Source organism: Nematostella vectensis, chromosome 5 (assembly GCF_932526225.1).
Source record: "Nematostella vectensis chromosome 5, jaNemVect1.1, whole genome shotgun sequence".
NCBI lineage: Eukaryota > Metazoa > Cnidaria > Anthozoa > Actiniaria > Edwardsiidae > Nematostella > Nematostella vectensis.
In genome coordinates, this window is record NC_064038.1 from 1 (window position 1) to 72,089 (window position 72,089).

Sequence of the window (72,089 nt, forward strand, 5' to 3'; positions counted from 1 at the left end):
ACTAAAAACCAATAGCTTCGCTGAGAAAAAAAACCCATCCTTTCACAATAAAGAGAGGGGAAAATCAGAAAAATTCAGTAACGTGTGCCGGAGGATTTCATAATAGCTGAATGTGCTGCAGAGCCTTTCATATTAAATCAAGGTGATTGGACAATATGAGACGCATCGGGCTAAAAGTGAGAGTATACCCGTAGAAATTGGCGCGCCTTTGCAGCTGGAGTGAGGTAATTTGGCGACGGTGGATTTGTGGACTTGCTAGACTTCTGCACTCGGAGGGGTTCAAACGCTTCATTTGTCGTTTCTTTAGTGAGTCACTACAGTTAATTGCGTTTTTCCCCATAATTCCCTAACCACTTTAAAATTCTCTTGTGCTCTAAATGTTTTGATCCACGATGAAACCTTTCAGTATCGTTCCTTTTTTTTCTACTTTTTTTCGTTTCTGTTCTTTCAAAGAAGGAAAAGCTTATGCAAAGTCTCAGATAAAAGCTTCCTTGGTCATTTTATGCTGATGGTTAATTCATTTGCGGTCTGTCTCCTTTAGATTTTTATTCTGATTCTTCTGAGAGATGTTTGCTTTCAACACATTTTTTTATTTTGGCAAATGTTGCAAGGTCTATTATTTTTATTGCAATAATAGAAAGGGACGGGGGATTTTATTTTTTCGATAAAGGGCTTTATGATCTGTTTTTAGATGGGGAAAAAAGGGGGACATATTGGAATAAGGAGGTTCGCGAACATGTAGTTTTGTTAATCAGTGCTGAAGGATTTCTAGCCGAATTGTTTGTCCCGTGAAAATTGTTTAAAATTCTCAAAATAGTAAGAAGTAGTAGGATTTTGGCGCAGCTGGCACAAGTTTTTCATCATCCCAAATTTCATTCCAAAATGGCGCAAAAGTCTCCGCCAAGCCTCGCGACCTGCACATGTGCGAGTTTGCCCAAGACTCCTTGCACACACGAACACGACCACACCCACCTGTCAATCACTTTGTCACGTGATGGCCACGCCCACCTGTCAATCACTTTGTCACGTGACGGACACGCCCACCTGTCAATCACTTTGTCAAAAAACCTGTCAATCACTTTGTCACGTGATGGCCACGCCCACTTGTCAATCACTTTGTCACGTGACGGCCACGCCCACCTGTCAATCACTTTGTAAAAACCTGTCAATCACTTTGTCACGTGACGGCCACGCCCACCTGTCAATCATTTTGACAAGAACCTGTCAATCACTTTGTCACGTGACGGCCACGCCCACCTGTCAATCACTTTGTCACGTGACGGCCACGCCCATTTGATCGTCGAAAATGGCGTGATGAGTTCGGTCGGTTAGGTGGAGGGGTGTGGGCCGGGGTTTACACTTCCGAGCTAATTTGACCAGAGAGAGATGTCCCTCCCAGAGGTCCTCATACCAGCCCTAGGTTACCATGGAGATGAAAATGATTCTTGTGAGAGACTCTCTGGGGGAACACCCCCCCTCACGTGACTGTGGGGGTGAGAAATAAGAGATTGAGTTTTTGACGGTGTCCCTGTGGGAGGCCCCAGCTAGGAGTATGAAAAGTGAGGGTGAATTTTTTTCATACCACGCCACGTCTCAGGTCCTAGACTACCATGGAGATGAGAATGACTCCTGTGGTGGGTTGATGGAACTCCTGCGGAGGAGGTTGTGAAGGATGGGGGTGAGTCCTCTTTACACCACTGAGAAGCGTCTCAATGTTCTACCAACACAGACTGGTGAAGACGTGTCGGAGTTGTCCCACCAGACCCCCAATGGGATTCTGGAATCTTGGTTTAAAGACATAACTGGTTTGATAGAAATGGAAAACCTGAAGGTGAAAGATCTGAAAGCCCTCGCCAAGGAGCGAGGTATCCCAAGATATTACTGGATGCGGAGAGACGAGCTCGTCGGGGCGCTGACCAGCACGTCACCACCACCACCACCCCGACGGGTCCCTCTACCCAAACTTATCAAAGGGCTACCACGTCCGCCTGATATTATCCCATCCAACGCGTCGGAGAGTATTCTCGACGGTCCGATACCTGAGATTGATGTCCCCATTCTCAAACCCTCCAAACCCACACGGAGTTCCCACGTCCAATCACTTAAGCATTTTGCAAACAGGGAAGTCAACTCGATCAAGAGCGAGTTAGATGAGTTTGCGGATTGGATACTATCTTATGTCCCTGAGCCCATCAAAAAGACCGCCAAAGAGGCTGTAGATAAACGGGTCAAACGTCTGAAGGAGAGGATTAAGCGTTTACACGGGGAAGCGGAAGATCGCTTCACACCCAAGGAGCAAAAGACGGCGTTGAAGGGATATCTTAAGACTTATGGGATAGCCGGACAGGAGGGTTACGGTCCCAAGGAGTTTATCACCAAGATCAGACCAAAGGTTATCAAACTCGTCAATGACCGAAAGAAGCCCATCAAGGTCAAGTTTGTCTTTACCTGCAGGTATATAAAAGAAGATCTGGCTACAGGTCAGATTGAGGAGGAGCTGGGATATCATCATACAGAAAAGCCTGAGATCGTGACGGAGTCGACTGATTTCTCTGATTTGTTTAATGTAATGACGAATCCTTTGATCGGATTAGTCGAAAAGTTCCAGAAGCAAGGCTCTGGGTGGCAGTTTGATCGGGTGGAGTACTTTGATATTAACATTGATCCCTTTGATCCTCTCTCCGGGAGCTCGTATGTTGAACTACCAAAGGAGTTAGCGGTAAAGAAGGCGATCATCAATGTGAGGAATGAGAATGATCACAAGTGTTTCAAGTGGGCGGTAACCTCCGCCGTGTACCCCAAGAGGGATAACCCTCAAAGACTCAGTAGAAAGATGATGGAGAACTCTGAGAGATTCGACTGGTCGGGGATAGAGTTCCCCGTCTCGTTGAGACAGATCGACAAGTTTGAGAGACAGAACCCACATACAGTCAATGTGTTTACGTATGAGGAGAAGAAAATATGTCCATTGAGGATCAGTGGGAAGGATCCATTCAATGCAATCAATCTACTTCTCATCTCAAACGGCGAGACGAGTCATTACTGCTGGATAAAGGACGTGATGTCGTTAGTGTCTAGTCAAATTGATAAGTATCACCATACCCGATTCCTATGTTTTAGGTGTCTAAACTCGTTTCGGTGTAAAAAGGCGTTGGAGAAACATTACGAGTACTGCTCAAAGAACGAGTCGGTCAGGATAGAGATGCCGATGGATAAAGACGGTAAGCCCCTTTACACTAGATTCGTGAACTTTAACAGAAAGATGCGGGTCCCCTTTGTTGTCTACGCAGACTTTGAGAGCTTCACAGAGAATATAGACACTTGCTCCCCAGATGAGAGCAGGAGTTTCACTAAACAATATCAGAAACACAAACCGTCAGGCTTCTGCTATCTCATCAAATGCAGCATTGATGACGGTGTGTTTTCACCCAAGCTGGTTCAGAGGACGGTCCAAGGGTCTGCCGAGGATGTCGCGCAGCTGTTTGTGGAGTCTCTCGAGTCAGACATCAAGGAGATTTACAATAAGTTCAAGTTCCCCAAGGAGGTGGAGATGACGCGGGAGGATGAGATGAACTATGACAATGCCACTCACTGCCACATCTGTGGGGGTGAGTTAGGAGAGGACAAGGTTTTGGACCATTGCCACCTCACCGGAAAGTACAGAGGTGCTGCTCACAACGCATGCAACCTTCGATTTAGAGCTCCAAAGTTCTTTCCTGTTCTATTTCACAACCTGTCTGGATACGATTCACACTTGTTTGTCAAGAATCTTGGTACGTCGGAGGGTAAAATAAACTGCATACCTAATAACGAGGAGAAGTATATCTCTTTCACAAAACAGGTTGTGGTCGACAGGTTTACGAACAAAGAGGGCAAACAGGTTGACGTTAAGCGTGATATCAGGTTTATCGACAGTTTCAAGTTCATGTCCGCTAGCCTCGACAGTCTAGTGAAGAATTTACCGAGAGAGTCTTTCAAGAACCTCATGATTCACTACAAGGGGGAACAGTTACAGCTGTTGTTGAGGAAGGGCGTCTTCCCATACGACTGGTTCTGTAACTTTGATCAACTAGACGCTATCCAACTTCCGCCTAAAGAAGCGTTTTACTCGACTCTCAACGATACGGACATATCGGAGGAAGATTACCAACACGCGCAAAAAGTGTGGGAAACCTTCAAGATGAGCACCATGAGGGATTACCACGATCTCTATCTTGAGTCGGACGTGCTCCTGTTGGCAGACGTTTTCGAGAACTTTAGAGATGTCTGTCTCGAGAACTATGGCCTGGACCCAGCCTGGTACTACACAGCACCCGGACTGGCTTGGGATGCAGCCCTAAAGATCACAAGGGTAGAGTTGGAGTTGCTGACCGATTGCGATATGTTACTCATGTTTGAGGAGGGTATTCGCGGAGGTGTCTCCATGATATCCACCAGACATAGTAAGGCAAACAACCCCTACATGAGAGAGTACGATCCCAACCTACCGACAAAGTACATTACCTACCTGGATGCAAACAACTTGTACGGCTGGGCGATGAGTAAACCTCTGCCCACTCACGGGTTCAGATGGATGACGGACCAAGAGCTGAAGGAGTGGGGACGTCACCCATGCGTCGTGGAGGTTGACATGGCGTATCCACGTCACCTTCATGATTCACATGATGACTACCCGTTAGCTCCAGAGAGCATCAAGATTAACAAGGTAGGCAAGTTGATCCCAAACCTCAACGACAAAACAAAGTACGTCGTCCATCATGAGACTCTGAAACTTTATGAAAGTCTTGGGTTAAAAGTCACGAAGGTTCATAGGGGTATCACCTTTGAGGAGTCTGGATGGTTGAAGACCTACATTGACCTAAACACGAGCCTCAGAGCAAAAGCGACAAACGATTTCGAGAAAGATTTTTTCAAGTTAATGAACAACTCTGTTTTCGGGAAAACCATGGAGAACATTAGAAACAGGGTGGACATCCGGCTGATCACAAACGAGAAACAGGCTAGGAAACTAATATCAAAGCCTAATTACAAGCATCGTACCATCTTTTGTGAAAACCTTGCGGCTATCCACATGAGGAAGACGAGACTGGTTTTCAACAAGCCCGTCTACTTGGGTATGTGTATCCTGGATCTGAGTAAGAATCTCATGTATGATTTTCACTACGGTTACGTTAAACCAAAGTATGGTGACAAGGCAAAGTTGCTGTTTACAGACACGGATAGTCTGATGTACGAGATAGAGACGGAGGATTTTTACAAGGACATTAGCGGTGATGTGAGATCCATGTTTGACACAAGCAACTATCCAAGGAATCACCCGTCTGGCATCGAGTCAGGGTTGAACAAGAAGATCATTGGCATGTTCAAGGATGAGACTGGAGGTCTACAAATCACAGAGTTCGTCGGGCTGAGAGCTAAACTCTACTCGTACAGGATGGACGGTGGTGGAGAAGCGAAGAAATGCAAGGGTGTCAAGAGGGCAGTCGTCAAGAAGAGCATCGGTTTCGATGACTACAAGGATTGCTTGTTTGGTAAGGAGCCTCAGATGAGGATGATGAATGTCATCAGGAGTCATGGACACAATGTCTACACCGAGACGGTGAACAAGAGGGCGCTATCTCACGAGGACGACAAGAGAATCATCTGTGACGATGGTATTCACACCCACGCTCACGGTTATCTCGGGAGTGTCTGAGACAACCAACAGAGTGTGCTGACGAGAAAGTACGAGTCTACTTAAATCCTACGAAGCATACTTTTAAAACACTTTAGTGTTATGCTCCTACCATCTCGGATGACAGTACTTGCTAGCAGTCTCCTCACAGTTGCTAAGCAATTCATGCTAACACCGTCACAGGAGATCTTAAAATCCTGCGGAGGACCCTCAACCATGATTGTGAAGGGTGGAGACTGCTCCTCTCCACACAGTGTGAAAATAATGAGCTTTTTCACACCACATCGCTGAGGAGGCCTAAAGGTGTTGCGGCTACAACAAAGATGGGAGACGCTCTGAGGAAGGTGGTGATCAAGAGACGTCTGTTCCTTGACCCCAAATACTTGGACAGTGAAATAATGAACCACGTCAGGGATGAGATCGTCAGTACGGTGGTGGGGGAGTGCACGAGGGAGCTCGGGTGGGTCCTCTCGGTGGGACGCTTGACGGAGGTTGTCAATGTTCGTGACACCATCTTTAGAGTGAGTTTTGAGGTGGAGACGTTGAGGCCGCGGGTTGGGGGTGAGCTTGTTGGGGAGGTGCGGATGGTCTGGGCCGGCGGTGTCCTCTTGGAGGTTTCAGATATACAAAAGGTTGTGATCCCGTCTACCTCTCTCGACGGGTACGTCTTTGAGGCGTGCTCCAACTGCTACGTGAGGGAGGGTGAGAGGATTAAGGAGGGCGACACTGTTCTCGTCACAGTAACAACGGTCAGGTATGGTGAGAGAGGTTTCAGCTGCTTGGGTGTCATCTCTGAGAGGGCACCTAACACAAAGTGTCAAAAGGATTTGAAGAAAGTGTTCTAGAGACGCGGCAGGTTCAGCAGGATGGAGCGGTTCGGGGTAGACGTCGACGGTGTGATGGCATACGCGGCACGGGTGGGTCTTGTAGAAGTTGTCGAAAAGTATGCAGAGTATGATGCGGTAGACCTCGACTGGGCTATGGTCCAAGCGGTGGTGGGAGGTCACGTTGAGATTGTTGAGATGTGTGAAGAGTGGGGTGCTACAGACTTTGAAGAGACCATGGAGGCTGCGGCGCGGGAGGGGCATGAAGAGGTTGTTGAACTGTGTGTAGAGTTTGGTGCGAGAGACCTTAGGAGAGCCTTGGTGGCTGCAGCGCGTGGTGGTCACGTTGACGTTCTACATCTTCTCCAGGAGTGTGGTCTGAGAGACTTTGGTGATGCCTCAGCAGCTGCAGTGATGGTGGGTAATGATCTCGTGGCTGATGTGTGTGAGGAGCTAGGTGAGAACCTTTACGACGACATTGACGATGCCACGACGCTGGCGGTCACCCTGGGAGACGTTGAGACTGTCAAGAGATGCAGGGAGGCGGGGGTTGAATCGTATGAGAGAGCCCTGCGCGGAGTAGCCACCGGCTGTCACACGGGGGTTGTCAAGATGCTGCTGGGTTGGGGAGCAAAGAGTTTTGGGCGGACTATGAGATTCATGGCGTGTCACCTCCCCAGGAGACTCAAAGGTTTGTACCCAGCTTACGGTTGGGGTGAGGTGCATGAGGAGCTTTTCAGACACCACCACAAGCGAAAGTTCTTCAAGGTTTTGGAGGAGGAGCTCATGCCAATCACCTGAAATCCAGATAGGTTTTGGGATTGGTGTTTGGATGAGGAGGAGAAGAGCCGGTTGGCGGAGAGTCTCGTATTGGCAGATCAACACTCCATCGATGGGGTTCTGGAATCTTGGTCTAAAGACATGATTGGTTTAGAGAAATGAGGGAACAAACAGCAGATCGGTCAGAGTACCTTACCGTGGGTGATCTGATGACACTCCCCGTGAAACGAGACTGCCGGGGTAACCTGATATGTCATCATAATAAAAGAAAGACGCGATGCAGAGAGTGCGGCGGCGGTAGTGTCTGTGAGCATGGACGGACAAGATACGTTTGCAAAGACTGTAAAGGGGGAGGGATATGTGAGCACGGCAAGCACAAGTCTATTTGCAGGCTGTGTGGGGGATCTCGGATATGTGAGCACAACAGACAGAGACAATTCTGTAAACCATGTGGAGGGTCTCAAATATGCGGGCACGGCGAACGAAAGGGTCGTTGCAAGATGTGCATCGTGAATTGACGTTGACCCACCCAGTTTTGTAACACGTCCTACGTCACAAAACATCGACTTGCCTGACGTTACTCTCAAGAACCTCCCTAGTTATGTCAAAGAGCCTACTCAGTTGTGCTCAAGAGCTTGCTCAGGTGTGTTCAAGAGCTTGCTTAGTTGTACTCAAGAGCTTGCTCAGTTGTGTTCAGTTGTGCTCAAGAGTTTGCTCAGGTGTGCTCAAGAGCTTGCTCAGGTGTACTCAATATCTATCTTGGTTATGCTCGAGATCCTACTTATTTCTCCCCGATACTTCTTTGATTTTAGTGCACTCTCCTCCAAGATAACACTAAAGTGTTTTAAAAGTATGCTTCGTAGGATTTAAGTAGACTCGTACTTTCTCGTCAGCACACTCTGTTGGTTGTCTCAGACACTCCCGAGATAACCGTGAGCGTGGGTGTGAATACCATCGTCACAGATGATTCTCTTGTCGTCCTCGTGAGATAGCGCCCTCTTGTTCACCGTCTCGGTGTAGACATTGTGTCCATGACTCCTGATGACATTCATCATCCTCATCTGAGGCTCCTTACCAAACAAGCAATCCTTGTAGTCATCGAAACCGATGCTCTTCTTGACGACTGCCCTCTTGACACCCTTGCATTTCTTCGCTTCTCCACCACCGTCCATCCTGTACGAGTAGAGTTTAGCTCTCAGCCCGACGAACTCTGTGATTTGTAGACCTCCAGTCTCATCCTTGAACATGCCAATGATCTTCTTGTTCAACCCTGACTCGATGCCAGACGGGTGATTCCTTGGATAGTTGCTTGTGTCAAACATGGATCTCACATCACCGCTAATGTCCTTGTAAAAATCCTCCGTCTCTATCTCGTACATCAGACTATCCGTGTCTGTAAACAGCAACTTTGCCTTGTCACCATACTTTGGTTTAACGTAACCGTAGTGAAAATCATACATGAGATTCTTACTCAGATCCAGGATACACATACCCAAGTAGACGGGCTTGTTGAAAACCAGTCTCGTCTTCCTCATGTGGATAGCCGCAAGGTTTTCACAAAAGATGGTACGATGCTTGTAATTAGGCTTTGATATTAGTTTCCTAGCCTGTTTCTCGTTTGTGATCAGCCGGATGTCCACCCTGTTTCTAATGTTCTCCATGGTTTTCCCGAAAACAGAGTTGTTCATTAACTTGAAAAAATCTTTCTCGAAATCGTTTGTCGCTTTTGCTCTGAGGCTCGTGTTTAGGTCAATGTAGGTCTTCAACCATCCAGACTCCTCAAAGGTGATACCCCTATGAACCTTCGTGACTTTTAACCCAAGACTTTCATAAAGTTTCAGAGTCTCATGATGGACGACGTACTTTGTTTTGTCGTTGAGGTTTGGGATCAACTTGCCTACCTTGTTAATCTTGATGCTCTCTGGAGCTAACGGGTAGTCATCATGTGAATCATGAAGGTGACGTGGATACGCCATGTCAACCTCCACGACGCATGGGTGACGTCCCCACTCCTTCAGCTCTTGGTCCGTCATCCATCTGAACCCGTGAGTGGGCAGAGGTTTACTCATCGCCCAGCCGTACAAGTTGTTTGCATCCAGGTAGGTAATGTACTTTGTCGGTAGGTTGGGATCGTACTCTCTCATGTAGGGGTTGTTTGCCTTACTATGTCTGGTGGATATCATGGAGACACCTCCGCGAATACCCTCCTCAAACATGAGTAACATATCGCAATCGGTCAGCAACTCCAACTCTACCCTTGTGATCTTTAGGGCTGCATCCCAAGCCAGTCCGGGTGCTGTGTAGTACCAGGCTGGGTCCAGGCCATAGTTCTCGAGACAGACATCTCTAAAGTTCTCGAAAACGTCTGCCAACAGGAGCACGTCCGACTCAAGATAGAGATCGTGGTAATCCCTCATGGTGCTCATCTTGAAGGTTTCCCACACTTTTTGCGCGTGTTGGTAATCTTCCTCCGATATGTCCGTATCGTTGAGAGTCGAGTAAAACGCTTCTTTAGGCGGAAGTTGGATAGCGTCTAGTTGATCAAAGTTACAGAACCAGTCGTATGGGAAGACGCCCTTCCTCAACAACAGCTGTAACTGTTCCCCCTTGTAGTGAATCATGAGGTTCTTGAAAGACTCTCTCGGTAAATTCTTCACTAGACTGTCGAGGCTAGCGGACATGAACTTGAAACTGTCGATAAACCTGATATCACGCTTAACGTCAACCTGTTTGCCCTCTTTGTTCGTAAACCTGTCGACCACAACCTGTTTTGTGAAAGAGATATACTTCTCCTCGTTATTAGGTATGCAGTTTATTTTACCCTCCGACGTACCAAGATTCTTGACAAACAAGTGTGAATCGTATCCAGACAGGTTGTGAAATAGAACAGGAAAGAACTTTGGAGCTCTAAATCGAAGGTTGCATGCGTTGTGAGCAGCACCTCTGTACTTTCCGGTGAGGTGGCAATGGTCCAAAACCTTGTCCTCTCCTAACTCACCCCCACAGATGTGGCAGTGAGTGGCATTGTCATAGTTCATCTCATCCTCCCGCGTCATCTCCACCTCCTTGGGGAACTTGAACTTATTGTAAATCTCCTTGATGTCTGACTCGAGAGACTCCACAAACAGCTGCGCGACATCCTCGGCAGACCCTTGGACCGTCCTCTGAACCAGCTTGGGTGAAAACACACCGTCATCAATGCTGCATTTGATGAGATAGCAGAAGCCTGACGGTTTGTGTTTCTGATATTGTTTAGTGAAACTCCTGCTCTCATCTGGGGAGCAAGTGTCTATATTCTCTGTGAAGCTCTCAAAGTCTGCGTAGACAACAAAGGGGACCCGCATCTTTCTGTTAAAGTTCACGAATCTAGTGTAAAGGGGCTTACCGTCTTTATCCATCGGCATCTCTATCCTGACCGACTCGTTCTTTGAGCAGTACTCGTAATGTTTCTCCAACGCCTTTTTACACCGAAACGAGTTTAGACACCTAAAACATAGGAATCGGGTATGGTGATACTTATCAATTTGACTAGACACTAACGACATCACGTCCTTTATCCAGCAGTAATGACTCGTCTCGCCGTTTGAGATGAGAAGTAGATTGATTGCATTGAATGGATCCTTCCCACTGATCCTCAATGGACATATTTTCTTCTCCTCATACGTAAACACATTGACTGTATGTGGGTTCTGTCTCTCAAACTTGTCGATCTGTCTCAACGAGACGGGGAACTCTATCCCCGACCAGTCGAATCTCTCAGAGTTCTCCATCATCTTTCTACTGAGTCTTTGAGGGTTATCCCTCTTGGGGTACACGGCGGAGGTTACCGCCCACTTGAAACACTTGTGATCATTCTCATTCCTCACATTGATGATCGCCTTCTTTACCGCTAACTCCTTTGGTAGTTCAACATACGAGCTCCCGGAGAGAGGATCAAAGGGATCAATGTTAATATCAAAGTACTCCACCCGATCAAACTGCCACCCAGAGCCTTGCTTCTGGAACTTTTCGACTAATCCGATCAAAGGATTCGTCATTACATTAAACAAATCAGAGAAATCAGTCGACTCCGTCACGATCTCAGGCTTTTCTGTATGATGATATCCCAGCTCCTCCTCAATCTGACCTGTAGCCAGATCTTCTTTTATATACCTGCAGGTAAAGACAAACTTGACCTTGATGGGCTTCTTTCGGTCATTGACGAGTTTGATAACCTTTGGTCTGATCTTGGTGATAAACTCCTTGGGACCGTAACCCTCCTGTCCGGCTATCCCATAAGTCTTAAGATATCCCTTCAACGCCGTCTTTTGCTCCTTGGGTGTGAAGCGATCTTCCGCTTCCCCGTGTAAACGCTTAATCCTCTCCTTCAGACGTTTGACCCGTTTATCTACAGCCTCTTTGGCGGTCTTTTTGATGGGCTCAGGGACATAAGATAGTATCCAATCCGCAAACTCATCTAACTCGCTCTTGATCGAGTTGACTTCCCTGTTTGCAAAATGCTTAAGTGATTGGACGTGGGAACTCCGTGTGGGTTTGGAGGGTTTGAGAATGGGGACATCAATCTCAGGTATCGGACCGTCGAGAATACTCTCCGACGCGTTGGATGGGATAATATCAGGCGGACGTGGTAGCCCTTTGATAAGTTTGGGTAGAGGGACCCGTCGGGGTGGTGGTGGTGGTGACGTGCTGGTCAGCGCCCCGACGAGCTCGTCTCTCCGCATCCAGTAATATCTTGGGATACCTCGCTCCTTGGCGAGGGCTTTCAGATCTTTCACCTTCAGGTTTTCCATTTCTATCAAACCAGTTATGTCTTTAAACCAAGATTCCAGAATCCCATTGGGGGTCTGGTGGGACAACTCCGACACGTCTTCACCAGTCTGTGTTGGTAGAACATTGAGACGCTTCTCAGTGGTGTAAAGAGGACTCACCCCCATCCTTCACAACCTCCTCCGCAGGAGTTCCATCAACCCACCACAGGAGTCATTCTCATCTCCATGGTAGTCTAGGACCTGAGACGTGGCGTGGTATGAAAAAAATTCACCCTCACTTTTCATACTCCTAGCTGGGGCCTCCCACAGGGACACCGTCAAAAACTCAATCTCTTATTTCTCACCCCCACAGTCACGTGAGGGGGGGTGTTCCCCCAGAGAGTCTCTCACAAGAATCATTTTCATCTCCATGGTAACCTAGGGCTGGTATGAGGACCTCTGGGAGGGACATCTCTCTCTGGTCAAATTAGCTCGGAAGTGTAAACCCCGGCCCACACCCCTCCACCTAACCGACCGAACTCATCACGCCATTTTCGACGATCAAATGGGCGTGGCCGTCACGTGACAAAGTGATTGACAGGTGGGCGTGGCCGTCACGTGACAAAGTGATTGACAGGTTCTTGTCAAAATGATTGACAGGTGGGCGTGGCCGTCACGTGACAAAGTGATTGACAGGTTTTTACAAAGTGATTGACAGGTGGGCGTGGCCGTCACGTGACAAAGTGATTGACAAGTGGGCGTGGCCATCACGTGACAAAGTGATTGACAGGTTTTTTGACAAAGTGATTGACAGGTGGGCGTGTCCGTCACGTGACAAAGTGATTGACAGGTGGGCGTGGCCATCACGTGACAAAGTGATTGACAGGTGGGTGTGGTCGTGTTCGTGTGTGCAAGGAGTCTTGGGCAAACTCGCACATGTGCAGGTCGCGAGGCTTGGCGGAGACTTTTGCGCCATTTTGGAATGAAATTTGGGATGATGAAAAACTTGTGCCAGCTGCGCCAAAATCCTACTACTGAGCAAGCCTCAAAAAGCCCGGTCTGAATAGGGCTAACGATGTTCTTCAATTGAAGTGTACATAAAAATATAATACCGAATAAGTTATTTGGAGGAGAATTACACAACTGATCAATTGGAACAGTACTAAGGTTGTTATATGTGAACACAATTTTATTCTGCATCAGACTAAAAAAGCAATATTTTTTTCTGCTATCTCATTCTTGCCATCTCAGGCTGGACGTTATTATAAAAAAGGTTCTTTTAAAAAAGAGTATATAACTGTATAAACTTAGTTGGGATGTAAGTGTATTCGTTTGTGGTGTTTTTCTTTCTTAGTAGCTCAATGTTTTAGTATGTTAATGAGACAAGGCAGCCTCAGCGCGATGTCTGAGTTTGTGCAGTACTGCACCACTGACACTGATACAGAATGGAAGAGGGATGGAACTATTACCGACTCGATTTGTTAAGCAACCCGCTTAAAAACCAGTGAGAAATGATTTTTGAACTTCAATTTTAGTTTTCTGGCGATGATCGCGACACAGCAGCTGGTCAAATGTGGCATCCTTGGAATGCACACTAGTTATGTTTCACACGAACAAGTCACGAGATTGTGAGAAAGACAAGTCGGTTATAGGATATTTTATTTTTTAATTCATTCATTCATTTCTTCCTTTATTCATTAGCGCTTTATATACAAAGGGTATCTAAGTTTATAACATGCCAAATTTAGCCTTTACCCCTAGTTTCTTTTTACGCGGGCGTAAACAGTAGTCTCTCAAGTCTGTGCCATTAGACAGTTGCTAGAGTAGCTTATGTTGGCGTTTTCGGGATTCTAAAGAAAAACTTAGATTCATTAAAACTTAAAGGAAAATATCCTCACTATCCCAAACCCCCCATTGTCCGTAACCTAGGCGAGGAGCGGGTGTGCAACTAATGACTGCATGGGTGGGTGGCTACTTCCCACCTTAAGTCAGTTGCTTGAGTAGCTTCCGGTAAGCGCTGATGAAAATGCTTGCTGTATCGTTGATGCTTCGTTAAAGCCTACTGGCGATTGTCATCTGGATCAGGTAAAGATAGGGGAAATGTTCGGGTGATACCAAAGATACAAAGCTTTAAACTTTATCAAAAAATACAAACTTTAAAATATAGGCTGCGATAACTTTTGAAACTTACCCCTTTTTAAATATTGCTTTTGCGAAACTTTCATTAAACTTTCTTATCGAGTCATGAACATAGATTTCAACTCTACGTCTTTCCTAATTCCATTCTTATTTTTCGAAGATAAAATACCATAAACTCGTAAGAAACAATCCATGAAAATTATCAATTGGTTCATTTCAACAAAAGTATTGCTTTAACAAAGAAATGCGAAACTGATGTTTCCAAGACTATGAATGTGACAAACAAGCACTCTGTTATACCTGGTGCGTTTTGGAAAGTTCAATAACTTTAATAAGTATTGTTTTGTAACCTCGAAAAATAGATAAAAAAAACAGTCGGTATGCCTTTGGCCGAGGTGTTTTACAACAAATTGTTCTTAAAAAGACCATTTGTGATAAAAACCTAATAAAAATAAAAGTTCTAGTTAAGAAGAAAAAAGCTTTCCAATGGGTAAAACTGTGTAATATGAATAAAGAATGACCCTGCAGACTGGATGAAATATGCAAAATTGTATAGAAATTGTTTGGAAATCTTGTTATACTTTTGTGTAACATCTGTAAGCTCACACTTGGTTTCTACGAATGAATATTTAAAGTGAAAAATATTAGATAATGTGTTTCCAATTTTCAAGGGGGAGGGGCTTTGTACCATCCTGTCAAGAGTACATATTTCAAAGAGCATAAGCCAAAATAGCACAGAGAAAGTTAAACTTTTTTGGCCAATATTTGGATTTTCTACTAAAAGCCTTAACCAACTAAAGGAAATTATAGAACCCCCTCCTTTGTGTGACTAATAATATATGTCTACTGCAAGATTATCGAAAGAAAAAAACAGAAATATTACCCGTTTCTGCTCACAAAGACAATTTTTTCGAAGAATATCCGTCGCTTTTTGAATACGAACTGATTATGATAACTTATTTGGATTTTGGATGTTCTTGCAAAGGTTTCGAAAGATAGGATTTTACGTCATATTGTGTTGCTATGGCTATGGCAACACAATATATCATTTTGTTCCCTTTTGTCAGATAATGATTCTTTGAAAATTTGGTCATAATAGCTCCAATGGTTCAAAAGTTACGGATGGGGGGCCGAAAGTGCCCCCCCCCACCCACAGGTCAGAGCAAGCCTCAAAAAGCCCGGTCTGAATAGGGTTAACGATGTTCTTCAATTGAAGTGTACATAAAAATATAATACCGAATAAGTTATTTGGAGGAGAATTACACAACTGATCAATTGGAGCAGTACTAAGGTTGTTATTGTGAACACAATTTTATTCTGCATCAGACTAAAAAAGCAATATTTTTTCTGCTATCTCATCCTTGCCATCTCAGGCTGGACGTTATTATAAAATGGTTCTTTTAAAAAAGAGTATATAACTGTATAAACTTAGTTGGGATGTAAGTGTATCCGTTTGTGGTGTTTTTCTTTCTTAGTAGCTCAATGTTTTACTATGTTAATGAGACAAGGCAGCCTCAGCGCGATGTCTGAGTTTGTGCAGTACTGCAATACTGACACTGATAAAGAATGGAAGAGGGATGAAACTATTACCGACTCGATTTGTTAAGCAACCCGCTTAAAAAGCAGTGAGAAATGATTTTTGAACTTTAATTTTAGTTTTCTGGCGATGATCGCGACACAGCAGCTGGTCAAATGTGGCATCCTTAAAATGCACACTAGTTATGTTTCACACGAACAAGTCACGAGATTGTGAGAAAGACAAGTCGGTTATAGGATGTTTTATTTTTTAATTCATTCATTCATTTCTTCCTTTTTTCACTAGTGCTTTATATACAAAGGGTGTCTAAGTTTATAACATGCCAAATTTAGCCTGCCTTTACCCCTAGTTTCTTTTGCGCGGGCGTTAACAGCAGTCTCTCAAGTCTGTGCCATTAGACAGTTGCTAGAGTAGCTTATGTTGGCGTTTTCGGGATTCTAAGGAAAAACTTAGATTAATTAAAACTTAAAGGAAAACATCCTCACTATCCCAAACCCCCCATTGTCCGTAACCTAGGCAAGAAGCAGGTGTGAAACTAATGATTGCATGGGTGGGTGGCTACTTCCCACCTTAAGTCAGTTGCTTGAGTAGCTCCCGGTAAGCGCTGATGAAAATGCTTGCTGTATCTCTGATGCTTCGTTAAAGCCTACTGGCGATTGTCATCTGGATCAGGTAAAGATAGGGGAAATGTTCGGGTGATACCAAAGATACAAAGCTTTAAACTTTATCAAAAAATACAAACTTTAAAATATAGGCTGCGATTACTTTTGAAACTTACCCCTTTTTAAATATTGCTTTTGCGAAACTTTTATTAAACTTTCTTATCGAGTCATGAACATAGATTTCAACTCTACGTCTTTCCTAATTCCATTCTTATTTTTCGAAGATAAAATACCATAAACTCGTAAGAAACAATCCATGAAAATTATCAATTGGTTCATTTCAACAAAAGTATTGCTTTAACAAAGAAATGCGAAACTGATGTTTCCAAGACTATGAATGTGACAAACAAGCACTCTGTTATACCTGGTGCGTTTTGGAAAGTTCAATAACTTTAATAAGTATTGTTTTGTAACCTCGAAAAATAGATAAAAAAAACAGTCGGTATGCCTTTGGCCGAGGTGTTTTACAACAAATTGTTCTTAAAAAGACCATTTGTGATAAAAACCTAATAAAAATAAAAGTTCTAGTTAAGAAGAAAAAAGCTTTCCAAGGGGTAAAACTGTGTAATATGAATAAAGAATGACCCTGCAGACTGGATGAAATATGCAAAATTGTATAGAAATTGTTTGGAAATCTTGTTATACTTTTGTGTAACATCTGTAAGCTCACACTTGGTTCCTACAAATGAATATTTAAAGTGAAAAATATTAGATAATGTGTTTCCAATTTTCAAGGGGGAGGGGCTTTGTACCATCCTGTCAAGAGTACATATTTCAAAGAGCATTAGCCAAAATAGCACAGAGAAAGTTAAAATTATTGGCCAATATTTGGATTTTCTACTAAAAGCCTTAACCAACTAAAGGAAATTATAGAACCCTGCCTTTATGTCCTTTGTGTGACTAATAATATATGTCTACTGCAAGATTATAAAAAAAAAAAAAAACAGAAATATTGCCCGTTTCTGCTCACAAAGACAATTTTTTCGAAGAATATCCTTCGCTTTTTGAATACGAACTGATTATGATAACTTATTTGGATTTTGGATGTTCTTGCAAAGGTTTCGAAAGATAGGATTTTACGTCATATTGTGTTGCTATGGCTATGGCAACACAATATATTATTTTGTTCCCCTTTGTCAGATAATGATTCTTTGAAAATTTGTTCATGATAGTTCCAATGGTTCAAAAGTTAAGGATGGGGGGCCGAAAGTGCCCCGCCCACCCCCAGGTCAGAGCAAGCCTCAAAAAGCCCGGTCTGAATAGGGTTAACGATGTTCTTCAATTGAAGTGTACATAAAAATATAATACCCAATAAGTTATTTGGAGGAGAATTATACAACTGATCAATTGGAACAGTACTAAGGTTGTTATTGTGAACACAATTTTATTCTGCATCAGACTAAAAAAGCAATATTTTTTCTGCTATCTCATCCTTGCCATCTCAGGCTGGACGTTATTATAAAAAAGGTTCTTTTAAAAAAGAGTATATAACTGTATAAACTTAGTTGGGATGTAAGTGTATCCGTTTGTGGTGTTTTTCTTTCTTAGTAGCTCAATGTTTTAGTATGTTAATGAGACAAGGCAGCCTCAGCGCGATGTCTGAGTTTGTGCAGTACTGCACCACTGCCACTGATAAAGAATGGAAGAGGGATGGAACTATTACCGACTCGATTTGTTAAGCAACCCGCTTAAAAACCAGTGAGAAATGATGTTTGAACTTCAATTTTAGTTTTCTGGCGATGATCGCGACACAGCAGCTGGTCAAATGTGGCATCCTTGGAATGCACATTAGTTATGTTTCACACGAACAAGTCACGAGATTGTGAGAAGGACAAGTCGGTTATAGGATATTTTATTTTTTAATTCATTCATTCATTTCTTCCTTTATTCATTAGTGCTTTATATACAAAGGGTGTCTAAGTTTATAACATGCCAAATTTAGCCTGCCTTTACCCCTAGTTTCTTTTACGCGGGCGTAAATAGTAGTCTCTCAAGTCTGTGCCATTAGACAGTTGCTAGAGTAGCTGATGTTGGCGTTTTCGGGATTCTAAGGAAAAACTTAGATTCATTAAAACTTAAAGGAAAATATCCTCACTATCCCAAACCCCCCATTGTCCGTATCCTAGGCGAGGAGCAGGTGTGCAACTAAAGATTGCATGGGTGGGTGGCTACTTCCCACCTTAAGTCAGCTGCTTGAGTAGCTCCCGGTAAGCGCTGATGAAAATGCTTGCTGTATCTCTGATGCTTCGTTAAAGCCTACTGGCGATTGTCATCTGGATCAGGTAAAGATAAGGGAAATGTTCGGGTGATACCAAAGATACAAAGCTTTAAACTTTATCAAAAAATACAAACTTTAAAATATAGGCTGCGATAACTTTTGAAACTTACCCCTTTTTAAATATTGCTTTTGCGAAACTTTCATTAAACTTTCTTATCGACTCATGAACATAGATTTCAACTCTACGTCTTTCCTAATTCCATTCTTATTTTTCGAAGATAAAATACCATAAACTCGTAAGAAACAATCCATGAAAATTATCAATTGGTTCATTTCAACAAAAGTATTGCTTTAACAAAGAAATGCGAAACTGATGTTTCCAAGACTATGAATGTGACAAAGAAGAACTCTTTTCTACCTGGTGCGTTTTGGAAAGTTCAATAACTTTAATAAGTATTGTTTTGTAACCTCGAAAAATAGATAAAAAAACAGTCGGTATGCCTTTGGCCGAGGTGTTTTACAACAAATTGTTCTTAAAAAGACCATTTGTGATAAAAACCTAATAAAAATAAAAGTTCTACTTTAAAAAAAAACAGCTTTCCAAGGAGTAAAACTGTGTAATATAAATAAAGAATGACCCTGCAGACTGGATTAAATATGCAAAATTGTATAGAAATTGTTTGGAAATCTTGTTATACTTTTGTGTAACATCTGTGAGCTCACACTTGGTTCCTACAAATGAATATTTTAAGTGAAAAATATTAGATAATGTGTTTCCAATTTTCAAGGGGGAGGGGCTTTTCAAAGAGCATTAGCCAAAATAGCACCGAGAAAGTAAAACTTTTTGGCCAATATTTGGATTTTCTACTAAAAGCCTTAACCAACTAAAGGAAATTATAGAACCCCTCCTTTATCCTTTTGTGCAACATCTGTGCTTCCACATTTCGTCCCGAGAAAGCAATGAATATTTTATGGTTTGACATTTCTTTTACCAATTTGCATGGTAAAAGTCAAAATGTTGTAGTGATTGGCGGATGGACACAAATGCAGCCAGATTGCCCCTGTTGTTAATCGTCACGATTTATTGACTGTTTTAGGATAGGCTGCAGATTGCGAAAAAAGACGGAAGACTACAATGGAAAGGTAAGAAAAAACATATTGTCTTCTTCTGCATCTTCATCTTATTGATGTTGTCGTCATTTCTTCTTCTTTATATTCTTCTTTCCCCTTTGTTTTTCTTTTTCTCCTACGTTCTCTTGCACTATTTCTTTTATATGTACATGTAAATCTTATCCTCCTCTTGTTTTCTACCTCGGTGATCCTAGAACCTAAAATTACTTAGGGCCTAAACAGAACCTAATAGGAAGAGGGGAGGGGGAATTGTTAATAACAAAAAAAAAATAACAAAATAACAAAATTACCTATTTTCTGCATAGAATTACAGAGTAGGGCTGCAAATACGTAAAAAAAATTTTTACAGTGATTTTTGCGCTATTTAGCGGATTTTGTCTAAACTTCTATTTCAGTCATCACTAGAGTGAAATATTCTATCCTACACAAACACATAGCCTAATACAACTGAATAAAAATTACGGGGGAACGAATTTGGATTTTGTTCGCTGGGTAGGAACATTTTTTATTTTTTTTTTTCTTTCTTCTTTTTTTTGAACAGATCAGAAACTGTCCCAAAACATTTTGCAGATCTCATAAGGAAAAAAATCCCATTCTTTCGGATGATTCGATTTTATCCCGGTCAATTCGAGTCCAGTTTATATTTAACTCTCCGTAATTGAAGCGCAGTTACTGTAGTTGATGTAGCTAGCGTGACGTCCAAGCGCGGGATCCAAGCGTGACTTCCACTTGGATGGTCTTCACCGTTCACAGCATTCATTATGTCGGCGCCAAAAAGTACAAAAGTAGACGATTGCTAATTATCGCGCATGAAACTCAGACAGTTCAATATCTTTAGAAAATGTTGAATAATTTCATTCTTGAAGTATAACTACATCTTTTCCTTACATCTATTAAGTCATCTGAAAGTATTATAATACTTTGGAGGTCATCATTTATTTTCTTTTTAATGCGTTCATCTGCTTTTATGAGATTTATTTGATTCACTTTATTTTACTTTTATTTTTATTCATTTCATTTGTTTTGTTGTATTTCACTTTTTCATTTTATTTAATTTTTTATCAAATTTCACTATATAGTTTTTGCTTCATTTGATTTGATTATTTTCTTTGAAATGCTTCTTTTATTTCGTCAACCTTTTTAATCTTTATCTATTTAATTATCTACTTTAATTTTTGTATAGACATGTTTCATTTTATTTCATGCTACTTTATTTTATCAACTTTGATAGCAAATTCCAGAACTGCTAAACAAAACTACCGCCATTGCGTCAATTTAATGTATCTTTCATTGGCGTCCTCATTTCGCACTGGATACATAAGCGTTAGGCAGCCTTGCAGCCGAAAGGAAGAAAATGTTTTGTTTTTCATTTGACGAAGTGAAACAAGAACAAAAGATATTGATCCTTTTAGAAATATAAGGATATATAACTGTTAAAAGGGGAGATGTGATGCATTCACGATTCACGATCGAAGTACAGTTGAAGATTGTTGTTACCGTTGAAATCGTGTATTCCGAGTATGAAAAAATATCTATGTAAAAAATGTATGCATAAACACCACCCGGACACAGCCATGGAAATAATAATTGTTGTACAAAGTACTAATGTAGTAATGTTGACGAATGAATATAATAGATCTTGTACTCGTGAAGTACCAATGTTGTAATGTTGATGAATGAAACCGTATTCTAGTGTAATTTATGGAATGTGCTCATTAAAAGATATGATTATTATTCACCAACACATTTTGGTGCCAGCAACTTCATAGAAGAGAGCCTTTGGTGTCAACAAGCAGCCTCGCACCTCCCCCCACAGGAGAGAGCCTTTGATGCGAGTAAAAAACTTCGCACCCCTCCCCCACAGGAAAGAGCAATTGATGTCAACAAGCAACTTTACACCTCCCCCACACAAGAGAGAGCTTTTGGTGTCAACAAGCAGCTTCACACCTCCCCCCACAGGAGAGAGCATTTGATGCCAGTAAATAACTTCGCACCCCTCCCCCACAGAAGAAAGCCATTGGTGTCAACAAGCAGCTTCGCACCTCCCCCACACAGGAGAGAGCCTTTGGTGTCAACAAGCAACTTCACACCTCCCCCCACAGGAGAGAGCCTTTGGTGTCAACAAGCAGCTTCGCCCCTCCCGCCACATGAGAGAGCCTTTGATGTCAACAAGCAGCTTTACTACTCCCCCACAGGAGAGAGCTTTTGATGTCAACAAGCAACTTCAGCCTTACCCCCACAGGAGAGAGCCTTTGGTGTCAGCAAGCAGCTTCGCCCCCCCCCCCCCCCCCCAAAGGAGAGAGCCTTTGATGTCAACAAGCAATCCCCCCCCCACAGGAGAGAGCCTTTGGTGTCAACAAGCAGCTTCAACCTCCCCCCCACAGGAGAGAGCCTTTGATGTCAACAAGCAACTTCACACCTCCCCCCACAGGAGAAAGCCTTTGGTGTCAACAAGCAGCTTCGCCCCTCCCGCCACAGGAGAGAGCTTTTGACGTCAACAAGCAGCTTCACACCTCCCCCCACAGGAGAGAGCTTTTGATGTCAACAAGCAACTTCACACCTTCCCCCACAGGAGAAAGCCTTTGGTGTCAACAAGCAGCTTCGCCCCTCCCGCCACAGGAGAGAGCTTTTGATGTCAACAAGCAGCTTCGCACCTCCCCCACAGGAGAGAGCTTTTGATGTCAACAAGCAACTTCAGCCCTCCCCCCACAGGAGAGAGCCTTTGGAGTCAACAAGCAGCTTCGCCCCGCCCCCATAGGAGAGGTCCTTTGATGTCAACAAGCAGCTTCACCCCCCCCCCCCCCCCACAGAAGAAAGCCATTGGTGTCAACAAGCAACTTTAAACCTCCCCCCACAGGAAAGAGCCTTTGGTGTCAACAAGCAACTTCACCCCTCCCCCCACAGGAGAGAGCATTTGATGCCAGTAAATAACTTTGCACCCCTCCCCCACAGAAGAAAGCCATTGGTGCCAACAAGCAGCTTCGCACCTCCTCCCACAGGAGAGAGCCTTTGGTGTCAACAAGCAACTTCACACCTCCCCCCACAGGAGAGAGCCTTTGGTGTCAACAAGCAACTTCACACCTCCCCCCCACCCACAGAAGAGAGCCTTTGATGTCAACAAGCAACTTCACCCCTCCCCCCACAGGAGAGAGCCTTTGATGTCAACAAGCAGCTTTACTATTCCCACACAGGAGAGAGCTTTTGATCTCAACAAGCAACTTCAGCCCTCCCCCCACAGGAGAGAGCCTTTGATGTCAACAAGCAACTTTACACTTCCCCCCACAGGAGAGAGCCTTTGGTGTCAACAAGCAGCTTCGCCCCCTGCCCCCAAAGGAGAGAGCCTTTGATGCCAACAAGCAACTTCACACCTCACCCCACAGGAGAGAGCCTTTGTTGTCAACAAGCAACTTCACCCCTCCCCTCAAAGGAGAGAGCCTTTGATGTCAACAAGCAACTTCACCCCTCCCCCCACAGGAGAGAGCCTTTGTTGTCAGCAAGCAACTTCACACCTCCCCCACAGGAGAGAGCCTTTGGTATTAACAAGCAACTTCACACCTCTCCCTCACAGGAGAGAGCCTTTGGTGTCAACAAGCAACTTCACCCCTCCCGCACAGGAGAGAGCCTTTGGTGTCAAAAAGCAGCTTCATACCTCCACCCACAGGAGAAAGCCTTTGGTATCAACAAACAACTTCACACCTCCCCCCCACAGGAGAGAGCCTTTGGTGTCAACAAGCAACTTTACACCTCCCCCCACAAGAGAGAGCCTTTGGTGTCAACAAGCAACTTTACCCCTCCCCCACAGGAGAGAGCCTTTGATGTCAACAAGCAGCTTCGCCCCCCTCCCCCCCAAAGGAGAGAGCCTTTGGTGTCAAAAAGCAGCTTCATAACTCCCCCCGAAGAAGAGAGCCTTTGATGTCAACAAGCAACTTTACACCTCCCCCCACAAGAGAGAGCCTTTGGTGTCAACAAGCAACTTTACCCCTCCCCCACAGGAGAGAGCCTTTGATGTCAACAAGCAGCTTCGCCCCCCTCCCCCCCAAAGGAGAGAGCCTTTGGTGTCAAAAAGCAGCTTCATAACTCCCCCCGAAGAAGAGAGCCTTTGATGTCAACAAGCAACTTTACACCTCCCCCACAGGAGAGAGCCCTTGGTGTCAACAAGCAACTTCACCCCTCCCCCCACAGGAGAGAGCATTTCATGCCAGTAAACAACTTCGCACCCCTCACCCACAGAAGAAAGCCATTGGTGTCCTTTGGTTTCTACAATTAGCTAACACCTCCCTCACAGAAGAAAATCTTTGGTATCAACAATCAATATAACTATAACTATCGAATAATTGTTGTTAACAGCTGTTAACAGATTTTTTTGTTTCTAGGCGACACTTCTATACTCATCTCTACTCCTGGCTTTTGTTATACCGCGCATGCGCAGAACAGTGCAGCAATAACGGAATGCAAACGGAATATGACACTTACCTTGGAGGTCACGTGATGGAAAGGCGACCAGGCATTGGTGTCGAGGGCTGTACATTCGCTTGCCTTGACCATGCCGACTGCAGAAGCATCAACATCGACCTGACGACCCACATGTGTGAGCTGAACAATGCAACCAAGGAAGACTTCCCGGAGCACTTGACACGAAGGCCCAGGTCCCTGCACTCCACGAACGACTTCAGCAATAAGCCATTTTTTGAAGCCTCGTGCGGTGATTGGCTGAAGCGTGATCCAAACCTAAAAAGCGGCTATTACTGGGTCAAAACAAAACGGAAGAAAACACTAGCGTACTGTGATATGGAGAGATTTGGTAAGATGCGCTAACAACCTGATGATCGGATACTTGATCATCTATGATTTGGAGAAGGCCCTGTTGTTATGTATTTCATCCGAATTTCTGATGCATCTCGTCTACGAATTTCACAGATTATGCAAACATGAAGTACACCTGTAGTAGGTGACGATGTAGCCTGCACTAGGTGACGGTGTAGTCTGTAGTAGGTGTCGATGTAGCCTGTAGTAGGTGTCAATGTACCCTGTAGTAGGTGTCGATGTACCCTGTAGTAGGTGACGATGTAGCCTGTAGTAGGTGACGATGTACCCTGTAGTAGGTGACGCTGTACCCTGTAGTAGGTGACGATGTACCCTGTAGTAGGTGACGATGTAGCCTGTAGTAGGTGACGATGTAGCCTGTAGTAGGTGTCGATGTACCCTGTAGTAGGTGTCGATGTACCCTTTAGTAGGTGTCGATGTAGCCTGTAGTAGGTGTCGATGTACCCTGTAGTAGGTGTCGATGTAGCCTGTAGTAGGTGACGATGTACCCTTTAGTAGGTGACGATGTAGCCTGTAGTAGGTGACGATGTAGCCTATAGTAGGTGACGATGTAGCCTGTAGTAGGTGACGATGTAGCCTGTACTAGGTGACGATGTACCCTGTAGTAGGTGTCGATGTACCCTGTAGTAGGTGAAGATGTACCCTGTAGTAGGTGTCGATGTACCCTGTAGTAGGTGACGATGTAGCCTGTAGTAGGTGTCGATGTAGCCTGTAGTAGGTGTCGATGTACCCTGTAGTAGGTGTCGATGTAGCCTGTAGTAGGTGACGATGTAGCCTGTACTAGGTGTCGATGTACCCTGTAGTAGGTGTCGATGTACCCTGTAGTAGGTGTCGATGTACCCTGTACTAGGTGTCGATGTAGCCTGTAGTAGGTGACGATGTAGCCTGTAGTAGGTGACGATGTAGCCTGTTCTAGGTGTCGATGTACCCTGTAGTAGGTGTCGATGTACCCTGTAGTAGGTGTCGATGTACCCTGTAGTAGGTGTCGATGTAGCCTGTAGTAGGTGACGATGTACCCTTTAGTAGGTGACGATGTAGCCTGTAGTAGGTGACGATGTAGCCTGTAGTAGGTGACGATGTAGCCTGTAGTAGGTGACGATGTAGCCTGTACTAGGTGACGATGTACCCTGTAGTAGGTGTCGATGTACCCTGTAGTAGGTGAAGATGTACCCTGTAGTAGGTGTCGATGTACCCTGTAGTAGGTGACGATGTAGCCTGTAGTAGGTGTCGATGTAGCCTGTAGTAGGTGTCGATGTACCCTGTAGTAGGTGTCGATGTAGCCTGTAGTAGGTGACGATGTAGCCTGTACTAGGTGTCGATGTACCCTGTAGTAGGTGTCGATGTACCCTGTAGTAGGTGTCGATGTACCCTGTACTAGGTGTCGATGTACCCTTTAGTAGGTGACGATGTAGCCTGTAGTAGGTGTCGATGTAGTCTGTACTAGGTGTCGATGTACCCTGTAGTAGGTGTCGATGTAGCCTGTAGTAGGTGAAGATGTACCCTGTAGTAGGTGTCGATGTACCCTGTAGTAGGTGACGATGTAGCCTGTAGTAGGTGTCGATGTAGCCTGTAGTAGGTGTCGATGTACCCTGTAGTAGGTGTCGATGTAGTCTGTACTAGGTGTCGATGTAGCCTGTAGTAGGTGTCGATGTAGCCTGTAGTAGATGTCGATGTAGTCTGTAATAGGTGTCGATGTAGCCTGTAGTAGGTGACGATGTAGCGTGTAGTAGGTGACGATGTACCCTGTAGTAGGTGTCGATGTAGCCTGTAGTAGATGTCGATGTAGCCTGTACTAGGTGTCCATGTACCCTGTAGTAGGTGTCGATGTAGCCTGTAGTAGGTGTCGATGTAGTCTGTACTAGGTGTCGATGTACCCTGTAGTAGGTGTCGATGTAGCCTGTAGTAGGTGAAGATGTACCCTGTAGTAGGTGTCGATGTACCCTGTAGTAGGTGACGATGTAGCCTGTAGTAGGTGTCGATGTAGCCTGTAGTAGGTGTCGATGTACCCTGTAGTAGGTGTCGATGTAGCCTGTAGTAGGTGACGATGTAGCCTGTACTAGGTGTCGATGTACCCTGTAGTAGGTGTCGATGTACCCTGTACTAGGTGTCGATGTACCCTGTAGTAGGTGTCGATGTACCCTGTAGTAGGTGACGATGTAGCCTGTAGTAGGTGTCGATGTAGCCTGTAGTAGGTGTCGATGTACCCTGTACTAGGTGTCGATGTACCCTGTAGTAGGTGTCGATGTACCCTGTAGTAGGTGTCGATGTACCCTGTACTAGGTGTCGATGTAGCCTGTAGTAGGTGACGATGTAGCCTGTAGTAGGTGACGATGTAGCCTGTTCTAGGTGTCGATGTACCCTGTAGTAGGTGTCGATGTACCCTGTAGTAGGTGTCGATGTAGCCTGTAGTAGGTGTCGATGTAGCCTGTAGTAGGTGACGATGTAGCCTGTACTAGGTGTCCATGTACCCTGTAGTAGGTGACGATGTACCCTGTAGTAGGTGTCGATGTAGTCTGTACTAGGTGTCGATGTAGCCTGTAGTAGGTGTCGATGTAGCCTGTAGTAGATGTCGATGTAGTCTGTAATAGGTGTCGATGTAGCCTGTAGTAGGTGACGATGTAGCGTGTAGTAGGTGACGATGTACCCTGTAGTAGGTGACGATGTAGCGTGTAGTAGGTGACGATGTACCCTGTAGTAGGTGTCGATGTACCCTGTAGTAGGTGACGATGTAGCCTGTAGTAGGTGTCGATGTAGTCTGTACTAGGTGTCGATGTAGCCTGTAGTAGGTGTCGATGTAGTCTGTAATAGGTGTCGATGTAGCCTGTAGTAGGTGACGATGTAGCGTGTAGTAGGTGACGATGTACCCTGTAGTAGGTGTCGATGTAGCCTGTAGTAGATGTCGATGTAGCCTGTACTAGGTGTCCATGTACCCTGTAGTAGGTGTCGATGTAGCCTGTAGTAGGTGTCGATGTAGTCTGTACTAGGTGTCGATGTACCCTGTAGTAGGTGTCGATGTAGCCTGTAGTAGGTGAAGATGTACCCTGTAGTAGGTGTCGATGTACCCTGTAGTAGGTGACGATGTAGCCTGTAGTAGGTGTCGATGTAGCCTGTAGTAGGTGTCGATGTACCCTGTAGTAGGTGTCGATGTAGCCTGTAGTAGGTGACGATGTAGCCTGTACTAGGTGTCGATGTACCCTGTAGTAGGTGTCGATGTACCCTGTAGTAGGTGTCGATGTACCCTGTACTAGGTGTCGATGTAGCCTGTAGTAGGTGACGATGTAGCCTGTAGTAGGTGACGATGTAGCCTGTTCTAGGTGTCGATGTACCCTGTAGTAGGTGTCGATGTAGCCTGTAGTAGGTGTCGATGTAGTCTGTACTAGGTGTCGATGTACCCTGTAGTAGGTGTCGATGTAGCCTGTAGTAGGTGAAGATGTACCCTGTAGTAGGTGTCGATGTACCCTGTAGTAGGTGACGATGTAGCCTGTAGTAGGTGTCGATGTAGCCTGTAGTAGGTGTCCATGTACCCTGTAGTAGGTGACGATGTACCCTTTAGTAGGTGACGATGTAGCCTGTAGTAGGTGTCGATGTAGCCTGTAGTAGGTGTCCATGTACCCTGTAGTAGGTGACGATGTACCCTGTAGTAGGTGTCGATGTAGTCTGTAGTAGATGTCGATGTAGTCTGTAATAGGTGTCGATGTAGCCTGTAGTAGGTGACAATGTAGCCTGTAGTAGGTGTCGATGTAGCCTGTAGTAGGTGCCGATGTAGTCTGTAGTAGGTGACGATGTAGCCTATAGTAGGTGTCGATGTAGTCTGTAGTAGGTGACGATGTAGCCTGTAGTAGGTGACGATGTAGCCTGTAGTAGGTGTCGATGTAGTCTGTACTAGGTGTCGATGTAGCCTGTAGTAGGTGTCGATGTAGCCTGTAGTAGATGTCGATGTAGTCTGTACTAGGTGTCCATGTACCCTGTAGTAGGTGTCGATGTAGCCTGTAGTAGGTGACGATGTAGCGTGTAGTAGGTGACGATGTACCCTGTAGTAGGTGTCGATGTAGCCTGTAGTAGATGTCGATGTAGCCTGTACTAGGTGTCCATGTACCCTGTAGTAGGTGTCGATGTAGCCTGTAGTAGGTGTCGATGTAGTCTGTACTAGGTGTCGATGTACCCTGTAGTAGGTGTCGATGTAGCCTGTAGTAGGTGTCGATGTAGCCTGTAGTAGATGTCGATGTAGTCTGTAATAGGTGTCGATGTAGCCTGTAGTAGGTGACGATGTAGCCTGTACTAGGTGTCCATGTACCCTGTAGTAGGTGTCGATGTAGCCTGTAGTAGGTGTCGATGTAGCCTGTAGTAGGTGTCGATGTAGCCTGTAGTAGGTGACGATGTAGCGTGTAGTAGGTGACGATGTACCCTGTAGTAGGTGTCGATGTAGCCTGTAGTAGGTGTCGATGTAGCCTGTAGTAGATGTCGATGTAGTCTGTAATAGGTGTCGATGTAGCCTGTAGTAGGTGACGATGTAGTCTGTACTAGGTGTCGATTTAGCCTGTAGTAGGTATCGATGTAGCCTGTAGTAGGTGACGATGTAGCCTGTAGTAGGTGTCGATGTACCCTGTAGTAGGTGTCGATGTAGTCGTAGTAGGTGACGATGTACCTTGTAGTAAGTGACGATGTAGCCTGTAGTAGGTGTCGATGTAGTCTGTAGTAGATGTCGATGTAGTCTGTAATAGGTGTCGATGTAGCCTGTAGTAGGTGTCGATGTAGCCTGTAGTAGGTGACGATGTAGCCTGTAGTAGGTGACAATGTAGCCTGTAGTAGGTGTCGATGTAGCATGTAGTAGGTGACGATGTACCCTGTAGTAGGTGACGATGTACCCTGTAGTAGATGTCGATGTAGTCTGTAGTAGATGTCGATGTAGCCTGTAGTAGGTGTCGATGTACCCTGTAGTAGGTGTCGATGTAGTCTGTAGTAGGTGTCGATGTAGTCTGTAGTAGGTGTCGATGTAGTCTGTAGTAGGTGTCGATGTAGTCTGTAGTAGGTGTCGATGTAGCCTGTAGTAGGTGACGATGTAGCCTGTAGTAGGTGACGATGTACCCTGTAGTAGATGTCGATGTAGTCTGTAGTAGATGTCGATGTAGTCTGTAATAGGTGTCGATGTAGCCTGTAGTAGGTGACAATGTAGCCTGTAGTAGGTGTCGATGTAGCCTGTAGTAGGTGCCGATGTAGTCTGTAGTAGGTGTCGATGTAGTCTGTAGTAGGTGTCGATGTAGCCTGTAGTAGGTGACGATGTAGCCTGTAGTAGGTGACGATGTACCCTGTAGTAGATGTCCATGTACCCTGTAGTAGGTGACGATGTACCCTTTAGTAGGTGACGATGTAGCCTGTAGTAGGTGTCGATGTAGCCTGTAGTAGGTGTCCATGTACCCTGTAGTAGGTGACGATGTACCCTTTAGTAGGTGACGATGTAGCCTGTAGTAGGTGTCGATGTAGCCTGTAGTAGGTGTCCATGTACCCTGTAGTAGGTGACGATGTACCCTGTAGTAGGTGTCGATGTAGTCTGTAGTAGATGTCGATGTAGTCTGTAATAGGTGTCGATGTAGCCTGTAGTAGGTGACAATGTAGCCTGTAGTAGGTGTCGATGTAGCCTGTAGTAGGTGCCGATGTAGTCTGTAGTAGGTGACGATGTAGCCTATAGTAGGTGTCGATGTAGTCTGTAGTAGGTGACGATGTAGCCTGTAGTAGGTGACGATGTACCCTGTAGTAGGTGTCGATGTAGCCTGTAGTAGGTGACAATGTAGCCTGTAGTAGGTGACAATGTAGCCTGTAGTAGGTGTCGATGTACCCTGTAGTAGGTGTCGATGTAGCCTGTAGTAAGTGCCGATGTAGTCTGTAGTAGGTGTCGATGTAGTCTGTAGTAGGTGTCGATGTACCCTTTAGTAGGTGACGATGTAGCCTGTAGTAGGTGACGATGTACCCTGTAGTAGATGTCGATGTAGCCTGTAGTAGATGTCGATGTAGCCTGTAGTAGGTGTCGATGTACCCTGTAGTAGGTGTCGATGTAGTCTGTAGTAGGTGTCGATGTAGTCTGTAGTAGGTGTCGATGTAGTCTGTAGTAGGTGACGATGTAGCCTGTAGTAGGTGACGATGTAGCCTGTAGTAGGTGACGATGTAGCCTGTAGTAGGTGTCGATGTAGTCTGTAGTAGGTGACGATGTAGCCTGTAGTAGGTGACGATGTAGCCTGTAGTAGGTGTCGATGTAGTCTGTAGTAGGTGTCGATGTAGTCTGTAGTAGGTGTCGATGTAGCCTGTAGTAGGTGACGATGTAGCCTGTAGTAGGTGACGATGTACCCTGTAGTAGATGTCGATGTAGTCTGTAGTAGATGTCGATGTAGTCTGTAATAGGTGTCGATGTAGCCTGTAGTAGGTGACAATGTAGCCTGTAGTAGGTGTCGATGTAGCCTGTAGTAGGTGCCGATGTAGTCTGTAGTAGGTGTCGATGTAGTCTGTAGTAGGTGTCGATGTAGCCTGTAGTAGGTGACGATGTAGCCTGTAGTAGGTGACGATGTACCCTGTAGTAGATGTCCATGTACCCTGTAGTAGGTGACGATGTACCCTTTAGTAGGTGACGATGTAGCCTGTAGTAGGTGTCCATGTACCCTGTAGTAGGTGTCCATGTACCCTGTAGTAGGTGACGATGTACCCTTTAGTAGGTGACGATGTAGCCTGTAGTAGGTATCGATGTAGCCTGTAGTAGGTGTCCATGTACCCTGTAGTAGGTGACGATGTACCCTGTAGTAGGTGTCGATGTAGTCTGTAGTAGATGTCGATGTAGTCTGTAATAGGTGTCGATGTAGCCTGTAGTAGGTGACAATGTAGCCTGTAGTAGGTGTCGATGTAGCCTGTAGTAGGTGCCGATGTAGTCTGTAGTAGGTGACGATGTAGCCTGTAGTAGGTGTCGATGTAGTCTGTAGTAGGTGACGATGTAGCCTGTAGTAGGTGACGATGTACCCTGTAGTAGGTGACAATGTAGCCTGTAGTAGGTGACAATGTAGCCTGTAGTAGGTGTCGATGTACCCTGTAGTAGGTGTCGATGTAGCCTGTAGTAGGTGCCGATGTAGTCTGTAGTAGGTGTCGATGTAGTCTGTAGTAGGTGTCGATGTACCCTTTAGTAGGTGACGATGTAGCCTGTAGTAGGTGACGATGTACCCTGTAGTAGATGTCGATGTAGTCTGTAGTAGATGTCGATGTACCCTGTAGTAGGTGACGATGTACCCTGTAGTAGGTGTCGATGTACCCTGTAGTAGGTGACGATGTAGCCTGTAGTAGGTGTCGATGTAGCCTGTAGTAGGTGTCGATGTACCCTGTAGTAGGTGTCGATGTAGCCTGTAGTAGGTGACGATGTAGCCTGTACTAGGTGTCGATGTACCCTGTAGTAGGTGTCGATGTACCCTGTAGTAGGTGGCGATGTACCCTGTACTAGTTGTCGATGTAGCCTGTAGTAGGTGTCGATGTAGCCTGTAGTAGGTGTCGATGTACCCTGTAGTAGGTGGCGATGTACCCCCTGTACTAGTTGTCGATGTACCCTGTAGTAGGTGTCGATGTACCCTGTAGTAGGTGGCGATATACCCTGTACTAGTTGTCGATGTAGTCTGTAGTAGGTGACGATGTACCCTGTAGTAGATGTCGATGTAGTCTGTAGTAGATGTCGATGTAGCCTGTAGTAGGTGACGATGTACCCTGTAGTAGGTGACGATGTAGCCTGTAGTAGGTGACGATGTACCCTGTAGTAGGTGAAGATGTACCCTGTAGTAGGTGTCGATGTACCCTGTAGTAGGTGACGATGTAGCCTGTAGTAGGTGTCGATGTAGCCTGTAGTAGGTGTCGATGTACCCTGTAGTAGGTGTCGATGTAGCCTGTAGTAGGTGACGATGTAGCCTGTACTAGGTGTCGATGTACCCTGTAGTTGGTGTCGATGTACCCTGTAGTAGGTGGCGATGTACCCTGTACTAGTTGTCGATGTAGCCTGTAGTAGGTGACGATGTAGCCTGTAGTAGGTGACGATGTAGCCTGTTCTAGGTGTCGATGTACCCTGTAGTAGGTGTCGATGTACCCTGTAGTAGGTGTCGATGTAGCCTGTAGTAGGTGTCGATGTAGCCTGTAGTAGGTGACGATGTAGCCTGTACTAGGTGTCCATGTACCCTGTAGTAGGTGACGATGTACCCTGTAGTAGGTGACGATGTACCCTGTAGTAGGTGACGATGTAGCCTGTAGTAGGTGTCGATGTAGCCTGTAGTAGGTGACGATGTAGCCTGTACTAGGTGACGATGTAGCCTATTCTAGGTGTCGATGTACCCTGTAGTAGGTGTCGATGTTGCCTGTAGTAGGTGACGATGTAGCCTGTACTAGGTGACGATGTAGCCTGCAGTAGATGACGATGTAGCTCGTAGTAATATCACAACACTCTCACGATATGCCATGTTTATTCTAGGTGGCGGGTGGACGCTGGTTGTGACCATCAGCGCCATGAACAGCGATCATCTGCAGAGAGCGGAGAACAACTGCGCAGACTCCACCACCTGCGTCATCTTCACCGAGACCGACATCCCGGGCAGGAAGCTCTCCGATGAAGACATTCTTGACATCGTCGGAACCGATGGTAAAGGTTCCTTAAAACACGGAGAACCGCAATTCCAGATCCCTTTTCATCATGAAAAGATTACGTTGTAAAAATGTTCGGCTCGATTCTAACCAGTATGGAGCATGCCTGTATGCTGTCATCAAACTATCAAGGGGTGGATAAATAATATTTCGAAAAGATATTTTTTTAAAAGAAAAGTCGACGATCTGTCCCATAATAATAATAATAATAATTAGTTTATTTTTCACTTTCGCAGTCCATGGACTGAATTACAGTGACGGTCAATTACGCATACATATAAATATATAATTACCATATAATTTACACATGATATATTGATAATTCACTCCAAGCCTGAGGTTGCAAACTTTACGCTAACAAAATTTCCGAACCTGTCGGTTTTGGTTGCTAGAGTGACATGGTCTTTAGGTCTTAAGTTGTAGTGCGAGGACTGGTTAATTATGCGTTTGTGTATTAGGAGATGGAGTGGATTGTCAGGAGTGACCTTACGGATAAACTTACTGCATGCTATTTTCCTGCGCTCCTCAAGGGTGGGAATACCAGCCTTGGCCAGCGCGTCCGCATAGGGGATAAATGGGAATATGATAGCCAAAGCGCGCCTATGGATCCGCTCCAGATCTTGCGATAAATATTTTGGAAGATTGGCAAAGACTACGCATGCGTACTCCAGGATAGAGCGCACGAGACAGCAGTAAATGCTAACAAGGTCCCCTTGTGGGACACGACTCTTCTTGAGTTGCCTTATTGCGTAAAGGCGCCTGTTAGCTTTCTTCACTACGTACTCGCAGTGAGCAGCCCATGTCAGATCGTTGGAAATGTACACGCCGAGTAGCTTAAATGATGTCACTTCCTCAATATAGGTGCCACCGGTGGCAATGGGTTGAAGCTCGCAGCTATTGTAGTGAAGAAAGCTTACACGCATCTCCTTGCATTTCGTTGGATTAAGTTGCATGTTGTTATTACTGGCAAATTCTTGAATATCCGACACAATATACCTCATTAATGATGGTGAATTCCTGGGAATAACTTCCATTACTGTAAGGTCGTCGACAAACTTTGCCCTCAAGCTCCATTTGTCGACAAGCTCGTTCACCATTACAGCAAATAATATAGGCGCTAATTTTGTGCCTTGTGGGATGCCCCCATTAAGCTTTCTAGGTTGAGATTTAAACGTGCCTATTTGGACAGACTGCGACCTTTCTAATAGGAAAGCAGCAACCCACCTTACTAAGCTAGAGTGCATGTCAGAACAGGATAACTTAGATAGTAATATCTTAGTAATTTGCTCTCTGTTTCTGATTTTCAAAATCATTGTCATATATATTTACCACACCTCACCTAAGATTAGCATAAGATTAGCATAAGATTAGCATAAGATTAGCATAATGGCGGTGAGAGGGCTTTTGTTCGCATAGCTCTCAATGTTTTCTTCGTTTAAGACATTTAGTTAGACGTTTTTCGTCTAAATTCAGAAATACATAACTATAATACTCGTTTTAGTAATACCATTCATATGCATAAAGTTTCGTCTAAGTCAGGCCTTCGTTGTTTTTCCTTTCCTGCAGCTAAACTGTTTAACAGCATTGACGATAGTGTCAAGAAATCTACTTCAGTTAGGGCTTTTACTAATATTTATTGGTCTTTTCAGAATCCAGAAATATTATTATTATTATTATTATTATTATTATTATTATTATTATTATTATTATTATTATTATTATTATTATTATTATTATTATTATTATTATTATTATTATTATTATTATTATTATTATAACTTACTTAAACAACTCAATTTACAATTTTAGAATTACTAAATATTTCTTTTATAAATGATTTTTCTTGATTCATTAGAATTTGATTATTTACAAAATTGAGCTATACTATTAAAAATCGTGATTAAAAAAAAAACTACAAAAATACATTGAAAAAATATTTGCTCTCTGTTTCTGATTTTCAAAATCATTGTCATATATATTTACATGTGCTCGCCTTGGGCTCCTTGAACCACGTAGACACAGAAGGGCAGATCTTAAAATGACGAACGAAACTTTTGCACGGATCCACGACACGTTTGTTGAGTATAATTCTCCCTTCTTCTCGGCAATGAGCTCCGCTAGCCTGGAGTGAAACTGTTGGCATTCGCTTGCCATTCCCCCTGTCGAGCCAAACACTAATGGTGTGAAAGTGGCCTGCTCTACTTCTAACACTCTAGTAGCGTACTGGCGCTTCTTTTCTGTTTCATGTTGCCTAAATATTTTTATTATTATTATTATTATTATTATTATTATTATTATTATTATTATTATTATTATTATTATTATTATTACTATTATTATTATTATTATTACTATTATTATTATTATTATTATTATTATTATTATTATTATTATTATTATTATTATTATTATTATTATTATTATAATTATTATTATTATCATTACCTAGCCTCACCAAAAACAGTCCCCTTTTCCCCCTATGGTACCAAGCGAGCTTATGTCAGTCCGTTTTCCAGGCGTATTTATGGTAGAGACGGCGTACAGTCCGATGGCAAAGAGTGGCAGCAAGAACAAGGAAACGGTGTTTTACAAGGTGCGATCTTATCTCTAGAATAAGGAGTTGTAACGGTAGGAGCCCGTCACTGTGATATAGGTACTATAAATGAGCCCATCACTAGGAGAGTACAGCTGTGATATAGGTACTATGAGTGAGCCCATCACTAGGAGCGTACAGCTGTGATATAGGTACTATGAGTGAGCCCATCACTAGGAGCGTACAGCTGTGATATAGGTACTATGAGTGAGCCCATCACTAGGAGCGTACAACTGTGATATAGGTACTATGAGTGAGCCCATCACTAGGAGCGTACAGCTGTGATATGGGTACTATGAGTGAGCCCATCACTAGGAGCGTACAACTGTGATATAGGTACTATGATTGAGCCCATCACTAGGAGTGTACAACTGTGATATAGGTACTATGAGTGAGCCCATCACTAGGAGAGTACAACTGTGATATAGATACTATGAGTGAGCCCATCACTAGGAGCATACAACTGTGATATAGGTACTATGAGTGAGCCCATCACTAGGAGCGTACAACTGTGATATAGGTACTATGAGTGAGTCCATCACTAGGAGCGTACAGCTGTGATATAGGTACTATGAGTGAGCCCATCACTAGGAGCGTACAGCTGTGATATAGGTACTATGATTGAGCCCATTCCTAAGAGCGTACAACTGTGATATAGGTACTATGAGTGAGCCCATCACTAGGAAAGTACAACTGTGATAAAGGTACTATGAGGGAGCCCATCACTAAGAGCGTACAACTGTGATATAGGTACTATGAGTGAGCCCATCACTAGGAGAGAACAGCTGTGATATAGGTACTATGAGTGAGCCCATCACTAGGAGCGTACAGCTGTGATATAGGTATTATAAGAGAGCCCATCACTAGGAGCGTACAGCTGTGATATAGGTACTATGAGTGAGCCCATCACTAGGAGAGTACAGCTGTGATATAGGTACTATGAGTGAGCCCATCACTAGGAGCGTACAGCTGTGATATAGGTACTATGAGTGAGCCCATCACTAGGAGCGTACAGCTGTGATATAGTTACTATGAGTGAGCCCATCACTAGGAGCGTACAGCTGTGATATAGGTACTATGAGTGAGCCAATCACTAGGAGCGTACAACTGTGATATAGGTACTATGAGTGAGCCCATCACTAGGAGCGTACAACTGTGATATAGGTACTATGAGTGAGCCCATCACTAGGAGCGTACAACTGTGATATAGGTACTATGAGTGAGCCCATCACTAGGAGCGTACAACTGTGATATAGGTACTATGAGTGAGCCCATCACTAGGAGCGTACAACTGTGATATAGGTACTATGAGTGAGCCCATCACTAGGAGCGTACAACTGTGATATAGGTACTATGAGTGAGCCCATCACTAGGAGCGTACAACTGTGATATAGGTACTATGAGTGAGCCCATCACTAGGAGCGTACAACTGTGATATAGGTACTATGAGTGAGCCCATCACTAGGAGAGTACAACTGTGATATAGGTACTATGAGTGAGCCCATCACTAAGAGCGTACAACTGTGATATAGGTACTATGAGTGAGCCCATCACTAGGAGCGTACAACTGTGATATAGGTACTATGAGTGAGCCCATCACTAGGAGCGTACAACTGTGATATAGGTACTATGAGTGAGCCCATCACTAGGAGCGTACAACTGTGATATAGGTACTATAAGAGAGCCCATCACTAGGAGCGTACAGCTGTGATATAGGTACTATGAGTAAGCCCATCACTAGGAGCGTACAGCTGTGATATAGGTACTATGAGTGAGCCCATCACTAGGAGCGTACAGCTGTGATATAGGTACTATGATTGAGCCAATTCCTAAGAGCGTACAACTGTGATATAGGTACTATGAGTGAGCCCATCACTAGGAGCGTACAACTGTGATATAGGTATTATAAGAGAGCCCATCACTAGGAGCGTACAGCTGTGACATAGGTACTATGAGTGAGCCCATCACTAGGAGCGTACAACTGTGATATAGGTACTATGAGTGAGCCCATCACTAGGAGCGTACAACTGTGATATAGGTACTATGAGTGAGCCCATCACTAAGAGCGTACAACTGTGATATAGGTACTATGAGTGAGCCCATCACTAGGAGAGTACAGCTGTGATATAGGTACTATGAGTGAGCCCATCACTAGGAGCGTACAGCTGTGATATAGGTATTATAAGAGAGCCCATCACTAGGAGCGTACAGCTGTGATATAGGTACTATGAGTGAGCCCATCACTAGGAGAGTACAGCTGTGATATAGGTACTATGAGTGAGCACATCACTAGGAGCGTACAGCTGTGATATAGGTACTATGAGTGAGCCCATCACTAGGAGCGTACAGCTGTGATATAGTTACTATGAGTGAGCCCATCACTAGGAGCGTACAGCTGTAATATAGGTACTATGAGTGAGCCCATTCCTAAGAGCGTACAACTGTGATATAGGTACTATGAGTGAGCCAATCACTAGGAGTGTACAACTGTGATATAGGTACTATGAGTGAGCCCATCACTAGGAGCGTACAACTGTGATATAGGTACTATGAGTGAGCCCATCACTAGGAGCGTACAACTGTGATATAGGTACTATGAGTGAGCCCATCACTAGGAGAGTACAACTGTGATATAGGTACTATGAGTGAGCCCATCACTAGGAGCGTACAGCTGTGATATAGGTACTATGAGTGAACCCATCACTAGGAGCGTACAACTGTGATATAGGTACTATGAGTGAGCCCATCACTAGGAGAGTACAACTGTGATATAGGTACTATGAGTGAGCCCATCACTAGGAGCGTACAGCTGTGATATAGGTACTATGAGTGAACCCATCACTAGGAGCGTACAACTGTGATATAGGTACTATAAGTGAGCCCATCACTAGGAGCGTACAACTGTGATATAGGTACTATGAGTGAGCCCATCACTAGGAGTGTACAACTGTGATATAGGTACTATGAGTGAGCCCATCACTAGGAGCGTACAACTGTGATATAGGTACTATAAGTGAGCCCATCACTAGGAGCGTACAACTGTGATATAGGTACTATGAGTGAGCCAATCACTAGGAGCGTACAACTGTGATATAGGTACTATGAGTGAGCCCATCACTAGGAGCGTACAGCTGTGATATGGGTACTATGATTGAGCCCATTCCTAAGAGCGTACAACTGTGATATAGGTATTATAAGAGAGCCCATCACTAGGAGCGTACAGTTGTGATATAGGTACTATGAGTGAGCCCATCACTAGGAGTGTACAACTGTGATATAGGTACTATGAGTGAGCCCATCACTAGGAGTGTACAACTGTGATATAGGTACTATGAGTGAGCCCTTCACTAGGAGTGTACAACTGTGATATAGGTACTATGAGTGAGCCCATCACTAGGAGTGTACAACTGTGATATAGGTACTATGAGTGAGTCCATCACTAAGAGCGTACAACTGTGATATAGGTACTATGAGTGAGCCCATCACTAGGAGAGTACAGCTGTGATATAGGTACTATGAGTGAGCCCATCACTAGGAGCGTACAGCTGTGATATAGGTATTATAAGAGAGCCCATCACTAGGAGCGTACAGCTGTGATATAGGTACTATGAGTGAGCCCATCACTAGGAGAGTACAGCTGTGATATAGGTACTATGAGTGAGCACATCACTAGGAGCGTACAGCTGTGATATAGGTACTATGAGTGAGCCCATCACTAGGAGCGTACAGCTGTGATATAGTTACTATGAATGAGCCCATCACTAGGAGCGTACAGCTGTGATATAGGTACTATGAGTGAGCCCATCACTAGGAGCGTACAACTGTGATATAGGTACTATGAGTGAGCCCATCACTAGGAGCGTACAACTGTGATATAGGTACTATGAGTGAGCCAATCACTAGGAGCGTACAACTGTGATATAGGTACTATGAGTGAGCCCATCACTAGGAGTGTACAACTGTGATATAGGTACTATGAGTGAGCCCATCACTAGGAGCGTACAGCTGTGATATAGGTACTATGATTGAGCCCATTCCTAAGAGCGTACAACTGTGATATAGGTATTATAAGAGAGCCCATCACTAGGAGCGTACAGTTGTGATATAGGTACTATGAGTGAGCCCATCACTAGGAGTGTACAACTGTGATATAGGTACTATGAGTGAGTCCATCACTAGGAGCGTACAGCTGTGATATAGGTACTATGAGTGAGCCCATCACTAGGAGCGTACAGCTGTGATATAGGTACTATGATTGAGCCCATTCCTAAGAGCGTACAACTGTGATATAGGTACTATGAGTGAGCCCATCACTAGGAGCGTACAACTGTGATATAGGTATTATAAGAGAGCCCATCACTAGGAGCGTACAGCTGTGACATAGGTACTATGAGTGAGCCCATCACTAGGAGCGTGCTACTGTGATAGAGGTACTATGAGAGAGCCCATCACTAAGAGCGTACAACTGTGATATAGGTACTATGAGTGAGCCCATCACTAGGAGAGTACAGCTGTGATATAGGTACTATGAGTGAGCCCATCACTAGGAGCGTACAGCTGTGATATAGGTATTATAAGAGAGCCCATCACTAGGAGCGTACAGCTGTGATATAGGTACTATGAGTGAGCCCATCACTAGGAGAGTACAACTGTGATATAGGTACTATGAGTGAGCCCATCACTAGGAGCGTACAGCTGTGATATAGGTACTATGAGTGAGCCCATCACTAGGAGCGTACAGCTGTGATATAGTTACTATTGATGAGCCCACCACTAGGAGCGTACAGCTGTGATATAGGTACTATGAGTGAGCCCATCACTAGGAGCGTACAGCTGTGATATAGGTACTATGATTGAGCCCATTCCTAAGAGCGTACAACTGTGATATAGGTATTATAAGAGAGCCCATCACTAGGAGCGTACAGTTGTGATATAGGTACTATGAGTGAGCCCATCACTAGGAGTGTACAACTGTGATATAGGTACTATGAGTGAGTCCATCACTAGGAGCGTACAGCTGTGATATAGGTACTATGAGTGAGCCCATCACTAGGAGCGTACAGCTGTGATATAGGTACTATGATTGAGCCCATTCCTAAGAGCGTACAACTGTGATATAGGTACTATGAGTGAGCCCATCACTTGGAGCGTACAACTGTGATATAGGTATTATAAGAGAGCCCATCACTAGGAGCGTACAGCTGTGACATAGGTACTATGAGTGAGCCCATCACTAGGAGCGTGCTACTGTGATAGAGGTACTATGAGAGAGCCCATCACTAAGAGCGTACAACTGTGATATAGGTACTATGAGTGAGCCCATCACTAGGAGAGTACAGCTGTGATATAGGTACTATGAGTGAGCCCATCACTAGGAGCGTACAGCTGTGATATAGGTATTATAAGAGAGCCCATCACTAGGAGCGTACAGCTGTGATATAGGTACTATGAGTGAGCCCATCACTAGGAGAGTACAACTGTGATATAGGTACTATGAGTGAGCCCATCACTAGGAGCGTACAGCTGTGATATAGGTACTATGAGTGAGCCCATCACTAGGAGCGTACAGCTGTGATATAGTTACTATTGATGAGCCCACCACTAGGAGCGTACAGCTGTGATATAGGTACTATGAGTGAGCCCATCACTAGGAGCGTACAGCTGTGATATAGTTACTATGAGTGAGCCCATCACTAGGAGCGTACAACTGTGATATAGGTACTATGAGTGAGCCAATCACTAGGAGCGTACAACTGTGATATAGGTACTATGAGTGAGCACATCACTAGGAGCGTACAACTGTGATATAGGTACTATGAGTGAGCCCATCACTAGGAGCGTACAACTGTGATATAGGTACTATGAGTGAGCCCATCACTAGGAGCGTACAACTGTGATATAGGTACTATGAGTGAGCCCATCACTAGGAGCGTACAACTGTGATATAGGTACTATGAGTGAGCCCATCACTAGGAGCGTACAGCTGTGATATAGGTACTATGAGTGAGCCCATCACTAGGAGCGTACAACTGTGATATAGGTACTATGAGTGAGCCCATCACTAGGAGCGTACAACTGTGATATAGGTACTATGAGTGAGCCCATCACTAGGAGCGTACAGCTGTGATATAGGTACTATGAGTGAGCCCATCACTAGGAGTGTACAACTGTGATATAGGTACTATGAGTGAGCCCATCACTAGGAGCGTACAACTGTGATATAGGTACTATGATTGAGCCCATTCCTAAGAGCGTACAACTGTGATATAGGTACTATGAGTGAGCCCATCACTAGGAGCGTACAGCTGTGATATAGTTACTATTGATGAGCCCATCACTAGGAGCGTACAGCTGTGATATAGGTACTATGAGTGAGCCCATCACTAGGAGCGTACAGCTGTGATATAGTTACTATGAGTGAGCCCATCACTAGGAGCGTACAACTGTGATATAGGTACTATGAGTGAGCCCATCACTAGGAGCGTACAGCTGTGATATAGGTACTATGAGTGAGCCCATCACTAGGAGCGTACAACTGTGATATAGGTACTATGAGTGAGCCCATCACTAGGAGCGTACAGCTGTGATATAGGTACTATGAGTGAGCCAATCACTAGGAGCGTACAACTGTGATATAGGTACTATGAGTGAGCCCATCACTAGGAGCGTACAACTGTGATATAGGTACTATGAGTGAGCCCATCACTAGGAGCGTACAACTGTGATATAGGTACTATGAGTGAGCCCATCACTAGGAGCGTACAGCTGTGATATAGGTATTATAAGAGAGCCCATCACTAAGAGCGTACAGCTGTGATATAGGTACTATGAGTGAGCCCATCACTAGGAGAGTACAACTGTGATATAGGTACTATGAGTGAGCCCATCACTAGGAGCGTACAGCTGTGATATAGGTACTATGAGTGAGCCCATCACTAGGAGTGTACAACTGTGATATAGGTACTATGAGTGAGCCCATCACTAGGAGAGTACAACTGTGATATAGGTACTATGAGTGAGCCCATCACTAGGAGCGTACAGCTGTGATATAGGTACTATGAGTGAGCCCATCACTAGGAGCGTACAGCTGTGATATAGTTACTATTGATGAGCCCACCACTAGGAGCGTACAGCTGTGATATAGGTACTATGAGTGAGCCCATCACTAGGAGCGTACAGCTGTGATATAGGTACTATGATTGAGCCCATTCCTAAGAGCGTACAACTGTGATATAGGTATTATAAGAGAGCCCATCACTAGGAGCGTACAGTTGTGATATAGGTACTATGAGTGAGCCCATCACTAGGAGTGTACAACTGTGATATAGGTACTATGAGTGAGTCCATCACTAGGAGCGTACAGCTGTGATATAGGTACTATGAGTGAGCCCATCACTAGGAGCGTACAGCTGTGATATAGGTACTATGATTGAGCCCATTCCTAAGAGCGTACAACTGTGATATAGGTACTATGAGTGAGCCCATCACTAGGAGCGTACAACTGTGATATAGGTATTATAAGAGAGCCCATCACTAGGAGCGTACAGCTGTGACATAGGTACTATGAGTGAGCCCATCACTAGGAGCGTGCTACTGTGATAGAGGTACTATGAGAGAGCCCATCACTAAGAGCGTACAACTGCGATATAGGTACTATGAGTGAGCCCATCACTAGGAGAGTACAGCTGTGATATAGGTACTATGAGTGAGCCCATCACTAGGAGCGTACAGCTGTGATATAGGTATTATAAGAGAGCCCATCACTAGGAGCGTACAGCTGTGATATAGGTACTATGAGTGAGCCCATCACTAGGAGAGTACAACTGTGATATAGGTACTATGAGTGAGCCCATCACTAGGAGCGTACAGCTGTGATATAGGTACTATGAGTGAGCCCATCACTAGGAGCGTACAGCTGTGATATAGTTACTATTGATGAGCCCACCACTAGGAGCGTACAGCTGTGATATAGGTACTATGAGTGAGCCCATCACTAGGAGCGTACAGCTGTGATATAGTTACTATGAGTGAGCCCATCACTAGGAGCGTACAACTGTGATATAGGTACTATGAGTGAGCCAATCACTAGGAGTGTACAACTGTGATATAGGTACTATGAGTGAGCACATCACTAGGAGCGTACAACTGTGATATAGGTACTATGAGTGAGCCCATCACTAGGAGCGTACAACTGTGATATAGGTACTATGAGTGAGCCCATCACTAGGAGCGTACAACTGTGATATAGGTACTATGAGTGAGCCCATCACTAGGAGCGTACAACTGTGATATAGGTACTATGAGTGAGCCCATCACTAGGAGCGTACAGCTGTGATATAGGTACTATAAGTGAGCCCATCACTAGGAGCGTACAACTGTGATATAGGTACTATGAGTGAGCCCATCACTAGGAGCGTACAACTGTGATATAGGTACTATGAGTGAGCCCATCACTAGGAGCGTACAGCTGTGATATAGGTACTATGAGTGAGCCCATCACTAGGAGTGTACAACTGTGATATAGGTACTATGAGTGAGCCCATCACTAGGAGAGTACAACTGTGATATAGGTACTATGATTGAGCCCATTCCTAAGAGCGTACAACTGTGATATAGGTACTATGAGTGAGCCCATCACTAGGAGCGTACAGCTGTGATATAGTTACTATTGATGAGCCCATCACTAGGAGCGTACAGCTGTGATATAGGTACTATGAGTGAGCCCATCACTAGGAGCGTACAGCTGTGATATAGTTACTATGAGTGAGCCCATCACTAGGAGCGTACAACTGTGATATAGGTACTATGAGTGAGCCCATCACTAGGAGCGTACAGCTGTGATATAGGTACTATGAGTGAGCCCATCACTAGGAGCGTACAACTGTGATATAGGTACTATGAGTGAGCCCATCACTAGGAGCGTACAGCTGTGATATAGGTACTATGAGTGAGCCAATCACTAGGAGCGTACAACTGTGATATAGGTACTATGAGTGAGCCCATCACTAGGAGCGTACAACTGTGATATAGGTACTATGAGTGAGCCCATCACTAGGAGCGTACAACTGTGATATAGGTACTATGAGTGAGCCCATCACTAGGAGCGTACAGCTGTGATATAGGTATTATAAGAGAGCCCATCACTAGGAGCGTACAGCTGTGATATAGGTACTATGAGTGAGCCCATCACTAGGAGAGTACAACTGTGATATAGGTACTATGAGTGAGCCCATCACTAGGAGCGTACAGCTGTGATATAGGTACTATGAGTGAGCCCATCACTAGGAGCGTACAGCTGTGATATAGTTACTATTGATGAGCCCATCACTAGGAGCGTACAACTGTGATATAGGTATTATAAGAGAGCCCATCACTAGGAGCGTACAGCTGTGACATAGGTACTATGAGTGAGCCCATCACTAGGAGCGTGCTACTGTGATAGAGGTACTATGAGAGAGCCCATCACTAAGAGCGTACAACTGTGATATAGGTACTATGAGTGAGCCCATCACTAGGAGAGTACAGCTGTGATATAGGTACTATGAGTGAGCCCATCACTAGGAGCGTACAGCTGTGATATAGGTATTATAAGAGAGCCCATCACTAGGAGCGTACAGCTGTGATATAGGTACTATGAGTGAGCCCATCACTAGGAGAGTACAACTGTGATATAGGTACTATGAGTGAGCCCATCACTAGGAGCGTACAGCTGTGATATAGGTACTATGAGTGAGCCCATCACTAGGAGCGTACAGCTGTGATATAGTTACTATTGATGAGCCCACCACTAGGAGCGTACAGCTGTGATATAGGTACTATGAGTGAGCCCATCACTAGGAGCGTACAGCTGTGATATAGTTACTATGAGTGAGCCCATCACTAGGAGCGTTCAACTGTGATATAGGTACTATGAGTGAGCCAATCACTAGGAGTGTACAACTGTGATATAGGTACTATGAGTGAGCACATCACTAGGAGCGTACAACTGTGATATAGGTACTATGAGTGAGCCCATCACTAGGAGCGTACAACTGTGATATAGGTACTATGAGTGAGCCCATCACTAGGAGCGTACAACTGTGATATAGGTACTATGAGTGAGCCCATCACTAGGAGCGTACAACTGTGATATAGGTACTATGAGTGAGCCCATCACTAGGAGCGTACAGCTGTGATATAGGTACTATAAGTGAGCCCATCACTAGGAGCGTACAACTGTGATATAGGTACTATGAGTGAGCCCATCACTAGGAGCGTACAACTGTGATATAGGTACTATGAGTGAGCCCATCACTAGGAGCGTACAGCTGTGATATAGGTACTATGAGTGAGCCCATCACTAGGAGTGTACAACTGTGATATAGGTACTATGAGTGAGCCCATCACTAGGAGCGTACAACTGTGATATAGGTACTATGATTGAGCCCATTCCTAAGAGCGTACAACTGTGATATAGGTACTATGAGTGAGCCCATCACTAGGAGCGTACAGCTGTGATATAGTTACTATTGATGAGCCCATCACTAGGAGCGTACAGCTGTGATATAGGTACTATGAGTGAGCCCATCACTAGGAGCGTACAGCTGTGATATAGTTACTATGAGTGAGCCCATCACTAGGAGCGTACAACTGTGATATAGGTACTATGAGTGAGCCCATCACTAGGAGCGTACAACTGTGATATAGGTACTATGAGTGAGCCCATCACTAGGAGCGTACAGCTGTGATATAGGTACTATGAGTGAGCCAATCACTAGGAGCGTACAACTGTGATATAGGTACTATGAGTGAGCCCATCACTAGGAGCGTACAACTGTGATATAGGTACTATGAGTGAGCCCATCACTAGGAGCGTACAACTGTGATATAGGTACTATGAGTGAGCCCATCACTAGGAGCGTACAGCTGTGATATAGGTATTATAAGAGAGCCCATCACTAGGAGCGTACAGCTGTGATATAGGTACTATGAGTGAGCCCATCACTAGGAGAGTACAACTGTGATATAGGTACTATGAGTGAGCCCATCACTAGGAGCGTACAGCTGTGATATAGGTACTATGAGTGAGCCCATCACTAGGAGCGTACAGCTGTGATATAGTTACTATTGATGAGCCCACCACTGGGAGCGTACAGCTGTGATATAGGTACTATGAGTAAGCCTATCACTAGTATCGTACAACTGTGATATAGGTACTATGAGTGAGCCCATCACTAGGAGCGTACAACTGTGATATAGGTACTATGAGTGAGCCAATCACTAGGAGCGTACAACTGTGATATAGGTACTATGAGTGAGCACATCACTAGGAGCGTACAACTGTGATATAGGTACTATGAGTGAGCCCATCACTAGGAGCGTACAACTGTGATATAGGTACTATGAGTGAGCCCATCACTAGGAGCGTACAGCTGTGATATAGGTACTATGAGTGAGCCCATCACTAGGAGCGTACAACTGTGATATAGGTACTATGAGTGAGCCCATCACTAGGAGCGTACAACTGTGATATAGGTACTATGAGTGAGCCCATCACTAGGAGCGTACAGCTGTGATATAGGTACTATGAGTGAGCCCATCACTAGGAGTGTACAACTGTGATATAGGTACTATGAGTGAGCCCATCACTAGGAGCGTACAACTGTGATATAGGTACTATGATTGAGCCCATTCCTAAGAGCGTACAACTGTGATATAGGTACTATGAGTGAGCCCATCACTAGGAGCGTACAGCTGTGATATAGTTACTATTGATGAGCCCATCACTAGGAGCGTACAGCTGTGATATAGGTACTATGAGTGAGCCCATCACTAGGAGCGTACAGCTGTGATATAGTTACTATGAGTGAGCCCATCACTAGGAGCGTACAACTGTGATATAGGTACTATGAGTGAGCCCATCACTAGGAGCGTACAGCTGTGATATAGGTACTATGAGTGAGCCCATCACTAGGAGCGTACAACTGTGATATAGGTACTATGAGTGAGCCCATCACTAGGAGCGTACAGCTGTGATATAGGTACTATGAGTGAGCCAATCACTAGGAGCGTACAACTGTGATATAGGTACTATGAGTGAGCCCATCACTAGGAGCGTACAACTGTGATATAGGTACTATGAGTGAGCCCATCACTAGGAGCGTACAACTGTGATATAGGTACTATGAGTGAGCCCATCACTAGGAGCGTACAGCTGTGATATAGGTACTATGAGTGAGCCCATCACTAGGAGCGTACAACTGTGATATAGGTACTATGAGTGAGCCCATCACTAGGAGCGTACAACTGTGATATAGGTACTATGAGTGAGCCCATCACTAGGAGCGTACAGCTGTGATATAGGTACTATGAGTGAGCCCATCACAAGGAGTGTACAACTGTGATATAGGTACTATGAGTGAGCCCATCACTAGGAGCGTACAGCTGTGATATAGGTACTATGATTGAGCCCATTCCTAAGAGCGTACAACTGTGATATAGGTATTATAAGAGAGCCCATCACTAGGAGCGTACAGTTGTGATATAGGTTCTATGAGTGAGCCCATCACTAGGAGCGTGCTACTGTGATATAGGTACTATGAGTGAGCCCATCACTAGGAGCGTACAACTGTAATATAGGTACTATGATTGAGCCCATCACTAGGAGCGTACAACTGTGATATAGGTACTATGAGTGAGCCCATCACTAAGAGCGTACAACTGTGATATAGGTACTATGAGTGAGCCCATCACTAGGAGAGTACAGCTGTGATATAGGTACTATGAGTGAGCCCATCACTAGGAGCGTACCGCTGTGATATAGGTATTATAAGAGAGCCCATCACTAGGAGCGTACAGCTGTGATATAGGTACTATGAGTGAGCCCATCACTAGGAGCGTACAACTGTGATATAGGTACTATGAGGGAGCCCATCACTAGGAGCGTACAACTGTGATATAGGTACTATGAGTGAGCCAATCACTAGGAGAGTGCAGCTGTGATATAGGTACTATGAATGAGCCCATCACTAGGAGCGTACAGCTGTGATATAGGTACTATGAGTGAGCCCATCACTAGGAGCGTACAACTGTGATATAGGTACTATGTGTGAGCCCATCACTATTAGCGTACAACTGTGATATAGGTACTATAAGAGAGCCCATCACTAGGCGCGTACAACTGTGATACAGGTACTATGAGTGAGCCCATCACTAGGAGAGTGCAACTGTGATACAGGTACTTTGAGTGAGCCCATTACTAGGAGTGTACAACTATGGGAGGAGGAGGGGGGTGAATAGGTTCGCGGATCGGCGGATACAGCATGTGTCCCTAGTGGGCTTCTAACACTGTTTTTGTTTCCAGATTCCCAGTGGGTCAAACAACTTCAACTCGTCTTGCCGGTACACAGTTTATCCGTAAGTAAGGTTTTTTTTCTAAATAATAATCACTCCACATATATTCCTATCATCATCATTATCATAATCTATCCACGATAGCCTGCCTGTATCAAAATTCTTATTGTATAACTGTTGGGGGAAGGATACCGGGTGTTTGTCAGTATAACTGTCTGTGCGTGTTACCGGGTGGTTGTCAGTATAACCGTCTGTGCGTGTTACCGGGTGTTTGTCAGTATAACCGTCTGTGCGTGTTACCGGGTGTTTGTCAGTATAACCGTCTGTGCGTGTTACCGGGTGTTTGTCAGTATAACTGTCTGCGCGTGTTACCGGGTGTTTGTCAGTATAACCGTCTGTGCGTGTTACCGGGTGTTTGTCAGTATAACCGTCTGTGCGTGTTACCGGGTGTTTGTCAGTATAACCGTCTGTGCGTGTTACCGGGTGTTTGTCAGTATAACCGTCTGTGCGTTTTACCGGGTGTTTGTCAGTATAACCGTCTGTGCGTGTTACCGGGTGTTTGTCAGTATAACCGTCTGTGCGTGTTACCGGGTGTTTGTCAGTATAACCGTCTGTGCGTGTTACCGGGTGTTTGTCAGTATAACCGTCTGTGCGTGATACCGGGTGTTTGTCAGTATAACCGTCTGTGCGTGTTACCGGGTGTTTGTCAGTATAACTGTCTGTGCGTGTTACCGGGTGTTTGTCAGTATAACCGTCTGTGCGTGATACCGGGTGTTTGTCAGTATTACCGTCTGTGCGTGTTACCGGGTGTTTGTCAGTATAACCGTCTGTGTGTGTTACCGGGTGTTTGTCAGTATAACCGTCTGTGCGTGATACCGGATATTTGTCAGTATAACCGTCTGTGCGTGTTACCGGGTATTTGTCAGTATAACCGTCTGTGTGTGTTATCGGGTGTTTGTCAGTATAACCGTCTGTGCGTGTTACCGGGTGTTTGTCATTATAACCGTCTGTGTGTGTTACCGGGTGTTTTTCAGTATAGCTGTCTGTGCGTGTTACCGGGTGTTTGTCAGTATAACCGTCTGCGAGTAACGGGTGTTTGTCAGTATAACCGTCTGCGGGTAACGGGTATGTGCGTGATACCGGGTGTTTGTCAGTATAACCGTCTGTGCGTGATACCGGGTGTTTGTCAGTATAACCGTCTGTGCGTGTTACCGGGTGTTTGTCAGTATAACTGTCTGTGCGTGTTACCGGGTGTTTGTCAGTATAACCGTCTGTGCGTGATACCGGGTGTTTGTCAGTATTACCGTCTGTGCGTGTTACCGGGTGTTTGTCAGTATAACCGTCTGTGTGTGTTACCGGGTGTTTGTCAGTATAACCGTCTGTGCGTGATACCGGATATTTGTCAGTATAACCGTCTGTGCGTGTTACCGGGTATTTGTCAGTATAACCGTCTGTGTGTGTTATCGGGTGTTTGTCAGTATAACCGTCTGTGCGTGTTACCGGGTGTTTGTCATTATAACCGTCTGTGTGTGTTACCGGGTGTTTTTCAGTATAGCTGTCTGTGCGTGTTACCGGGTGTTTGTCAGTATAACCGTCTGTGCGTGTTACCGGGTGTTTGTCAGTATAACTGTCTGCGCGTGTTACCGGGTGTTTGTCAGTATAACCGTCTGTGCGTGTTACCGGGTGTTTGTCAGTATAACCGTCTGTGCGTGTTACCGGGTGTTTGTCAGTATAACCGTCTGTGCGTGTTACCGGGTGTTTGTCAGTATAACCGTCTGTGCGTTTTACCGGGTGTTTGCCAGTATAACCGTCTGTGCGTGTTACCGGGTGTTTGTCAGTATAACCGTCTGTGCGTGTTACCGGGTGTTTGTCAGTATAACCGTCTGTGCGTGTTACCGGGTGTTTGTCAGTATAACCGTCTGTGCGTGATACCGGGTGTTTGTCAGTATAACCGTCTGTGCGTGTTACCGGGTGTTTGTCAGTATAACTGTCTGTGCGTGTTACCGGGTGTTTGTCAGTATAACCGTCTGTGCGTGATACCGGGTGTTTGTCAGTATTACCGTCTGTGCGTGTTACCGGGTGTTTGTCAGTATAACCGTCTGTGTGTGTTACCGGGTGTTTGTCAGTATAACCGTCTGTGCGTGATACCGGATATTTGTCAGTATAACCGTCTGTGCGTGTTACCGGGTATTTGTCAGTATAACCGTCTGTGTGTGTTATCGGGTGTTTGTCAGTATAACCGTCTGTGCGTGTTACCGGGTGTTTGTCATTATAACCGTCTGTGTGTGTTACCGGGTGTTTTTCAGTATAGCTGTCTGTGCGTGTTACCGGGTGTTTGTCAGTATAACCGTCTGCGAGTAACGGGTGTTTGTCAGTATAACCGTCTGCGGGTAACGGGTATGTGCGTGATACCGGGTGTTTGTCAGTATAACCGTCTGTGCGTGATACCGGGTGTTTGTCAGTATAACCGTCTGTGCGTGTTACCGGGTGTTTGTCAGTATAACTGTCTGTGCGTGTTACCGGGTGTTTGTCAGTATAACCGTCTGTGCGTGATACCGGGTGTTTGTCAGTATTACCGTCTGTGCGTGTTACCGGGTGTTTGTCAGTATAACCGTCTGTGTGTGTTACCGGGTGTTTGTCAGTATAACCGTCTGTGCGTGATACCGGATATTTGTCAGTATAACCGTCTGTGCGTGTTACCGGGTATTTGTCAGTATAACCGTCTGTGTGTGTTATCGGGTGTTTGTCAGTATAACCGTCTGTGCGTGTTACCGGGTGTTTGTCATTATAACCGTCTGTGTGTGTTACCGGGTGTTTTTCAGTATAGCTGTCTGTGCGTGTTACCGGGTGTTTGTCAGTATAACCGTCTGCGAGTAACGGGTGTTTGTCAGTATAACCGTCTGCGGTGTTGTCGCCATTATCCGGGCTCCCTGTGTTAGAGGCCTGGTTCCGAGCTTTGCGCGGTCGCATAGCCTCGTGCAAAACGTTTTCAGTTCGTCGAGAATTTCCTGGAGTTTTTTATTGGAGTTTTTTGACCTGAATCTAATGAATATTGTATGGATTTGTTTTTGGATGGATTCCGCACCCGTTATTTGTTTATTTCAGCGAATCTCGTGGTAATTCGTGATAATTTTGAAGTTGAAACTCGTGTAGAACTTTACCCGTGAATATCGACAAGTGGAAAATAAAAGTTGTGTTCATATCCAGAAGCATCTCATCTATCTGACCTATCTGAATTACAACATCATTCGACGGCAGAGTAAATGAACACTGAGGATTATTATCTTGGAAACATGAGTGAAAACGAAGCTAGTAGTGAAGTCGAACGAATAGAAAGCAAGAAAAGGTCCCTAGGAGGCTACCTAGGGCGCGTGAGTATTCACATGAAAGAGCTCAAAACTTGTCTTGATGATCCCTCTAGAGCCAATGAAATACAGACAGCCTTGAATGAATTACAGTCGGCTTTGAATAACTATGAGGACTGCTATCAGTCGTACATTTTGGAAGAATTGGCAACCGATGAATTCAACAGAGTGAAAGAGAAATTTGAAGAAACTCGTAATGAGTGTGAAACTACTACCAAATTGACAAATGAACGTTTGAAGAAAGGAAAGTCAAACTCAACTAAGTCAAGGCTGTCTAGTAGGTCTAGGAAATTAAGAGAGAAAATAGAAATGAAAAAGCTTCTTTTGCAACAAGAAGAAGAGATAGCTCAGCATCGAATGGATCTGGAACGTAAGAAAATAGAATTGGAATATGAACAGAAAGCGAGAGCATGTAAGCTCAAGTTCCAGGTTCAAATCGCAGAAAAGGAAGCTGAGTTATTAGAAGAGAGAGGGAGTGAGTCTGATAGTTGTGTGTCAGAAGAGTATAAAGGGGATGTAGGGGTCATGCCACCCATGTCTCAAGAGGAAAAGCTAATGAAATGGACCGAGCAATGTGACCCCATTCCTGATAATCCTAGACCAGACACACCTAAGCTAATGGAGGGCCCTTCCCATCCTAAAGACCCCATTCCTGAGAGAAAACCCCAGATTAATGACCAAGAAGCCCCCCCTAGTAGTTATAGGAAAACCCCGTTTGGTTTTCTTCCCGTGAACAGTACTGATATCATGTTAAAGCTGACCATGCTCCAAGCCATGCAACCTGTTAAGTTCTCTGGGAATCCAAGTGACTTTCCTAATTTTAGGAAGAGATTGAGAGATAATTTAGAAGATGAAATTTTAAGTGATTCACAAAAGGTTGAATTCCTACCGAAGTTCCTCTCGGGGGAGGCTTTTGAAGTTGTGGAAAGGGTTTCCGGTTGCAGCTATTCAGTGATAGTTGATATTTTGGAAGACCGATATGGGCAGCCAGCGACCGTCGCTGCTTCTTGTATTGACAATTTGACCAGAGGCCCAAGATTGAACAATCATGATTATAAGGGACTGAGGGATTTTGCAGAGCAACTTGAATCAGCCTCAAAGAAACTTGTTGGGGAATATGCTATTGAAGCCAGTACCATCTCAAACATGAAACAGATAGTTAGAAGGCTTCCCCAGTATTTAGTAAATAAATGGGGTGATGTATCCTACAAGATAAGAGAAAAGGGGGGTATCCCTAAGATTTCAGATTTGGCAGATTATGTGAAGAGGCAAGCAGCCATAAAGAATGACCCAGGTTTTGTTAACCTAAGCATGAGTGAGAACAAGGGTGGTGGTGATAAAAGACCCGAGCAGGGTGGGAAAGGCAAGAACTACCAGAAACAGACTTCTGTCTTTAAAACAGACATGGAAGGCTCACCCCCTGAAACTACTATGGGTAAACAAGCCCCAATTAAGACCTGTCCTTGCTGTCAAGGAGAACATAGGCTTTCAGACTGTGCAAATTTCAAGGGAAGGGACTTACCCGGCCGTTGGCGACTGGTAAAGGAGAAGAGATTGTGTCATATATGCCTTAGGCCAGGACATATGAGGGACAGATGCCATACAACCACTTTTTGTAACTGCAAAAGTGAGCGAAAACACCACACCTTGTTACATAACCCCCCTAGAGCTAAAGATGACCCTCCCAAAGAACTTAACTCGAGCGCAGGGGAGGGGACGACCGAGGGACCCCCTAGAAGAGACCATGCTCAGGGCACCCGGGGTGGGGAGCCACACAGGCAAACCGAGCAATACGCAACATTTTCTGAAAGAGCCACGGGGACGGTGTTACTACATGTTGTACCAGTTAAATTGATTGCCCCAAATGGGAACTCTCTGACAACGTATGGGCTACTGGATAATGGCTCAAGAGGAACTATGATAAGCTCGGAGGTTTCAGCGAAACTCGAACTTAAAGGTCATACTGAGGAAATATCCATCACCACCATGATGGGAAGTAGTAAGGAACAGATAGAGGTTGTGGAGTTTGAACTGCAACACGCAAGTGGTGAAGGGGATAGAATTCCCGTAACTGAGGGTTTGGTAACGAAGAAATTCAATGTCAACGAAAAGTGTCTTCCTAAAGATATTGACAGAGAGGCACACCCGCATCTGAGGGATATTGAGATTCCCTCGGTAGACATGCCTAGGGTTTCGGTTCTGATAGGAAAGGACGTTGGCTATGCGCATGAGGTGTTTGAAGTGCGTAGACCAGCGACGAAAGCCAGTGATTTGAAGGCTTTGAGAGGTCCTCTTGGATGGGTAATTACAGGAACCCTTCAAGGGGAGACCTCATGCAAGGAAGTAAACCTGAACTTTGCTGATTATAAGAAAGAACTTCAGCATCAGATTGAGCGGTTCTGGGATTTGGAGAGTTTCGGTACAAAGAGTGTTGGGACGGACAAGGGATCCCCAAGTTTTATATCGCACCATCTGTCCAGGGAAGACAGGAAGGCTATCGATAAGTTGGAGAAGACCATTACTAAGCGTGATGGTCACTATGAAACAGGCCTCCTGTGGCGGGATGATGATGTGACCCTACCTAATAACCGGAATGAAGCCGATAAAAGACTGAATAGTCTGAAGCGTAAGTTTTCACGAGAGCCTGGATTGGAGGAGAAGTATCGAGCAGCCATGGAGAAGTATATCACTAAAGGGCATGCACGCAAACTCAGCCCAGAAGAAGCACAAGAGACTGGACCGAGAACTTGGTACTTACCTCATTTTGCAGTGACGAATATCAACAAACCTGGTAAGCTGAGGATAATTTTTGATGCTGCATCAGAGTACCAAGGTACTTCGTTGAATAAGAACTTGTTACATGGACCTGATTGTACAAACAGCCTGACTGGGGTGCTCCTACGGTTCAGGGAGGACAATGTTGCATTGGTAGCTGATATAGAAGGGATGTTCCTTCAGGTCGGAGTTAGAGAAGAAGACCAAGATTCTCTGCGATTTCTTTGGTGGGACAAAAGCTCTGATGACCCTCCAGAAGAATATGCCATGAACGTGCATGTCTTTGGGGCAACCGACTCGCCTTGTGCAGCCAACTGGACACTCAAGAAAACTACAACTGACAATGCTGGTGACTTTGGAGATACCACCATCGAAACTGTCCTGCATAATTTTTATGTGGATGATGTACTAAAAAGCGTAGACACGAGTGCGAGTGCAGTCACGCTTGCGAACGAGTTAACCGAACTTTGTGGTAGAGGAGGGTTCAACCTCACAAAGTTTATGAGTAACAGTAGGGAGGTCCTTGCTGAAGTGCCTATCGAGAAGAGGGCAGCACCAACGCTTGATTTAGATCTTGATGAACTCCCAGTCGAGCGGGCACTTGGAGTTAGATGGAACGTGGAGACAGACACCTTCGGGTTCAAGGTGAGCAACACTGAGAAGGCTGATACTATGAGAGGAGTACTATCGACAATCAGCTCTGTCTTTGACCCTTTGAACTTTGCTGCACCAGTGATAATGCGTGGCAAGCAGATCATGCAAGCCCTATGGAGGCGGAAGGCACCATGGGACGAGCCGCTCAGTGGAGACATTCTGCGTCAGTGGCAGACATGGAAAAGGGAACTTGTACGGCTTGAAGATTTGTCCATCCCCCGATGCTACTTCAGCAGGCCAGACCATGAAGGTGTTGGACTACAACTCCATCACTTTAGTGATGCCTCGGAGGCAGGATACGGGTCAGTAAGCTACTTACGAATCGAGTACCCGGACGGAATGGTGGAGTGTGCTTTCGTCGCCGGAAAGTCAAGGAATGCACCTATTAAAGGCTCAACCATCCCAAGGCTGGAGCTACAAGGAGCCCTACTGGCAACGCGGGTGGACCAAGCAGTTCGCCGAGAACTGGACCTGAAGCCTGACAGAGTCGTGTTTTGGACTGATTCGATGATAACACTTAACTATATCAATAATGAAACCCGCAGATTCCAGACGTATGTAGCCAACAGGGTTACAGAGATTCGCGAAGCGACTAATCCTGACCAATGGCGACACTGTCCGGGAAAACTAAATCCTTCCGACGAAGTAAGTCGAGGTCTAACCATAGATGAGTTTCTCCGGGATGAGCGATGGCTTAATGGTCCGAGTTTCTTGAGAGAGTCAGAAGATCAATGGCCAGATAATAAATTTGATGCCCTGTCTGAAGAAAGTCTGGAGATAAAGAAAGAAGTGTTCTTCACTGACCTGGAGCCAGGAGATGGCCTGGAAAAGCTTCTAACCGACACTTCTGATTGGATGAAGACCATTCGAAAGGTTGCGTGGGTAATGAAGTTTGTGGAGTGGTTGAAGACAAGAAAGCATGCAAAGCCTACTGAAAAGACACCTGGAGAGTCAGAGAACAAGCTAAGTCCAGACGACATAGAACGCGCCAAGCGACGAATAGCTGTACTAGTACAGCGGGAAAGTTTCCCTGAAGAAGTGAAGGCTCTGAAGGCAGGAAAGGAGGTGAATGTTGCTAGTGCTATCTTGAAGCTTAAGCCGGTCATGAAAGGCGATGAAGTTATGAGAGTTGGAGGAAGGATCTCGATGGCACCGATGAGTGATGATGCCAAGAATCCCATGATATTGCCGAAACAGAGTCATATCACTACTATCTTGATCCGCCACCTACACGAAAGCAACGGTCATTGTGGCGTGGGACAAGTACTATCCCTGCTGAGAGAGCAGTTTTGGATTGTGAAAGCGAGAGTGGCCATCAAGGCTGTTCTTGGAAGATGCATTCATTGTCGCAAGCAAAGAAGAACTACTTTGAAGCAAGAGATGGGAGATCTACCTAGAATTCGGATGATCCCTTACGAGCCACCCTTTACGTATACAGGTATTGACTATTTTGGACCGCTATATGTTAAGCGGGGAAGAGGAAGAGTGACTGAGAAGCGCTGGGGAGCTATCTTTGTTTGCATGAACTCCCGAGCAGTTCATCTCGAGTTAGCTAAGTCGCTAGAGACGGATGATTTCATACTCGCTCTGATGAGGTTCCTGAATCGCAGGGGCCATGTTGTGGAACTGTGGTCGGATAACGGGTCCAATTTTGTGGGAGCTGATCGGGAGATACGTGAACATCTGGAAGGAATGGATCATGACAAGATCGGACGTGAGTGTTCTGCGAAAGGATGCAAGTGGATCTTTAATCCACCTGGAGCCACCCACATGTCAGGCGTGTGGGAGAGGATGGTGAGAGTCGTCAAGCGAAGTCTGAAGGCGATCCTGGGGAAGAACCCCCTCAACGATGAAGTGCTGACCACCGTGTTTACTGAGGCAGAACGTGTCGCGAATTCAAGACCGCTAACCCGGAACCCAGAGAATCCTGATGATGAGGATCCTCTTACGCCCAATCACTTTCTGAACGTGCGACCTACGATGAATCTTCCTACGGATACGGATGAACGGGCAGATAAGTACAGTCGGAAGCGGTGGAGACAAGCGCAATTACTTGCTAACCACTACTGGCGTCGCTGGTTGAAAGAGTACATTCCTTCTTTGCAAGTTCGAAGCAAGTGGAACAGGAAACAGCGAAACCTACACGTCGGAGATATAGTGCTCGTTGCGGACGACAACGTTGGACGAAACAACTGGCCTCTTGCGCGCGTGATTAATGTGTTTCCTGGCGTGGATGGATTGGTAAGGAGGCAGAGGTGCGCGGTAAAGGGACGACCTACAAGCGCCCGGTAACCAAGTTGTGTCTGCTGGAAGCCGAGGATGAGGATGTCTAGATACGGATCGGATTGGAGACTCAAGGGACAGACGTAGATAGTGTAATATAGAACGGACATTAGCGTTATGACAATACGTTTATAGTTATGAACCTCCTCCGCAGGAGTTCATGGGGGGCGGGATGTTGTCGCCATTATCCGGGCTCCCTGTGTTAGAGGCCTGGTTCCGAGCTTTGCGCGGTCGCATAGCCTCGTGCAAAACGTTTTCAGTTCGTCGAGAATTTCCTGGAGTTTTTTATTGGAGTTTTTTGACCTGAATCTAATGAATATTGTATGGATTTGTTTTTGGATGGATTCCGCACCCGTTATTTGTTTATTTCAGCGAATCTCGTGGTAATTCGTGATAATTTTGAAGTTGAAACTCGTGTAGAACTTTACCCGTGAATATCGACAAGTGGAAAATAAAAGTTGTGTTCATATCCAGAAGCATCTCATCTATCTGACCTATCTGAATTACAACATGCGGGTAACGGGTATTTGTCACTATAACCGTCTGTGCGTGTTACCGGGTGTTTGTCAGTATAACCGTCTGTGCGTGTTACCGGGTGTTTGTCAGTATAACCGTCTGTGCGTGTTACCGGGTGTTTGTCAGTATAACCGTCTGTGCGTGTTACCGGGTGTTTGTCAGTATAACCGTCTGTGCGTGTTACCGGGTGTTTGTCAGTATAACTGTCTGTGCGTGTTACCGGGTGTTTGTCAGTATAACCGTCTGTGCGTGTTACCGGGTGTTTGTCAGTATAACCGTCTGTGCGTGTTACCGGGTATTTGTCAGTATTACCGTCTGTGCGTGTTACCGGGTGTTTGTCAGTATAACCGTCTGTGCGTGTTACCGGGTGTTTGTCAGTATAACTGTCTGTGCGTGTTACCGGGTGTTTGTCAGTATAACCGTCTGTGCGTGTTACCGGGTGTTTGTCAGTATAACCGTCTGTGCGTGTTACCGGGTATTTGTCAGTATAACCGTCTGTGTGTGTTACCGGGTGTTTGTCAGTATAACCGTCTGTGCGTGTTACCGGGTGTTTGTCAGTATAACCGTCTGTGCGTGTTACCGGGTGTTTGTCAGTATAACCGTCTGTGCGTGTTACCGGGTGTTTGTCACTATAACCGTCTGTGTGTGTTATCGGGTGTTTGTCAGTATAACCGTCTGTGCGTGTTACCGGGTGTTTGTCAGTTCAAACAAAATGCCCAGCATAAGGTGAAAAATCATTTCCTTTTTAGCAAACACCCTGACTGGTTTATATTTAATCAATCAAACCGCATTCTTAGTATTTGTGTCTGTGAGAGTCAGATAGACAGATGAAATTGAATATCCTACCCTCTCCTTTGTCATTGAGCAAGACCCAGTGAAAACCTAGATCATCACCAACAATAATTATAGTCATCGTCATCATCATCACCATTATTCATCATCATCATCATTATAATCAACATTCATCATCATCTTCCTCATCGTCGTCGTCATCATCATCATCAATTTGATCTCCTGACGTTTCTTCCTGGCGCAGCATCCCCCCCCCTGGATCCACCATTAGCACATGTTCACCAGAAGAGATCCAGTGATGTGATACATGTTATAGAATAAGAGATCCAGTGATGTGATACGTTTTAGAATAAGAGATCCAGTGATGTGATACATGTTTTAGAATAAGAGATCCAGTGATGTGATACATGTTTTAGAATAAGAGATCCAGTGATGTGATACATGTTTTAGAATAAGAGATCCAGTGAGATGTGATACATGTTTTAGAATAAGAGATTTAGTGATGTGATACATGTTTTAGAATAAGAGATCCAGTGATGTGATACATGTTTTAGAATAAGATTCTTTTTCAGCTGCCCACGGATCATCATTTCGTACTATTACCCGTACGAATGGGAGACAAGTCCTTGCACCAGCCTCGACCAGGGCTACATGATCTACAACAATGAAATAAGCGGTGAGTAATGACCAGGGATACATGATCTACAACAATGAAATAAGCGGTGAGTAATGACCAGGGATACATGATCTACAACAATGAAATAAGCGGTGGGTAATGACCAATGATACATGATCTACAACAATGAAATAAGCGGTGAGTAATGACCAGGGATACATGATCTACAACAATGAAATAAGCGGTGAGTAATGACCAATGATACATGATCTACAACAATGAAATAAGCGGTGAGTAATGACCAATGATACATGATCTACAACAATGAAATAAGCGGTGAGTAATGACCAGGGCTACATGATCTACAACAATGAAATAAGCGGTGAGTAATGACCAATGATACATGATCTACAACAATGAAATAAGCGGTGAGTAATGACCAATGATACATGATCTACAACAATGAAATAAGCGGTGAGTAATGACCAGGGATAAATGATCTACAACAATGAAATAAGCGGTGAGTAATGACCAGGGCTACATGATCTACAACAATGAAATAAGCGGTGAGTAATGACCAGGGATAAATGATCTACAACAATGAAATAAGCGGTGAGTAATGACCAATGATACATGATCTACAACAATGAAATAAGCGGTGAGTAATGACCAGGGATACATGATCTACAACAATGAAATAAGCGGTGAGTAATGACCAGGGATACATGATCTACAACAATGAAATAAGCGGTGAGTAATGACCAGGGATACATGATCTACAACAATGAAATAAGCGGTGAGTAATGACCAATGATACATGATCTACAACAATGAAATAAGCGGTGAGTAATGACCAGGGATACATGATCTACAACAATGAAATAAGCGGTGAGTAATGACCAATGATACATGATCTACAACAATGAAATAAGCGGTGAGTAATGACCAGGGCTACATCATCTACAACAATGAAATAAGCGGTGAGTAATGACCAGGGCTACATGATCTACAACAATGAAATAAGCGGTGAGTAATGACCAGGGCTACATGATCTACAACAATGAATTAAGCGGTGAGTAATGACCAATGATACATGATCTACAACAATGAAATAAGCGGTGAGTAATGACCAATGATACATGATCTACAACAATGAAATAAGCGGTGAGTAATGACCAGGGCTACATGATCTACAACAATGAAATAAGCGGTGAGTAATGACCAGGGATACATGATCTACAACAATGAAAAAAGCGGTGGGTAATGACCAGGGATACATGATCTGTTTGTTGTTTGTCCGTCGCTACGACGAGGACCATCGTGTTCAATTTTTCATTTTCACCGTCATCCTGAGCGGGACTAAGGACGCTTGTGGGTGCGCAGATGGCTAATAAGGCCAATCTGTGCACGGAAAAGCCTGGGGCACTGAGGGCATGGTATTGTTGCAGCTTTGGGATCTTGAGACTTTCTGGCGGCTCTACGCTCCTCTGCGGCAGCTGTCCAATTTGCCTCGCATGCCGCAGCACCGTTGCGAATGACACGGCGCCAACCTTGACGGTTTTGTGCCAGAAGCTCCCACGAGGTGTGATCGATGTTGAATGCTTTCAGCGAGAGTTTTAGGGTGTCTTTAAATCTCTTCTTCTGGCCACCTTTGCAGCGTTTTCCGTGCTGAAGCTCACCAAACAGAAGTTTCTTAGGAAGCCGTTCATCAGGCATACGAGCTACGTGCCCCGCCCAGCGAAGCTGAGACTGTTTCAGGATGGTGTGAATGCTGGGCAGACCTGCACGTGCAAGGACCTCAGTATCCGGGATCTTTTCTTGCCAGCGAACATTGAGAATTTTCCTCAGACAGGTAGTGTGGAAATGGTTTAGCTTCATCGCATGGCGCTTGTAGATAGTCCAGGTTTCAGACCCGTAAAGTAGCGTAGGCAGCACAACGGCACGATACACTTTGATCTTTGTATCTGTTCTTATCCCTCTCCTTTTCCAAACGTTCTTACGAAGCCTTCCAAATGCGGCGCTTGCTCTGGCTAGTCTGTTGGTAACTTCGTCATCGAGGACAACGTTTCTGGAGAGAGTACTGCCAAGGTAGGTAAATTTGTCAACAGCATTGAGTTTTTGACCATTGATGATGATGTTAGGTTCAGTGTAGGGCTTTCCAGGCGCTGGCTGATGCATAGCCTCCGTCTTTTTGGTGTTTATTTTGAGGCCGAAGTTGTTACAGGCACTAGAAAACAGATCTACGCTGTGTTGCAGGTCTGCTTGAGAGGTAGCATTGAGGGCACAATCGTCAGCGAATAAGAGGTCGTTTACAGTATCAGCCGAGATCTTGGATTTCGCCTGAAGCCTCCTGAGATTGAACACAGAGCCATCGAAACGATATTTGATGCCGATGCCTACCTCATCATCTTTAAAAGCGTCAGTCAGCATGGCTGAGAACATCAGACTGAATAGAGTAGGGGCAAGGACGCATCCTTGCTTAACTCCGTTTGAGACAGGGAAAGAATGAGAGGTCTCTCCGTTGTCCTGGACGCTCGCAAGCATGCCGTCATGTAATTGGCGTACGATGTTTATGAATTTGCTGGGACAGCCAAACTTCGCCATTATTTTCCAGAGGCCCTCTCTACTGACAGTATCAAACGCTTTTGTCAGGTCGACGTAGGTGGAATACAGGTCGACATTTTGTTCTTGACACTTCTCCTGAAGTTGCCTTGCAGCAAATATCATGTCAGTTGTCCCGCGCTCCTTCCGGAAACCACATTGACTTTCAGGTAGATACATGATCTACAACAATGAAATAAGCGGTGAGTAATGACCAGGGATACATGATCTACAACAATGAAATAAGCGGTGAGTAATGACCAGGGATACATGATCTACAACAATGAAATAAGCGGTGGGTAATGACCAGGGCTACATGATCTACAACAATGAAATAAGCGGTGGGTAATGACCAGGGATACATGATCTACAACAATGAAATAAGCGGTGAGTAATGACCAGGGATACATGATCTACAACAATGAAATAAGCGGTGAGTAATGACCAGGGATAAATGATCTACAACAATGAAATAAGCGGTGAGTAATGACCAGGGATACATGATCTACAACAATGAAATAAGCGGTGGGTAATGACCAATGATACATGATCTACAACAATGAAATAAGCGGTGAGTAATAGATTCTTACAATAGACCTTCATGGGCAACAGAGCACAAGAGTACGTCCTCAAGTAAGAAGAGGGTTTTTACAGTAGGGACCGTGTGTCCTTGTGACGGAGTCACTGTCTTTATTCGGCGTATCTCAGGCGCGTATACAAGCGGGTGCTCTGGGTGCGCGCGCAACCCCCTTTGGCGGACAAAAATGGGGTCATTTTTCATTAAGGAATCTTCAAATACTATGCTTTTTCCATATGATACCCATGACTGCGCATGGAACTAACTGTCCATAGCTAGAACTTCAGCAAAACCGCTCGCACATGGTTGTTTTGGAACATTGTGGAAATTGGTAAACTGAACATTATAGTATTCAATCATTAAAATCATTTGTTTTTGCTAAATAGAAAATTCTGGATCCCTGCCTCAGAATTTTACGGCAACGGAATGAATCTAGCATACATAGTGTGCATTTTTATTATAATTATTTATCAGAAAAAATGGAATTTGTGATTACTTTTTCTCTTTTTTTTAGTATTTGACAGTTTTGATAATGGAGAGTGTGGTAGCCAATGGTACTCAAGTCAAATGGGTAAGATGTACAAGCTAGACTTGCAGCCCATAGGGACGCGAACCACAACACAACACATTATTAGCCATCACTTTGTTCGCATTGCTACGCGATGAATAAGTTCAAACAACATCTTAGACAACAAGCAACACCTTAGACAACACGCAACACCAACACCCGGTCATTATACACACCTATTAACACTTTTTCCTTGTTACAGCCAAGCGAATGATGTATGGTAAACATGGACTTCATGGAATATTCAACATGCGGCAAGGCTATCTCTGGGTGAAGTAGAAAGCACAGGGAAATCTATAGTGATCTACATCCAGTACAGCACAGGTAGATCTATAATGATCTACATCCAGTAGAGCACAGGGAGATCTATAGTGATCTACATCCAGTACAGCACAGGGAGATCTATAATGATCTACATCCAGTAGAGCACAGGAAGATCTATAGTGATCTACATCCAGTACAGCACAGGGAGATCTATAGTGATCTACATCCAGTACAGCACAGGGAGATCTATAATGATCTACATCCAGTAGAGCACAGGGAGATCTATAGTGATCTACATCCAGTAGAGCACAGGGAGATCTATAGTGATCTACATCCTGTACAGCACAGGAAGATCTATAGTGATCTACATCAAGTACAGCACAGGGAGATCTATAGTGATCTACATCCAGTACAGCACAGGGAGATCTATAGTGATCTACATCCAGTAGAGCACAGGGAGATCTATAGTGATCTACATCCAGTACAGCACAGGGAGATCTATAGTGATCTACATCCAGTACAGCACAGGGAGATCTATAGTGATCACATCCAGTACAGCACAGGGAGATCTATAGTGATCTACATCCAGTACAGCACAGGGAGATCTATAGTGATCTACATCCAGTAGAGCACAGGAAGATCTATAGTGATCTACATCCAGTACAGCACAGGGAGATCTATAGTGATGTACATCCAGTAGAGCACAGGGAGATCTATAGTGATCTACATCCAGTACAGCACAGGAAGATCTATAGTGATCTACATCCAATAGAGCACAGGGAGATCTATAGTGATCTACATCCAGTAGAGCACAGGGAGATCTATAGTGATCTACATCCAGTAGAGCACAGGAAGATCTATAGTGATCTACATCCAGTAGAGCACAGGGAGATCTATAGTGATCTACATCCAGTACAGCACAGGGAGATCTATAGTGATCTACATCCAGTACAGCACAGGGAGATCTATAGTGATCTACATCCAGTACAGCACAGGGAGATCTATAGTGATCACATCCAGTACAGCACAGGGAGATCTATAGTGATCTACATCCAGTACAGCACAGGAAGATCTATAGTGATCTACATCCAGTACAGCACAGGGAGATCTATAGTGATCTACATCCAGTACAGCACAGGAAGATCTATAGTGATCTACATCCAGTACAGCACAGGAAGATCTATAGTGATCTACATCCAGTAGAGCACAGGGAGATCTATAGTGATCTACATCCAGTAGAGCACAGGAAGATCTATAGTGATCTACATCCAGTACAGCACAGGGAGATCTATAGTGATCTACATCCAGTACAGCACAGGGAGATCTATAGTGATCTACATCCAGTAGAGCACAGGAAGATCTATAGTGATCTACATCCAGTACAGCACAGGGAGATCTATAGTGATGTACATCCAGTACAGCACAGGGAGATCTATAGTGATCTACATCCAGTACAGCACAGGGAGATCTATAGTGATCTACATCCAGTAGAGCACAGGAAGATCTATAGTGATCTACATCCAGTACAGCACAGGGAGATCTATAGTGATCTACATCCAGTAGAGCACCGGAAGATCTATAGTGATCTACATCCAGTACAGCACAGGGAGATCTATAGTGATCTACATCCAGTAGAGCACAGGGAGATCTATAGTGATCTACATCCAGTACAGCACAGGGAGATCTATAGTGATCACATCCAGTACAGCACAGGGAGATCTATAGTGATCTACATCCAGTACAGCACAGGGAGATCTATAGTGATCTACATCCAGTACAGCACAGGAAGATCTATAGTGATCTACATCCAGTACAGCACAGGGAGATCTATAGTGATCTACATCCAGTACAGCACAGGGAGATCTATAGTGATCTACATCCAGTACAGCACAGGGAGATCTATAGTGATCTACATCCAGTACAGCACAGGGAGATCTATAGTGATCTACATCCAGTACAGCACAGGGAGATCTATAGTGATCTACATCCAGTACAGCACAGGAAGATCTATAGTGATCTACATCCAGTACAGCACAGGAAGATCTATAGTGATCTACATCCAGTAGAGCACAGGGAGATCTATAGTGATCTACATCCAGTAGAGCACACGGAGATCTATAGTGATCTACATCCAGTACAGCACAGGGAGATCTATAGTGATCTACATCCAGTACAGCACAGGGAGATCTATAGTGATCTACATCCAGTACAGCACAGGGAGATCTATAGTGATTTACATCCAGTACAGCACAGGGAGATCTATAGTGATCTACATCCAGTACAGCACAGGAAGATCTATAGTGATTTACATCCAGTGCAGAAAAGGGAGATCTATAGTGATCTACATCCAGTAGAGCACAGGGAGATCTATAGTGATGTACATCCAGTACAGCACAGGGGGATCTATAGTGATGTACATCCAGTAGAGCACAGGGAGATCTATAGTGATCTACATCCAGTACAGCACAGGGAGATCTATAGTGATCTACATCCAGTACAGCACAGGGAGATCTATAGTCATGTACATCCAGTACAGCACAGGGAGATCTATAGTGATCTACATCCAGTAGAGCACAGGGAGATCTATAGTGATCTACATCCAGTACAGCACAGGGAGATCTATAGTGATCTACATCCAGTACAGCACAGGGAGATCTATAGTGATCTACATCCAGTAGAGCACAGGGAGATCTATAGTGATCTACATCCAGTACAGCACAGGGGGATCTATAGTGATCTACATCCAGTACAGCACAGGGAGATCTATAGTGATCTACATCTAGTAGAGCACAGGGAGATCTATAATGATCTACATCCAGTAGACTTTTTTCTGTAGTATTTTCAGCATGTTGTAGAATCATACTTCCTTATTCTCGTTGACCTTTTCATTGCCTATTCCTCATTGATCTAATATGGACGGATTTATTGCATTTGTTTACCACCTGTCCACAAGGAAGGGAGACGGGCTCCCTCTATTTCTCTGCCGCCTATGAGGATTCAACTGTAGGAGGGGGCAAAGGGGGGTGCGAAAACCGCACAGAAAAACGCAAATAACGGTTAAACCGTCAAAACAAGTCAATAACGGTAAACCGCGCAGTCTAGAGAAACCGCAAAACCGCGGAATAAAATACGAAAAACCGCGCCAGATTAAAGGCAAAACCGCATCACCGCGCACCCATACCCATGCCCCCCTCTTGTAGGCCACTTTAAAATTCAGCGCATAATAAGGACTAGTAAAAATCATTAAAGGCATGCAATCGAGCTATGATTTAGTTGGAATACTGTAGGTTTAAATAAGCTAGGTACCGTAATTTTTTTTTTTTTTGAGGTTTCAGAGAGCGTTTGGCTAGCTTGCAATTCAGAATCATGCCTCAAAGGAATGAGTGCAGTGCCCTTACATCTGTATGTGTAACAAATATCTTGGGTAGAAGCAGCTTTGTAGAAAGCAGTTCACATGATCAACAACGTATTTAAGATTAACAATCAAAATCTCACTCGTTAGAAGGGGCTGTTATATGAGAGGACAAGCTTAAACCTGGGCACTAAACGAACCTTTACGGTAAAAATAAGTCGTATCTGAAGTAGAATATCGCTATCTTGATAGTGGGTACAATATAGCGGTCTGTAAAAACATAGCAATAGCATGGCTATAATAAATGACACACCAGATGGCGTAATCAACAATGTGTATGTTGGTCAAATGCTACGTCAGTGCAGTCCATCCCACCCCTCCCCTGACCTGCCTTTGCACCTACCCATCCCTTTCGAAAAAAAAAAAAGATATTTATATTTGTGGGTTAGTCCAGGTCGCAGTTATGACCTCATAAAATTTGTCTTGCTTGGTAGCTTGTAGAAAGGCATGGGACCTCTCAAACTTTTCACCCGGTTGGCATAACAGGCATGGGACCTCTCAAACTTTTCACCCGGTTGGCATAACAGGCATGGGATCTCTCAAACTTTTCACCCGGTTGGCATAACAGGCATGGGATCTCTCAAACTTTTCACCCGGTTGGCATAACAGGCATGGGATCTCTCAAACTTTTCACCCGGTTGGCATAACAGGCATGGGATCTCTCAAACTTTTCACCCGGTTGGCATAACAGGCATGGGATCTCTCAAACTTTTCACCCGGTTGGCATAACAGGCATGGGATCTCTCAAACTTTTCACCCGGTTGGCATAACAGGCATGGGATCTCTCAAACTTTTCACCCGGTTGGCATAACTTTGGAGGGCTCGAATGCCAGGCCTATCCAGGCATGGTTGAAAGCGTGTAGAAATTCAAGGATTTTAAGAATTCGTGGGGGCCCTGTGCTCTATTAGCAGACATCCTCGAATCTGTGGATGGTTATACCAGCTAGTTTCGGATCGCATTGTTACTCACTGTATCTGTCTTTTGCGGGCACAGAGGAAATAGGAGTGAGTACTGGGAAGGAGAGAAGGGAGATATTAAAGCACTATTTTCTCAAAGGCATAAAACCACTGTTATCACTCATAAGTTTCTTTATTTCTCATTTAATTTCGCTCATAATATCTTAAATAAATGAGAGATCACACTATATCAGTTCCACAACGAACACCAGTATGCGTCTATTGCACCAATAAACGTCAAGATGGGAATGCTTAGGGAGGGTGGGTGAGGGATTTAGCACTCGCCTCAATCCTGGATTGTCAGCCTTAGCATTGACTACATTATTTGGCCTGGGATCTCTCTTCAGTGAGTGGTCTCAGCACTCACTCGGAGATAAAATAAAACATATTGGAATCAGTGACTGCAGTGACAACCCATCAGTCGAACACTCACTTCAAGTTAGTGGGGAGTTCTCACATGTGTCTAACAAGGATCTATCTGAAGGGGTCTATAAGGAAATTGGGCTACACAATCCCAATACCCCCTAAAAACTTTGACTACTTATGGCCCGTTTGATTTGTCAGAAAAGGGTTATAAAGAAATTGTGGCTTTACAATCTCAATACTCCTTAAAAAAACTTTTGCCTTCTTTATAACCAGTTCGATTTATCAGAAAATGTAAAACCATCCCAGTTTCCATAAAGTACAATAACCTTGACAAAGATGAAGTGCTACTAGGGGCTACTGGTGTGCTAAGTCTGCAAGCATTAGGAGACTAGAAGCTAGTTGTTGTTAATCAGTCGTGGGTGCTCCTCCAGATTCAGATCCTTCTGCGCCAGTTGCCTTCTTCGTTCCCGATACAATGTCATCTATGCGCAGCAGGAGCATTGCAGTCTGAAATGACAGATGTCATGTCGTGAGCTGTGTTGTGGCTGACTGGGGCTGTGTTAGAACTGTGTCAGCTGGCCCCAGTCAGCCACAACACACTCTTACACAACCCCAGTCAGCTACAACACACTTCTTACACAGCCCCAGTCAGCTACAACACAGTTCTAACACAGCCCAGGCAGCTACAACACACTTCTTACACAGCCCCAGTCAGCTACAACATAGTTCTAACACAGCCCAGTCAGCTACAACATAGTTCTAACACAGCCCCAGTCAGCTACAACACAGTTCTAACACAGCCCAGTCAGCTACAACACAGTTCTAACACAGCCCAGTCAGCTACAACACACTTCTTACACAGCCCCAGTCAGCTACAACACAGTTCTAACACAGCCCCAGTCAGCTACAACACAGTTCTAACACAGCCCAGTCAGCTACAACACAGTTCTAACACAGCCTCAGTCAGCTACAACACAGTTCTAACACAGCCCCAGTCAGCCACAAGACAGTTCTAACACAGCCCAGTCAGCCACAACACAGTTATAACACAGCCCCAGTCAGCTACAACACAGTTATAACACAGCCCCAGTCAGCTACAACACAGTTCTAACACAGCCCCAGTCAGCCACAACACAGTTCTAACACAGCCTCAGTCAGCTACAACACAGTTCTAACACAGCCCCAGTCAGCCACAACTTGGTTGAATTCATTGCACATTGGAGGAAAAATCATGGGATGAAATCTCGAAAAAATGTCAATAAATTTCACAATAGCTTCCCTAAATCAGCTTTTGAAAATTCTTATTTTGCTATGATGACAAAATGGTGATTGACAGAGCCTCTACTAAGTGTCACATTTAAAAATAAGAACTGTGGTGTGGTTACTACACTATAAAGGATAACAGAAAACACGAGTACGTATTCAACACAATGCTTGTACAAAAACATGTATGGCTGTATAAAACTTATTTTCTAGGGCTGTAGAGCTCAGGATGTAATGGCAATAAAACATTCAAAGTGATAAAGCAATGTCTCAAAATAAGCCAAATACGCGATTTAAGTCTGAAAATGCATATCATATCTGGTCGTTATGTACTGTACACGCTTGGTTTGTGCATTGTGGTGATCACGTGACCATCGAAGTTTGCTGGGCTTCCTAACCCCTAACCAGTCTCTTCTACTAACTACATGTCATGAGTTACCTCCAGTGCGGTCTTGAAGGTTTGTGCCTTGACTGCATAGGTGTCCCACACGCCAAGCTCTTGCATGTCAACAATCTGCCCGCTCTCACCATCAATACCCCAGCTTGTGTTGCCTTCAGCTGCATGCTTTGCCTTCATGGGAAAAGGAGAATAGAGTTAACAAAGGGACAAGAAAAAGATGCCCAAACTTCCTTAAAGCCTGTCGGTCAGACTTGTGTGATGCATGGTTTTGTAGGCTATGATACCCTGTGCACATGAGATGTTAATCTCAGTTAAATTTAATCCCGTTGAATCATAATGAATTTTAATCCGTCCTTTAACTTGAACAGCTCATATTTTGAAAGTATCAAATAATACAAGGAATGTTGTATTTTGAAAAATAATAAGAGTTTTGAATATTCAAATCAGACGTTTAAGTCCATTGACCTGACTAGCGTGCGTTGAAATTCATGCGTGCTTGTGTGTAAGCAAACCAACTACACGCGATCAATTGAACTTTCAACCTTTCCCAGAGAACCTTGGCAAAACAAAACGGCTTTTTCAAGCTAATCCCAAATATGGGTATATTGACCAAATATGGTTTTGTGTTACTATGACAATCTCATTGACCAATCAGCTGCAGAATACAAAATCTGTATTTCTGGAACTGAAAAAAGCTACTCGCCCGCCCAGAGCATCCTTGCTTCGCTCGTCGGGCATTTTGGCTGAGCATCACTTGATGAGAGAAGTCTGGAGGCTCTGGTACCCAGGGTAGATAATGGTTATCATATTGAAATTAAAAACAAAACAGCCGTATCGTGAATACAGTAGTCCTACCAATCCAATTTTGATCCCTTCCCATAGCTTTTTTACATTACCCTTTTGCACGCTCATATTCCACCTACCCGTAGAGCTGTAATAGTTCTGATGGTGTTAGCACCGCAGTTTTGAATCAAGGTCCTTGGGATAACTTCCAGACCTTTAGCAACCGCCTTGTACGGCCACTGCTGCACCCCAGCGACAAGCTTGGCCTTTTCTGTCAAGGCCTAGCGGAGAAGCACACTCTCAGCTGGCATGTCACGCAACATGTGTCACACTGGTCAGCTGACATGTCACACAATCAAGTCACATAACATGTGAGAAACCTGTCAGCTCATAAGGCACTCAACCAGGTCACACAACAGTCTGGTCACACGTCAAAAAAGAACACACCAGTCTAGTCAGATGTTACACAACCAGGTCGAACACAACACAGACAACACACCAGCCAGGTCACACAACACAGATAACACACCAGCCAGGTCACACAACCAGGTCACACATCACAGATAACACACCAGCCAGGTCACACAACCAGGTCACACAACACAGATAACACACCAGCCTGGTCACACAACAAGGTCACACAACACAGATAACACACCAGCCAGGTCACACAACACAGATAACACACCAGCCAGGTCACACAACACAGATAACACACCAGCCAGGTCACACAACAAAGATAACACACCAGCCAGGTCACACAACCAGGTCACACAACCAGGTCAC

The 72,089-nt window shown here is 44.6% G+C and overlaps 6 protein-coding genes across 6 annotated transcripts in view; 4 read left to right on the plus strand and 2 right to left on the minus strand.

Moving 5' to 3' along the window:
- Window positions 1–1,672: 1,672 nt before the first annotated feature.
- LOC125563005 lies at window positions 1,673–5,695 on the plus strand. The gene is made up of 2 exons (XM_048727528.1): window positions 1,673–1,805; window positions 1,974–5,695. The coding sequence occupies exons 1-2, from the start codon at window positions 1,673–1,675 to the stop codon at window positions 5,693–5,695; spliced, it is 3,855 nt and encodes a 1,284-aa protein (XP_048583485.1).
- Window positions 5,696–6,540: 845 nt separating this feature from the next.
- On the plus strand, window positions 6,541–7,299 carry LOC125563095. The gene has a single exon (XM_048727889.1). It carries the CDS (start codon window positions 6,541–6,543, stop codon window positions 7,297–7,299), a length of 759 nt encoding a protein of 252 aa, XP_048583846.1.
- An 890-nt stretch (window positions 7,300–8,189) lies between these two features.
- On the minus strand, window positions 8,190–12,212 carry LOC5518201. Its single transcript, XM_048727890.1, has 2 exons — window positions 12,080–12,212; window positions 8,190–11,911 (listed from the first exon to the last, which is right to left on the minus strand). The coding sequence occupies exons 1-2, from the start codon at window positions 12,210–12,212 to the stop codon at window positions 8,190–8,192; spliced, it is 3,855 nt and encodes a 1,284-aa protein (XP_048583847.1).
- A 7,399-nt stretch (window positions 12,213–19,611) lies between these two features.
- LOC116610167 lies at window positions 19,612–49,178 on the plus strand. Its single transcript, XM_048727891.1, has 5 exons — window positions 19,612–19,725; window positions 24,087–24,514; window positions 33,017–33,184; window positions 35,703–35,779; window positions 49,122–49,178. The coding sequence occupies exons 1-5, from the start codon at window positions 19,718–19,720 to the stop codon at window positions 49,176–49,178; spliced, it is 738 nt and encodes a 245-aa protein (XP_048583848.1). The 5' UTR covers window positions 19,612–19,717.
- A 3,226-nt stretch (window positions 49,179–52,404) lies between these two features.
- LOC116609826 lies at window positions 52,405–58,197 on the plus strand. Its single transcript, XM_048727894.1, has one exon. The coding sequence runs from the start codon at window positions 52,405–52,407 to the stop codon at window positions 58,195–58,197; it is 5,793 nt and encodes a 1,930-aa protein (XP_048583851.1).
- Window positions 58,198–69,230: 11,033 nt separating this feature from the next.
- LOC5502617 (T-complex protein 1 subunit gamma) overlaps window positions 69,231–72,089 on the minus strand; it is a 14,123-nt gene continuing 11,264 nt past the window's right edge. The window contains exons 16-18 of the mRNA XM_048728139.1: window positions 71,444–71,584; window positions 70,560–70,691; window positions 69,231–69,364 (exon numbers count right to left, since the gene is read on the minus strand). Of these exons, the coding sequence (XP_048584096.1) occupies window positions 69,263–69,364; window positions 70,560–70,691; window positions 71,444–71,584 (375 nt within the window). The 3' untranslated portion in view covers window positions 69,231–69,262. The remainder of the gene's footprint in view (window positions 69,365–70,559; window positions 70,692–71,443; window positions 71,585–72,089) is intronic.

Coding starts and splice junctions, on each gene's coding strand:
- LOC125563005 (XM_048727528.1), top strand. CDS start 1,673: ATGGGGGTGAGTCCTCTTTACACCACTGAGAAGCGTCTCAATGTTCTA. Junction 1,806..1,973: donor TTGGTTTAAAGACATAACTG/GTTTGATAGAAA, acceptor AACTTATCAAAG/GGCTACCACGTCCGCCTGAT.
- LOC125563095 (XM_048727889.1), top strand. CDS start 6,541: ATGGAGCGGTTCGGGGTAGACGTCGACGGTGTGATGGCATACGCGGCA.
- LOC5518201 (XM_048727890.1), bottom strand. CDS start 12,212: ATGGGGGTGAGTCCTCTTTACACCACTGAGAAGCGTCTCAATGTTCTA. Junction 11,912..12,079: donor TTGGTTTAAAGACATAACTG/GTTTGATAGAAA, acceptor AACTTATCAAAG/GGCTACCACGTCCGCCTGAT.
- LOC116610167 (XM_048727891.1), top strand. Junction 24,515..33,016: donor CTGTGATATGGAGAGATTTG/GTAAGATGCGCT, acceptor TGTTTATTCTAG/GTGGCGGGTGGACGCTGGTT. Junction 35,780..49,121: donor AGGAAACGGTGTTTTACAAG/GTGCGATCTTAT, acceptor TTTTGTTTCCAG/ATTCCCAGTGGGTCAAACAA.
- LOC116609826 (XM_048727894.1), top strand. CDS start 52,405: ATGAGTGAAAACGAAGCTAGTAGTGAAGTCGAACGAATAGAAAGCAAG.